At 46.6% G+C, this 72,089-nt stretch overlaps 1 protein-coding gene across 1 annotated transcript; it reads right to left on the reverse strand.

The window, feature by feature from the left end:
- Positions 1–8,968: 8,968 nt before the first annotated feature.
- Positions 8,969–56,448, reverse strand: LOC121447359 (zinc finger protein 768-like). The gene is made up of 3 exons (XM_041650545.1): positions 56,318–56,448; positions 42,995–43,123; positions 8,969–9,932 (listed from the first exon to the last, which is right to left on the reverse strand). Exons 1-3 carry the CDS (start codon positions 56,446–56,448, stop codon positions 8,969–8,971), a joined length of 1,224 nt encoding a protein of 407 aa, XP_041506479.1.
- Between the last annotated feature and the right edge of the window lie 15,641 nt (positions 56,449–72,089).

Raw genomic sequence — 72,089 nt, forward strand, 5'->3', positions numbered from 1 at the left:
TAAAGGTATCACCAGTGAAATCTGTCACCAAGAATTGGTAATCAACCACCTCACAGGGGCCTCTTGATGCTCTTAGAGTTTAAGACAGCCACAAGGGAACACAGAGGACATGGAAAGGCACCCCTGGGCATCCTTGTCCTGAGACCTAACTCTGAAGTCTTCCTCAGATGAGAATGTGACATTAGAAAGGACCCTAAACCATTATCTGTTCTCTGTGGAGGATGGGTGCACAGAAGGTCTCATCATAGAGACATCAGTAAGTGGCCATGTTAGGCGACCTTGCCTTCAGAATTGTCAGTGCAAAAGAAAGAAATTCGTGTGAGGTCTGGAGCTACAAGAAGAAAGAAGTCAGAGACACTAAGCAAAACTGCTCTAGGAAATGACTGTCTCACAGAGGTGGCTTGGAACTTCCTGGTCTGTGGAGTTTCTGGGAGGCAGTTACCTCAGAGACTCCAATGGGGTTCTAACCTCTATGTTGAGTTTACTGTGTAAGCCAAGTGAAACTGATTCAAACCCTGACTAATACTTAGCCTGACTTGAAGCCAGAGAGAACAGATTAACACCACTGCATTTAATATTTGGGGTATAAATGGTACTATTTGATGGTTTAGGAGTGCCTACCTTTAGCCATGGCAGGTTGGTTTGGGTTGTTTTATAGAGATCCACTTCAGTACATGGTTCACCAAGCTGGCGGACCTCAAACTCACCACCCTTCTGTGCTGAGTGATAGGCCAAGTGTGCCACGGAGCTTGGCTGTCTCTGGGTTTTGAAGTCAGCAATGTGTCCTTGTTGGTGCTGACGCATGAAGCCATCACTGCTAAGAGGCCTCTGGTACTTGAGCTCTCTCCACTACGGGCGTGCTTGGCTTTGGAGATGCCTGTGTTTTACTCTGTGTTCTTATCATGTGCAGGGTTGTAGGCAATGATCCCTGAACCCCCACACAGGAGTGAGGCTCTGGCTGCTAAGAGCCAGACATCCTGCAGGCTGGCTCTTCCCTACGGACTGGCCCTATTCCAGGAGGAGGGAACTGGGCTGTCTCCGTGCAGGGACTTCAGAAAACCACAGAATGCTTCTGGCTCAGCCTCCCCACATAGTTCTGTTGCTGTCTTGTCTCCCAAAGATGAAACACATTCCTCTGTTCTGAGTTCTATAGACCCCACTTTTTCTTCCTCACTCTGGTTATGAGCCTTGAACTCCTCCTGCCCACAGCATCAGCCCCCGTCTCTTCGGCATCTAAGGGGCATCTTCTTTGATTCTTTTGAGTCACGGGGTGAAAGAAGCCAAAGCTCAGACCTAGGCCTAGCTAACAAAGTTCTTCTAGGTTTGAGTCGCAAAAAGCCTGGGCTTAACGATCAAGAAGAGCTGTTTTCAGATCCCTTGTTCCTGGATACAGTTCTTGCTTCCAACGAGAAAGAAGCCTTCAAGCTCAACCTGAGGAATGTGTGTGCACTCACATGTATGCAGATGTGTGCATGGATATTTCTTCTAAATAAGCCCCCAGAGCAAAAGTCTACCTGTGCAGATGTACCCTCCTATGATCACCAAGTGAGCCTGTCTCTCTGATGGATGCCTACCCCCACCTCTTCAGTGATCAGATTGACACTTGAAGTCAAGGGGTAACTAGGTGAAATATATTTTTTTAATTTGGTAGAGTCAAGGACCTCTGAGATGCCCCTGCAATTCGACGGGCCAAAATGTTCCTCATTCTAGACAAGAAGTGGGGAGAGAAAAATGAGAGCTCGGGCATGGGTGGCCTGGTAGCATCTTCGTGGCCATGAGGACCAGAGTTATTGAATATATAGCTCAGGCCTCCAGGGCTTTCTAGTCCTAACAATCCTCTCATTTCCCTCATTGAGACTTACATTCACACACACACACACACACACACACACACACACACACACACAGAAATACACACATTCAGAGATATGCACAATGCATTCTCTCCCTCCCCCTTTCTTTCTGCACACACACACACACACACACACACACACACACACAGAGAGAGAGAGAGAGAGAGAGAGAGAGAGAGAGATACTCCCATACATTCAGTTACATCTCCTGTTTCCCAACTGTCCTGACCCGCAGCCTCTACGGGACCTTTCCCCGACCTCTTAGAGTCTGCATGTGTCCTACTCAGAGCCAAGTTTTTAACTCCACAAAGTTTGGCTTCACTGAGGGTTTCTTTGAAGAATAAATTCTTCTGTGTTTAAATAGAACTTTATTTCCAGAAAGCAGGACTGAAGTTCAAATACTTCAGGCTAGAGCTGCGCCCCGAGGACAGCAGTCCAAGGAAGCAAGAGGATGAGCAGCAAAACGTAGACTTTGGAATTGGTCAGCAGCAAGAAAGGGGGCTGGGGACAGCTCCAGAGAGATCAGGAAAACTCACCTCTGAGGAGGAAAGATCCTAAAGCCTTCCCCTGAGGTCTGGAGAACAACCTCCAACCTAGGACCTGCTTCCTCAGGACTGAGTCTGTGGCACGTCCCACGTCACATCAGCCTTTGACTGAGTCAGCCAGGAGAGACCCTCTCTCTTTCCCTCACCTGCCTGCCTATCTGGTGAGTTTATTCAGGGACTGAAGCCGGTTTGGTTTGTGAAACAGGCACATCACAGCTTCTAAGCAGCTTGGTGGTAAAAGGGAAGTCCTCTGGCTTGGCTAGCGATCAGAGAAAGCTACAGAGAATCAGCAGGGACACCCTGGGGCTGACCCCACACGTCTTCTCGCAGCTGTAGGCCCCGGCTAAAGTGTGGTGGGAAGGGATGGAGGCCCTGCAGAAGGCAGCTGCCTGACGACAGTGAACAGGAGACTCTGAGATCACCTGCCTCGACCTACTTCCTAACCTACTCCTGGCCTCTGGGAGGGGCTCTTTGCCGTGTCCCACTCCTACACAATGACTTCCACTCAAAGCTAAGGACTAGATTCAGCGTTAATCTTCAGCTGACTCAGAGAAAAATCTATGTGGACACTTTTAGAATAACTCAATAGTTTTGCAGATAAATCAAACAACCTGAGACCCTTTTCCATTTCCCAAAACTTGAGTTCCCGAGGGTATGAGACATGCAACCTAGCTTTTTTTTTTTTTTTTAAATCTATCTCTTCTTCTTCCATTAACACAGAACTTTGGGCAGCCCCTGAGATAAGGAGTAATTAATCTCTTTTCAATAGCTAATAGGAGTTCTCAGAAGCAGCTCTGGCCAGAGAATCTATGTCGATGCTGCTTGTGGGGTCTAGGGCAAGGTCTGCGGCTCCCAGGGCTTTAGTTTCTTTCTGATTTTACAGTTGGCCAACTGCTTCCCTACTGTGCTTCCTGGGATGAGCTGTATGGAAGAATGTACAGATAAGGCCCACAGGGCAGGGAACCCTGACTGCTCTTCGGGCTGATGAGAGAGGGGGAGTTGATTGGGGGAGGGGGAGAATTGGAGGCGGTGGCGGGGAGGAGACAGAAATCTTTAATAAATAAAAATAAATAAATAAATAAATAAAAATAAAAATATTACCAGGGAGGGAGGAGAGGAGGGAGGAAGGCAGGGAGAGAGGGAAGGGAGGAGGAGATGTAGGGAGAGAGGAAGGGAGAGAAACCCTTGTCCTTGGCTTCTAGAATAAATCAGCTGAACAGGAGGAAGAGGATCATTTGCAAATGGGAGCACAGACATCCTAGGCGCCCTCAAATCCTGACCACCCATTCTGCAGTCAGATCATCCAGTCCTCAACAGTCCTTAAAGCAAGGCCAATTTGGGGGATGGGGTCACTCATATTTGACTTCCTTCTGCAGTCGGGTGTTCCACTGTTGATCTCATCTGACCTTTCCATCTCAATCCTTTCCCTTCTCTGCGCTTCTCTATGTCCAAATTTCTGGTGACTACACCTTAGCTGTCTCTCAGGGACTAAGTCATAAATTCCTTGACGTTAAAGCTCATGTCTAACTATCATTACACTCCAGTGTCCTCAGAACGACAAGCAATGCTGCCGGCTGCTGCCCCAAGATGTACTTTGATAGCTGCCTGCAAGTAAAGCTTTGCCTCAGTTTTCATTCTATTGTATCCCTTAGTTAATCAGTTGAGAGTCTCTTAGGTAATTCTTCAACCAAATATTTATTGAGCACCTCATTGGTCCCCAGTGAAGGTTACAAAATGGTGTCAAACAGTCCGTGTAGATAGAGAGTACTGAAGATTTTTGCTTATTTTGAGGAACAACGTTTCATACACCTGAGTCAAAAAAAAGGATGCGATCAAAACAGAGTACAATATCAACTAGTAGAGACCATATTCAAGAGCTCTTTTTGAAACCTGTACCATAAAGGCAGAGCAACTGGAGTAGATTTCCTATTCATGCCAGGTCTGAGCAGTCGGTGATAGCTGCGTAAGAATCCCGGGAAGTCTATTCCTAATCTGAACTGAGCCAGTGTCCAGACAGATTAGCAATGTCTTCCAGGGCAAGGAATGATGGCTGCCCATTCAGGAGATGACATACTCATTGCAGCCAAGAATAGCCCAGTTTTTGCAATCCAACTAGCAATGGCAAATAGAATGCAATTATTATTAATAATGATGAGGTTTTTCCAGAAATAAATTAGCTCTTCCTATATGACCAGAGAAGCTTGAAAATAGACTGCCAACTTGTTAAGGGCCAAGCAAAGTGTCCCCTGGCAATTTTGTCAAATCCGAGCTCATGCTGGAGGGGCTAATGTACCAAAGTCCACCATGGCTAGAGAACACGCAAGGGAAACTGGGAAAGGGAGGGGAACTGATCTGAACCAATGCCAGTGGAGAAATCTACGTAAAGGAGTTCTATCCTCACCAGTGACTCACCAAGCTACTTGGGCATCGTGGGTGAAGAATGTGGTGCACTGACCTTGTTGTCCTCAGGCTTGGCTGACTCCAGGTTAGCGAGGCCCCAGGTCAAGTAAAAATACCCATGCAAAAAGAAAACACAGCAGATTTGATGCACAGAAGCGGCAAGGTCCCCTTATCCGATCTTCTTCAGCGCAACTCCTGAGCAGAAGTTAGGTCTCAGCTTTGTGGTGGAGGGACAGAGTCACTGTTTGTGGCTTCCAAACATCTATGCTCACACAAATTCCACCACCACTACCTTTTCGAGACAGGGTCTCTCTATGTAGCTGTGTAGTAATTTTTGTTGAGCAAATCAGCTTAAAGGGAGAAAGTAGATCTTGGCTCAGCTTCAAGGTTTCAGTCCATGGTGGGCCGGCTCCAGATTGCAATGGGCCTGCAGTCGGGCAGAGAGTCATTGCAGCTGGAGCATGTGACAAAGAAGGCTGCTTGCTTTCTAGAGACTAGGAAGCAGAGAGCCAGGGAAGACAGTAGTAGGTATGAAGACATACCCTTCAAAGCCACCTGCTCAGTGACTTATTTCCCCCAATCAGGCTCCACTTTCCACAGCACCAACACCCAATGGTCCATTCAATTATGGATCTATCAGTAGATCAATCCACGGGCTAGGTAAGAGCCCTCACGTACCAGCTGCTTCCCCAAATCCCTATCTTTGTCCATTGCACTGGGGACCAGGCCATCAATATATGAGCCTTCTAGGGGAACACTTCACATCCAACCTGTAACAGTAGTCCAGGTCTGTTTTGAGCTTGAGCTTGTGTTGCCCGGGCTGCCATGGTGACCTTGAACACACAGTCCTCCCACCTCAGCCTCCCAAATTACAATTGTCCTCCCTGATATTTAGGCCCGAAATTTGAGTGAAACTGATACCCGCAGCTGTGTCTGCCCCATCCCGTACCCAAGCCACTCATTAAAGACCAAAACAATGCCTGATAATTTCCTTAAAAAACAGTCCAAACCAGTGTCTTGGTAAATAATTAGCAATGGGCTCAGGGAGCAAGAAAAGCACTCACCAGTTCCTGTGACCCAAACTGCCCTACCATGTTGGTTTTGTATATCTGGCATGATATCCTTAAACTTGCCAGTGGGAGGGTGTTCACTGGCCTGTGCACAGACAACCCTGCAAACACTGACACCTCAACCGAGCACCAGAATTAAACTCTGCATACCAAAGCACACCTCTAGACAGATGTCCCTGCCTCCTTAAGGCCAACAAACACAGCTCCCTACCAGCGAAGAGTCATTCAGCGCAAATGTTTGGCTAAAACCAGAGTTCCACGCAGGGCCGATTGGTATTGCCTTCCAAAGGATTCCATGAAGCTGATGATGTTGACAGTGAAGGCCTCCTGGGAGTGCACACCAGCCCTCAACAAGAGATTTCAGAGCTTGCCTGACTGATAATAAAGAACAGAAACTCAGGTATCTGTCAAGGCTTCTGATCCACAGATTAATAGTAAAGAACAAAGAGAAGCCTTTGCAGAGAGAGGCGATGCTCTCAAACATGTCTCACTCTAAAGGCAACTGTTTTTAAAGATTCACTTATTTTTGGTTTATGTGTGTGAGTGTTTCCTGCATATACTTTTGTGCATTGCATGCATGTCTTGTGCCTATAGAGGCCAGAAAAGGGTGTAGGAGCTCTTGGAACTGGAATCGCACATCGTCGTGAGATGCCATGTGGGTGCTGGGAACTGAAACCAGGTCCTCTGCAAGAGCAGCCAGAGCTCTTAATCTCTGAGCCATCTCTCCAGGACCCAGAAGTAACTTTCAAAGCAAAATAAATGTATATACACACACACACCCCACATCATTAGATAACAGATGGGACGGCACCTACACACCAGCTTGTCAACTGTCCTAGCCACAGATGTTGAAGCCTTGGGAGTGAGACACATGTGCCAGCAGTAGAAGAAGGCTTTAGCGTATGGGTTTCCAGATCCTGTTTCTCCACAACCAAAGAGATTTTCCATTAGTTTGAAAGTTGTATTCATTGCTATATTGAACATTCAAACCAGTAGAACCTTTGGGATTTAACAGTAGGCCTATATTCAGCAGCCCAGCCTGTGGGGCTTCCACGTGGCTTATCTCACCTGGGTCGTATGTCTGGTGCTCAGGCCTTCTAGGAAGATCTCAGCTGAGATGAATGGAGGAACTCCGTCTACTTCAGGTATCCATCCACAGCCAGCAGGCTAGCCTGCGCAAGATCGTAAGGCAGCAGGAGACGGAACGAAGTCACAGGTCGAGCTGGCCAAGTGCCATTCAAGCCTGTTTGCGCATCACACCCCATTAGCCAAGGCGAGCTGCTTGCAGATCCCTGATTCAGAGTGTGACAGAGTTGCACGGTGAACGGTGGGAATGGGGAGCTTGTCGCTTAATGCAATCAATCTGGCAGGAAGCTTGTAACACCTTCTAATTAATAAGGCGGGGAAGGGGCCAGGAGGAACCGCCATGTGACCCACCAGCACTCCTCCCGAAGGCTTTCTTCAAGCCTTGAACGCCAATAGGATGAGAGGGAGGGGTTACATTATGTTTTTCAAGTGAGCTAACTGAACGGCCCCCATTTTCCCAAGGCTGTCCTGCTCTATTCAGAATAAAGATGTGGGCAATAGGCCATGCTTGGATGCCTCAGACCATCTGCCAACAAAAACAGGAAAAAAAATTAATTATGAATGGTGTCTTCCCATGCTGATCATTTATTGTAAAGGATTTCTCCAGCTTGTTTATAATAGCTGTTGCCTAAGGGTGCATGCTGTATAAATTGTCTGATTACAGGATACAGAGCGCTTCTTAATAGGCCTCATCTGATCAGGAGAAGGGAAAGAAATTAAAGAGGCCATTTCCCTTTAGGTATGCAAATACTTTCCAGAACAAAGGACAAAGATAGGATAGGCCCTGATGAAACCCACCCTCTTTTCTTTCGACCTTGAATGATGTGGCAGACGAGGAGCAAGCTTCATTGCAGGCGTCAGCTGAGATGTGATCGGCCCAGTAATTGACACGGTCTTCATGCCAGAAATGCATGTTACACGTGGGTCTACAAGAGCCCCTGGGCGGCCCCGCCACAAATAGTGTGGGGCCTTCCGCTACCTCAGTCGCTTCTGACTTTGCTATAATTTTACCCTGGCTCAGGGAGTTAATCCATCTCTGAATCCAGAGGTCGTCTGCCAGCTTCTGGCAGGGAGGGCTATAGGAAGGCAGAATGAGTGTGTGAGAGAAAGAGAATCACGGGGATGCAGCAGGAGACGGAGCTTCCTTCTCTCTTCCCAGGCACACGATCATCTCTGTACACACAGATCTCATGAACATGCATAGCTGTGTACACACTGGTGTCCGTGCAATCGCTTGCACTCCCAAGATTCCCCCACCCCCTCTTGAGCATGTTCACTGGTGACTTTAAGGGTCTATTCCACCTAACACAGCTGACTTTCTATGCTGTGGCTTCTATGTCTGTGGATTCAAAAGAATTACAAGTTGTCTAGAGTTGATTGAGAGTACACAGGGTGGGGGTGTAAAGGCGTAGCTCACTAGTAAAGTGGTATAGTATGGGCAAATGAAGAAAAACAAGTAGATGGGAGAATTGGGTACCTGTCGACGTGGCTATCCATGGGGCTCCTAGAACTGTTCCACAGTCTATAAGCATGAGCTAGTCAGCTTTCCATCACTGTCACAAAAGACCTAAGTGAATCAACATTTAAAAGAAAGAAAGATTTCTTCTGGCCTACAGCGCCAAAGTCTCAGTCCCTGGCCACATGGCTTCACTGTCTCTGGGCCATGGTAAGAAAGAACATGAGGGAGGGAACACACGATGGAGCAGAACGGCCTATCTCACAGTAGCCAGAAAGCAGTAGAGAAGCATCTCCCCCAAATCTCTTAAAGTATAACTCTACCTCTGGAACACTGTATCTATGCGCTCTGAGCCCTCATGGTCCCCCTATTCCAAAATGCCCCACCTATGAGTACTCCAGCAACACAGGAAACTGGGGTAGGGGGCATTGAAGAGTATAACCAGCCTGGAGAAACAGTTATGACTTCGCTTCTTCAAGGTGTAAAGAGTTCATAGTCTTTATTCATAATTAGCTATGGAAATTGAGATACAGAAGACAGGGGTAGTATGGTAATTCTTCAGTCAAGGCTCCACAGTGAGGGCTCCGCAGTGAGATCTCCGCAGTGAGGACTCCGCAGTGAGAACTCTGCAGTGAGGGCTCTGCAGTGAGATCTCTGCAGTGAGATCTCCGCAGTGAGGACTCCGCAGTGAGGGCTCTGCAGTGAGATCTCCGCAGTGAGATCTCTGCAGTGAGGACTCCGCAGTGAGATCTCCGCAGTGAGATCTCTGCAGTGAGGACTCCGCAGTGAGGGCTCCACAGTGAGGGCTCCGCAGTGAGGGCTCCACAGTGAGGGCTCCGCAGTGAGGGCTCCGCAGTGAGGGCTCCGCAGTGAGGGCTCCGCAGTGAGGGCTCCGCAGTGAGGGCTCCGCAGTGAGGGCTCCACAGTGAGGGCTCCGCAGTGAGGGCTCCGCAGTGAGGGCTCCACAGTGAGAACTCCGCAGTGAGGGCTCCGCAGTGAGGGCTCTGCAGTGAGGGCTCCGCAGTGAGATCTCTGCAGTGAGAACTCTGCAGTGAGGGCTCTGCAGTGAGAACTCTGCAGTGAGGGCTCTGCAGTGAGGGCTCCACAGTGAGGGATCTGCAGTGAGGGCTCCGCAGTGAGAACTCTGCAGTGAGGGCTCCGCAGTGAGATCTCTGCAGTGAGAACTCCACAGTGAGGGCTCCGCAGTGAGATCTCTGCAGTGAGAACTCTGCAGTGAGGGCTCTGCAGTGAGAACTCTGCAGTGAGGGCTCCACAGTGAGGGATCTGCAGTGAGGGCTCCGCAGTGAGAACTCTGCAGTGAGGGATCTGCAGTGAGGGCTCCGCAGTGAGAACTCTGCAGTGAGAACTCTGCAGTGAGGGCTCTGCAGTGAGAACTCTGCAGTGAGGGCTCCACAGTGAGGGATCTGCAGTGAGGGCTCCGCAGTGAGAACTCTGCAGTGAGGGATCTGCAGTGAGGGCTCCGCAGTGAGAACTCTGCAGTGAGAACTCTGCAGTGAGGGCTCTGCAGTGAGGGCACCAATAAGAAGTTACTAATAGAAGAAGGAAGACCTAGTTTGTTTAGATTTTGTTTGTTATTGTTGTTTACTTTGTTTTATTTGAGACAGAGTCTCCCACTGTAGCCTTGTCTGGCCTGGAACTCACTATGCAGCCTATGTCTGCCTGGAATTTGGGGAAATCCACTTACTTCAGCCTTATGGGTACAGGAAGAGCAAACTCTCAGCAGTTGCCTGGGTGGGCCCTACCTGCTCTAGAGTTTAGTAATCTCACATGCATCCTGTCGAGTCTTCTTCAGAGCTAACTCATTTTCACTTGCTACATATGAATTACCCAACCCAGCCCTACATACTACATACCAAATGACTTAAACAGCAGTCATGCGGGAATCAGAAATCTGGGTAGGATTCAGCTGGGTCCCCTGCCTAGGGAACTCTCGGAAAGCTGTAATCAGAGTTGACTGAGGTTCCAGCCTCATCTGCAGGCTCGATGGGGGAAAGATAGGCTTCCAAACTTGCTCCGTGGTTGTTGGCAAGACTCAGGTCTTTATAAAGTGTGACAGATAACCACTCTCAATTCCTTCCTTGCCAAGCGATCTTCCCTCCTCAGAGTAGCCACACAAAAAGAACTGGAGAGAAGCCAGCAAGAAACAGTCAGAACCTGGCATGATCTAGTCTCTAAAACGGTATCAACCACACTGGCTGTGTTCTGTTGATCGACATCAGGTCACCGCTCTGCCCCCATTCAAAGGACAGAAGTCACACGAGGACACGTACCCCAGGGGCAGGGGTCACTGGGAGTCATGCTAGATATCATTTACATGATCCTTTCTCATCGTTTACTGTTTTAAAAAGTCTCAACACCACTCAGAGGACTGATCCCCCAAAGCTGGCTCATGCTGTTGGCCTTGGCAGTTCTGGATCCCTCTTTATACTCTATAAATGATTGATTTGCTCTTCACTTGAATATCAATTCAAATGTCACCTGCTTAAAATGGGCGTCTTTCAACCACTGTCTAGAAAGCAGTCATTTTCAGTCATTAACTTTATATCTCTCTTGATTTGTTTTTCAGGGGACATTGTGAAAAGGCTTAACTACTTACTTACTTGTTTACCATCAGGCAATGGAGAGGCCTGACCTGCATCTTATGCCTGGAACAGGGCTCACAGCAGATTCATTACAAATGTTTGGTAAATCAGGAATAATTTAATGAATCCTTTATAATATGACCCTAGGTCCAGTGTTTGTATATACAGGGTCTCAATCCCAATGCCTCAGTTTCCCAATATAGAAAAGAAGAGCACATGCTCTCCAGACTTCCTTTCACAAAGGAGAAGTTAGGGGTATCTGAAAAATATGTTAACTTTAGTGGATAAACACAACATCTATTTTTTTTAATGTGTGGTTACTAGGACCAAAAGTTCTCTTGTTAATTCAATCTAATTGCTGCAGAGCTTTAAGGAAACCAGACACAGTGGGAGCTTCCAACTAAAGTCCCAGGAGCTGGGATGTGGACGCAGTAGGATTGTGAGCTCTATGCCAAGCAGCCAAGTGTAATAACTGTCAAAAAAAAAAAAAAAAAGACAAAAAGGAGGGGGGAAACCGGGAGATAACTTGATGACAGAATTCAGAATCACTTTGGAATGGAACAAAAACCTCAGTTCTGGTGCTGATTTCACCAGGGACCATGAGGTCTTAAGCTAAAGCAAAAGTTAGAGAACAGATGGACCAATGGTGCTAGCTACATTTTACAAAGAAAAGTCAAACCGCTGCATCTCTGTAAGAATGTTTTTTGGCGCAACTTCTAAATCTCCAAGGAAAGAAAACCTAAGGGGTATTTTTGGATGCAACCTAACAGAATTCCCTCCACACACTGTGGTCCACGGAATGTGGGAGTCCATGAGTGCTCAGGCAACTGAAGGAGGGTAATTCCCATGTCTGCAAGGCGGTTCATTGGTTTGACTTTAAAACATAGATCCTCCGTGGATGAATGCCTGGAGGCATGGACAATAATCAAGTACTATATAGTATTGATCGAAGATCCTAGGGATTTTCCATGCAACTGTTTATTGAGACACTTTCCACTGCATGGAGATGGATATAATAAACCATTAGCAAAAAGCTCAGCTACTGCATCAAGAGAGTAAGTGTAGTAATATGCGGCGGGCTGGGTCCCGCCACCCGGCTAGATTTACACCCGAAATAATTACACGGAAACTGTATTCTTTTAAACACTGCCTGGCCCATTAGTTCCAGCCCTTATTGGCTAGCTCTTACATATTGAGCTAACCCATTTCTAATAATCTGTGTAGCCCATGAGGTGGCTTACCAGGAAAGATCTTAACCTGCATCTATCTGGAGTGGGAGAATCATGGCGACTCCTCCACTCAGCTTCTTTCTCCCAGCATTCTGTTCTGTTTACTCCACCCACCTATGTTCTAACCAATAAAATGGGCCAAGGCAGTTTCTTTATTTTTTAACCAATTACCGTCCTCCATCAAGTAAGAACTCCAACCCTGTCTCAGTGTGTTCAGATACTCAGGGCTGCAGAGCCCCCATCCTCAGACGGCTCCAAGTCACCACGTTTGCTAGACTATCACTTAGAGAGTGGTTCACTGGAAAAGTGATTTTCAGAGGCTATGTCTAGAAACTTCTAAAACTGATAGATGGGCACAACAGGGAAAGAGTCGAGGAAGTGCCAGGGGCCACACTCTTGCCATCTGTGACTTCATTTGACCCACAGAGAGGAAGGGGGCTAACAAAACCATTATTTTATCATCACAAGGTAGATGATCTCAGAAAACTCACACTGGACATGGAAGTCAAGGATTTGGGTTACTGGGCACAAATTTACACATTAATTAATCAATCAATTATTTCAGTACTGGGGATAGAATTTTGAACCTTATATGTGTTTGATAAATGTTCCACCACCAAGCTATACCTCCAGCCTCTTTCCTGTTTTGTGAGACGGGCTCTCACTAAGTTGCCCACGCTGCCTTGAGTTCATTTTGTCGTCCAGGCTAGCCTTGACCTGCCTTAGCCTCTGAATAGCTGGGTTGACAGGCATAGCCCAGGCTCTCTTGGGCCCTGGCTTTTACACTGGAAATACCAGCTAACCTTTCCCTGGGCAAAGCTGTGTGTGGTCTAACTCAGGTCTCTCACCAGAGTACCAGGACGCAGGCACGATTTTTGTTTTCTTCGTTTCATAGAACTAGGAGTTCAGAGAGGTTAACTACCTTGCCCAAAGTCACACAGCTAAAATTTTAACCTCATCATGATCCCAAGGCATCTCATTGAGAAGAAAAGGGATCCTTGGATCATGTTTGCTGTCATTTCCAGGCTTCTACGAATTACTAAGTGCCCAGTCAAACCACACACTTCTGTGGGTGGTTCTTTTTTTTCATCACCAGTACTCCACACACAATACATTTAGACGAGTATTGGCAACATGTATGGATAGCATATAGTCACTCTTGAGGGAAAAATACGTGACTACGGGGAAAAAAAATGAGAATTAAAAACACTGAATTTGCCCTGAGATTATTTCAACAGTGAATCATGTTTGTATTCCCAAAGTAGAAACACTTCAAATGTCTATCTCCTGGTAACCAGATAAATAAAATGGAATCTATCCACAAAATATGATAATATTTGGCAATAAAAAGAAATCAAAACATGCTAGAGACGACAATTGGATGAACTTTGAAAACAGTATGCTTAGCAGACACACGCAGACGCCAAGCAAAGGCCACATGCAGCCTTGCTCACTTATATGACCCACCCAGACCTATCTACAGAGCCACAAACATTAGCAGTGACTGGGGATGGCATTCAGGGAAGGTTTGGGACAACAGACAGAGGGACTAGGGAACTTTCCAATGGGACAGAAATGTTTTAAAACTGACTTAGGTTGGGTGGTGGTGGTGCACGCCTTTAATACCAGCACTCATGAGGCAGAAGCAGGTGGATCTCTATGAATTCAAGGCCAGCCTGGTCTACAGATTGAGTTCTAGGGCAGGCTCCAAAGCTATGAGAAACCCTGTTTCAAAAAACCAAAGCCAAACAAACAAACAAAAAAACTGACTTAGGTAATAGTTTTTCTAACTATCATTGAGCCCAAAGTCATGACCTGTTCCCTTTAAGTAAGTAATTTCTTTGTATATGAATATAATATCAATAAAGCTATTAATCACAGCTCTACTGGATGGCATGGTGACCATCGTTAATGATAGTGGAGCATATTCTTGAAAAGTACCAGGAGATCAAACTTCGTTCTCATGACAGAAGTAGCGAGTGTATGAAGTTATGAAGCCTGCAGGCATGATGCGGGCCAGTGGGGTTTGGCCACTTCACCACACATGTGCGTTTCAGAAGGACATGGAGTACGTGACAGATACAATTGCTACCTTTCATTTACAAAGAGAAAGCATGAAGAACTAAAGCTAAAGGGAGCAACAATCAAGAGTCCCAAGTAGCTCAGACGGTTAGGAAAGCAAGGAGGGGTGCAGAGAGAATGTGTGCCATGAGTCTTTTAACTTCAACATTAAAACAAACCACACACTTCCATTTTGCTCTTGTTAGAAGGTAACTCCAACATTTCTTTCCTCCATTTTGTCATTTGAAAGTTAATAATCTTTAAAAACACACACACACACACACACACACACACACACACACACACACACATATATATATATATATATATATATATATATATATATATATATGTTATATTCAGCCTCATTGACCTGGAACTCCCTAAGTAGACTAGGCTGGCCTCAAACTCACAGAAATCTGTCTGCCTCTGCCTCCCTAGCACTGAGATTAAAGTCATGCCTGGTTTTTTTGCTGCTTTAAAAGCTGAATGAAGCCAGGCAGTGGTGGCGCATGCTTTTAATCCCAGTACTCAGGAGGCAGAGGCAGGAGGATCTCTGTGAGTTCAGCCTGGTCTACAGAATGAGTTCCAGGACAGGCTCCATAGAAACCTTGTCTCAGAAAACAAAAGCAAACAAACAAAAAGCCAAATGAAAGACTTGCCCGCCCTGGAACAGGATCTTCTTGCAGGCTGGGGCTAAACAACGGGTGATGCTTGCTAATGCTCAGAACATGGGTGAGTGTCAAATGAGCTCCCAGCCATCCCCACTTAGACCAGGCATCTGGGACCCAGAGCTGCCCACTTCTCTCTCTGCACAGACCCAGAGACTCCTATAGATACATTTTGATTTTCTTGTGGCTAAAATTGAGCATGTTTTGTATCCGACTTTGAAGTTCTGGAATGTGCAAGCATGGGACACGGTGGGGCCAGGCTGCATCACTCAGGGCATGAGAGAGAGAGGAATCTTGCTGCTGATGCTGGCAACATCCCACCTGGACTTCTTTCTGACTCCAGCTTTTAGCCATTGGCATTTGGCTTGCTGGGTCCAATGGCTAGAGCTGCTGTGGGCTTTGTGTAGCGTGATGTGGGGATGGCCCTCTGCCAGTGCCTCCCTAGGGACACTGGGGTGTGGCCATCATCACCCCCCTCCCCACAGCTTTCCAGTGCATAGGACTCCAGGTGCCCAGAGTGACAGACTGTCCCCTCCTGCCGCTTTGCTGATTCTCGAACTTTTCCTGCCCAAAGTGCTCAGAGATTAGGTCTACCACTACGAATGTTCCCCAGTTAGAGATAGGAAATGCATCTAGCAGCCATTAAGATTAAAAACCCATAGGCTACAGGTAAAGTGAATGGCCCTCCATACTGACAGTAGGCCTCATCCAGTAAACCAAGGCCTGAACAGTATGCAAGAGTAACCTCCTCCTAGCAAGCAGGAATTCACCTTAGGCTGCCCTTGAGCTTCAAATGAAACATTGGCTCTTGCTGCTTTTCCCTTTGGCTTGGGCTGCAACTCTTCCCTAAGTTCAGATTTTGGACTGAGCAGAGCTCCACAACCTTGCAAATCAATTCTTTAACACACACACACACACACACACACACACACACACACTCACATGGACACACACACATCCATACATATGCACATATATGTACAAGTGTATATATGCATGCAGACACATCTATCCACAGACACACACACACCCACTGGTTCTAGTTTCCTCTAGTGGACTCTGGCTAATTCACTCTTACTCTTTGACTCGAAGTTCTTAGGAAAGCCTGTCAAATGAAGTTCTCTCATGTGAACCTTGGCCTTGGTATCTATTTTCTGGAGTAGCTAGAATACAATCCCGAGTTTCTCTCAAAGAAAGAACTTGAGACGGGTTGGGGTGAGCCTTGTGTGCCTATCTAAATGGAGTCAAGAGCACACAAGCTCCCGCGTTATGTCCTTGTGGGTCACGTATTCATCTCTCAGCTGATCTTCGTTGTCTGGGTATCTCTACGGCATGGGCCCCAGGGCTCCCCTCCACACGTGAGAAAGTGAACCCTAAGGGGCTGACTCAGAGCTGCTCCTTAAGTCATCCCTCAGGAGTGCTCAGGGCATCTTCATCTCATGCAAGGCTGGCCATCTCTGCTGTGTCAGGAAGGAAGGGAAGATATGACTGGGGTCTCCGACTAGAATCCACACCTGCCAGCCTTTCCCACAATATGCAGTATTTCTGCTGCTAGGGGCAAAATTCCTGATTAAAAAAAAAAAGTGTACGAGAGAGAGAGAGAGAGAGAGAGAGAGAGAGAAGGGGGACAAGAAGAGCTTCAGGAGCCCTTGGAAAGCAAACAACTTTTGTAAAGCAACATTTTGATGAGTTAAGTGCAAATGAATCAGGGATAATGAGAAACACGTGGGCTAAATTTCCCCTAAAATATACGAGTTTAAAAATTAAGAGGAAAAGTGCTTGGGGAAAATGTGTTTTAAGTTTTACCCCCAACTGAAAGCTTCCACAAAGCAGAGCGAGATATGTGCTGAGCCCACAAAATGACCAGGCTGTCCACTGTGGGCAGACAGAATGATAAAGAGACATCCCTGAGGGGGGTGGCCTGGCCTGAAGCAGGGCTTCACCACAGAGCTGCTCCAGGCTTCCAGGCTTCCAGGCTGTAAATGGGGGATTTAGAGCCATATTGCTTTTCTTTCATTAATTCTCCATGCAACAGGAATCACTGCACTCTGGGCATAACAGTAATGAATAAATAATATGGTCGTTTGAGAGCATGAATTATATCCAGTGATTTTATTAAAGGTCTCTGAGGTCTATATTAATAAGAGGCCCGAGAAGCATAGACAAAACACCCATGGAGAAGGACTTAACTGGTCAGCTTGGAGTGGCAATGAGGACAGATGCCAACAAGCATAGGGCTTGCTGCCAGCTGGAGCAGCCCATTCTGTTCTGTAATGACCTTCTGGAAACACCAATTCTCTTTCCCAGCTCTGAGATGATAGCAGAATTTTATCCCTTCCGTGGGAAGCAAAGGAGGACCCATAGGCTCCTTTCACATGCTCAGAAACTGGGACAAAGTTCCAGTTTTCCTTTGAGCAAACGTAATTTTTAGGTGAGAGAAAACATAGTGTTTTGGAGGAAGATTGATTTGATTCTGAAGAAGCAACACAAAGGTCAGCATCCGCTTGGAGACATTATGAATTCTAGAAGCATCTCTGGTAACACCAGACCTAGACATACAGACAAATGTGATGGCCAGAAGTTTTGACACCTGGGCATGAAATTGGGCCTGGGGTCATGATTGCTCTTCCTCCCACCCCACCCAAGAAGAGTAGAAAAGAGAGACAGAGGAGGAGAAACATGAGGAGGAGGAAGAAGAGCAGGAGGAAGAAAAAGAAGAAAAGAGGAGGAAGAGAAAGAGGAGAATGAAGAGGGAAAGGAGGAGGATAATGAGGAAGAAGATGAAATGGAAAAGGAGGGGGAAGAGGAGATAGAGGAAGACAAAATAGAGGAAAAAGAGAAGGAAGAATATTAGAAAGAAAAGATAAAGAAGAGGAGGAAGAGGAACAGGAAGAGTAAAAGAGAAAGAAGAAGAGAAAGGAAAAAGAAAAAAGAGGACGAGGAAGGTGAAGAAGAGGATGAGGAAGAGGAAGGGGAGAATGAAGAGAAAAAGGATGAAGAAGAGGATAGGGAGTGGCAGAACGCAGAGAAGAGAAGAAAAAATTCAGGCTTGGTGTGCACCTCCACAGTTCAAGGCTCAAGGCTAGCCAAACCCATATAATAAGACCTATGCAATAAATCAATAAATCTATGACTACTACCTGGATACTAGTCCTTCATCTGCTCTTCCTTCAGTACCTGCAGGGAGGTCAAACTCCTTCAAGGCCCTGTGCTGACTCCAGCCTGAACCCAAAGCCAAGGGGGAATCCCAAAACATAGAACATGCTACAAGAATATCTAAAACCCTGGGCTTTCAGTTGTGATCATCCAGGACTGAACCAGAGTCCAGACAGAAGAAAAACATGTTTCTCAAAACATGCCCTTTCTTTCCTGAGCTGTACAACTGCAAGCTGGACCAGCTGACATCACTGCCATGAGTGTGGGGTCTCGAAGAGTTCAAGGGCCGGTTAGCCCAGGTTGTCTCAGTCTGAATAGACTGAGAAGCAAGTGAAAGGCCTGACTGAACTGAAATAAGCCAAGAAGAAAGCTCAATGTGATAATCACACCTATGAGTCCAGCACCCAGAAGCTGAGGCAGGAGAATTGTGAGTCCAATCCAACATGGGCGACAAAGTGAGATCCTGTCTTAGAACCAAAACACAAAAACAAAAAAAAACCCACAAAATAAACAAATAAACAAACACCAAAGAGAACAAAAACCCAAAGAAGCAAGAATGACTTGAGCCTCACTTTCTTGGACTCTAAGGACATCCAAAGAAAGTAAATGCAAACCTAAGGATGTGGGCAGAGAACACTCTAGTGTAGAAAGGAGAAGTTTTAGAAGCAAACACTTCATTCTGCCACTTAGCTGGTGAGCAAGGCAAGTGAGGCTCCTCCTGACACAGTCTGGTTCCTCACTGCAGTATCAGGGCTCAGAAGTGACATCCATGGGAGGTCCACACAGTTACTGAAGGCCATTGGCTGTCACTCTTGGCAGCTGCTGAGGAGAAAGTGCCCTCTCCAAGTACATGGAAGCAGACATGCGGTTCCCCCGAGGAGAGCAGATTGGGTAGGAGAGCTGCACATTCTCAGGACAGCAAGCGTCTCCCTCCCAGGGAACTGGGGGCATCTGTGAAACGCCTGAACAGACATCTCCAGCCATGAAATTAAAGGAAAACACAGGCAGTTTTCTCTCATTAACCAATACAGAGAACCTTCCCCTAGAGATTTTCTCCCACTCCAATTACGGAAAGGGATGGCCTCTGTGGTAATGAAAGTTTTTCTCATGATGTATTTTGGGAACCATTCAAGAGAGCATCAGAATCCTTTGCTTGTGGGCAATGCATTCCTGAGGACTTGAAGGGTCTTAGTACTAAATCAACAAGACTTGGGGAATAGTGTTCATCAGAAGAACGCTTGGTTAAAACATCGCTAACTAAGCTTCTTTAGTAGTCTTAAGTCTTTAAAGAACCTGGGAACATCAATGACAGGGTGCCGCATGGAGGTTCCTCCATGGGTGGGGTGAGGGTGTCAAGTGTGAGAACCCATGGATGTGGATTCATTCCACTTTGACCAAAGGTCAGAGAAGCCAGGCCTATTCTTGCTCCTTCAAGGTTATAACTGGAGGTCTGACCCAGGGTGTGGCTACCTACAGGATGTTTTGACCTAGGGTACAGTTACTTGATGCTTTGGGTATAGAAACAGTAATTACTTTGTTCCTTGCATCTTGGTAAAGATGTCTTGTTGTGAGGAGCAGTGGGCTGCATTCCCACCTGGCTCCCACACGGCTAGCTTTATACCCAAAATAATAACACACAAACTGTATTCTTTTAAACACTGCTTGGCCCATTAGCTCTAGCCTCTTACTGGCTAATTCTCACATCTTGATTAACCCATCTCTAATAATCTGTGTAGCACCATGAGGTGGTGGCTTACCGGGAAGGATCTTAACCTGTGTCCTTCTTGGAGAGGAGAGCTATGATGTCTGCTTCACTTCCTTTCTTCCCTGCATTCTGTTCTGTCTACTCCACCCACCTATGTTCTGACCTATCAGGCCAAGCAGTTTCTTTATGAATCTACTACAATGAAAGTAACACATAGACAAATGACCCTCCTCCATCAATGTCTTTTGCCTTCTCCCTCTTCTTTGGATTGGGGTATATATAGCCTATAAGAAATAAACACCAGGCAAATTTCAGTACTACTGGATGCTCTCCTGACTCTAGCCTGTGTCTCTTTTTCCTTTTTTGTATCTTTCTCTTTTCTACCTGCCATTTCTTAATCCTCACACTTGAGGATGAATAAGCTGGGTGGGACCTGCTGATGTTGCCACCCAGACTCAGATACGGCAGCCAAGCATCTTCTGGTCCAAAGAATCCATCTTGGAATCAGAGCTCTCATCAGCATATTCTTTCTCACCCCCAGGTCTTAAAAGGAAATGGTCAATTTAATTACCTTTTGTGATTGCTGTTTTCTGCTTGTACACCTCTAATTCCCAAACTGAGTGCACACTTTAATGACCCAGGCATCTTTTTAGCAACAACAATGATAGTAATCATTTTAAACTCTGGATTCCATGATGCGTCTATACCTTCAAAGTCCTCTGCCTGAGAGTGTGGGACAGACAGACTATTGGAGCTGCTTCCCAAGGGTCAACACCCAGAAACCCTTCCTCTGCCTTGTGCCAATAGAACTATCTGTAATAAACCCTTGCCATCACAACTTCATAGCCTGGGACATTAAAAGTGACCTTTGATGGCTCCATCCCAAAGGGAATTTTGAAACCTAAAGAAAAGTCAGTCTTTTCTTTCCATTCCCCAGACCCACATAAGAGGAATCATTGACTTTCCCTATAACCCATTAATTCTATATTTAGGAAACGCAGAGGAAGAAAAGAAGAAGAAAGAAAGAAAACACACCACCACAACCTCACACACAACTGAAAAGATGGTCGATTCCCCCGTGGCTATGCTGGCCAGGAGCAGAGCAGTGGCCTTCTGTGAAGCATTACCCCACTCAGCTTGGATTTTGCTTTGGGAGAGTAGGCGAGTTCATTTTTCTTGGATGGAGACTCTGCAGACAGGCTAGAGATCTGGTATCTTCATCACCTCTGGAGGTGGCGCAGCCTGGACATGCCAAGTCCCACGGATGCCTGCGAGCGGTTTTAAGAGGTTTTGCTTAGCTCCACTTTTATTAGAATGAAAGCTTTGCACAAGCGAGGGGTTTTATAGGAGTTATTTTTAAAGTAATGTGTTTTTATTGGTTTCTGGTAAGATCAGTGAAATCACATGGCATTTTTTTAAAGAATTTTAAACCGAAAAAATATGTTAAAAAAAAAAAAACTTGTCTGAAACACAAGAGCGAGGAAAGTCAAAATAAGGTGCTTGAACACAAGCAGATTAAGGCTGAGATCAAAACAGTTCTGGGGCAGCAGAAGAAAGGACTGGAGGATTTTGTCCAGGCTAGGACAAAGGCCAGCTCATTCATCATTGAAGCTGTCACTTGATTGTGGAGGCAAGGGCACTGGTCTCTATGACTCAGTTGCCCCCTCCCCACAGACCCAGGATTTGCTGTGTGTGAAAAGGCAGCTCATTAGGAGAGAGAGCATAGTGTTGGTGCTGATGCAGGAGGACCTTAAATCAGAAGACACATGGAGACCCCAAGCAGTAGATACCGCATGTGCATCCTCCCAATACTCCACCTCTCTTCAGCCTTCACTATAATCCTGCCTGTCTTTTTTTCTGATTCCTAAAGTAAAACATGTTCACTGTGAAAAAACAATCCAGGCACGTCTAGCTCAGCCTATAAAAGGTAAGGCCATCCTTCAGGTGAGAAAACAACTCTAAAGAGAAGGAGGGTCTGCCCAAGGTCCCCAGGGAGTTACTTGGCCTTCTAGGCCAGATACCTTTGTCTCAAGAACGCTCCGCCTGTTCATATAATGACAATGTGCCGAGCATGTATTTACTAAATGTATGTGTGTACATGTTGGCTGTTGGTCTGTTTCTGTTGTGGTCTGAGCACGGGTCTCCCTTCTAAATTCTCCTCCTCCTCCTCCTCCTCTTCTTCTTCTTCTTCTTCTTCTTCTTCTTCTTCTTCTTCTTCCTGTTCTTATTCTTATGCTTCTTCTTTCTCCTCCTCTTCCTTCTTCTTCTTAAGACAGGGTTTCTCTGTGTAATCCTGGCTGTCCTAGAACTCTCTCTGCAGACCAGGCTGACCTCAAACCTAGAACTCAGAGATCTACATGCCTCTGCCTCCTGAGTGCCGAAATTAAAGGTGTGTACCACCAACCACCTGGTTCCTTCTAAATTCTTATGCTGCAGCCTGACGCTCAATATAATAGAAATGGGTGATGAAGTTCCAGGAGCTCTGACCTCATGAGACACAGTGTCAGGGTGTCATCTGAGGAGCAGAACGCCAGCCCTTATCAGAAATAAAACCTGTCAGCACCTTGATTCTCAATTTCTCACCTCTGCAACTGTGAGCAATGAAGTTTCTGTTCTTCATAATTCGTCCATACTAGGGCATTTTGTCACAGTAGCCTAAATGAATTAAGATATCCATAGAATGCAAAGCCGTGCATAGAGCAGCCAGTACAGTATGGTTATAAGTTCCATGCAGGAAAGGCAACGCCTCTGTATTTCTAACACAGCACTAACATGTTCCTACTAGCAAGTGCTTGGTGCTAGAATAGTAGACACATGGATGACTTCATGAATGGATTTCTCTCCAGTGTTCTCTTTGTCAAGCAGTTCCCAAGAAGTTACTCTCTGACCTCTTCACATAGACAGTGTGGCATGTATTACCCACCCCATAAAAATAAGTAGAACAAAATAAGTCATCTATAAGGCATACGACAAGGCTGCCCATGTCTGTGCTACGATGATAATATAGACTGCTAGACACAAGCAGACAGACTTCAAAATCATACCATTTTGCAGTAATATTAGTGGCGGGGCTGCACCCCCAGCACCCCGGCCGCCTGGCTAGCTTATACCCCGAAATAATTACACGGACACTGTATTCTTTTAAACACTGCTTGGCCCATTATATCTAGCCTCTTCTCGGCTAACTCTTGCACCTGGACTAGCCCATTTCCAATCATGTGTGTAGCACCCCAAGGTGCGCTTACCAGGAAGATTCTAGCCTACGTCCATCCTGGGTCGGAGCTTCATCGCGTGTGCCTCAGAGAGCAGAGCTATCGCGTCTGTCCAGGAGAGGGGAGCATGGCATCTCTGAGCTCACTTCCTCTTCCTCCCAGCATTCTGTTCTGTTTACTCCTCCCACCTATGTTTTAACCTATCAGGGCCAAGCAGTTTCTTTATTGCTTAACCAATGAAATCAACAGATTGATATATGACACTCCCACATCACCATTTAGAATTTTAAACTCAGCTAAACTGTAGCATCTGTTAAATGTGGGGGCAGGGATATTTTTCAAACATGAATGACTCAAAAGGTTTTGTTTTAAAAATCCGTGTACATATCCAAAATTTCACTTGGCAATACATGCTAGCAGAGAGAGAGAGAGAGAGAGAGAGAGAGAGAGAGAGAGAGAGAGAGAAATGAAGAGATGTCAGCGACAGTATTGTCAGCAGCGCCTCGTGCGATAGGTTCTACATGGCTCTAACAGGTCCCAGGGTCTCTCAGAACACTAAACTGAAGCCAGCTCTTCACCAGATGCCACCAGGCCCTTGGAGACACCCCTTCCACTACTTTTCCACTCCCCTCCAACGTCTCTCACCCTGTTCTCTTTTCCAGAGACACAACACCACCGTGGGAAATTATGATGCTGACTCCCACCACGGGATCAGTTTTCGAGTTCCCTTTGTCTTTCAGCCTGGAAACAATCTCCCAGGTGTGGTTTGTCTGGCTCTATCTTGTCATTCATGTCTCAGGTCAATGGTGACCTTGGCAGATATTTTCCCCAGCCAGCCAACAAGAAGCAATGCTTCCCTCTTAGTCAGAGAACTCAAATCCGTTCTCAGTAGCACTCTTTCACTTACTGGAGTCAGTTTCTGAGTATGTGTGTTTGTCCTGCTCATACTGCTTCCTTGTAGGGAACAATCTAGAACAAGAATATGCTCCATCTTTGTGGCATGGGTAGCAGCGCTTGGCGCCTGCAGGTGCTCAATAAGAATGACCTGGATGAGCAAACGCTGCAATACCGTCTGCATTTGCAGTGCCTAGGAAGTGCCCTGGATTAAGAGGGAAACACTTTTTTTTTTCTTCAAAGAAAGAAGAAGACAGTGTCTCAATTTTGAAATAAGTCTAAGTGTCAACAACTTAGTGACACTCAGTTCATATTGAGACACAGAATAGTCTTTTAAAAAAAGGCTGATGGAAACCGTGGGTCTTCTCCCCAGGCAGTGGGGGAAAGGGGTAGGATTGTCCCATGGAAACTAAAAAAGACAGTCTTGATGTCTCCTCTTAGGTATGGAATCTAGATTGTGTGTGTGTGTGTGTGTGTGTGTGTGTGTGTGTACTGCTTGGGAAGAGGCAGGGGATCAGTCAATTGGTGGTGCTGCAGGAATGAATATGAGCAAGGCACATATAGTCAAGTGCGAAACTGTCGGTGAGACCACTGTTCTGTATGGTGCCCACTAATACATGTATGCACGTGTACACAAAAGGGTGATCCATGTGTGTTCTTTGCACCCACACAGATCCTTCCCCGAGGCTGACACCTCCTTTGCTGGCCAGGTACGACTATCGGGATACCGTACAAGCTCAAAGCAGAGTGTTGGTGGAATGGCTACTGATTATTTTCTCCCCCTGAAGACCCATGCTATTTAAGCAGATCTGGCTAAGTGAGGATCAGGGACGGTGGGATGGACACACAGAGGGTCTAAAGAATCACTCACTCCCCGGCTAGACAACCTCACCAGGCTCTGATTTAATCAGCTCTCTCCTAGCCTTAGTGAGCCTCTCCTCAGAGATGAGCCCACTGAAAAGGATTTATCTTTAAACACATCTGTCCATTGCACCTGACAATCAGTTGTGAGTTAGCCCAAAATGCCAGGTTTAAATAAGGTAGATCCTAAGTCTCAGAAGGCAGGCCTAGATCTTTACACTAAGATCTCTCTCTCTCTCTCTCTCTGTCTCTCTCTCTCTCCCTCCCTCCCTCCCTCTCTCTTCCTCCCTCCCTCCTTCCCTCCCTCCCTCTTTCTCTCTCTGTGTATACATTAATATATACTCATAATATGGCATATATATTTTTTAATTTAGCCGCAATCCTAAGAGAAACTCCCATGGATTACTCGATGCCTTGTTTATTGTTTGCCTCTTTCCCTGAGGACGCAGTTTCCTTGGTCCATCATTTACCAAGACCCCCTAAGCCTGACTGAATAGTGAAGGACCAACTCTGAACAGCTAAGTGAGTGCTAACCCCAAGTCTAAACCTTGGAGGTTCTGAAGACATGGGAGAGCGTCCTTGTTTAAAGTAAACAAATAGAGAGCAGAGGCAGACCAGACATAGAGAACTGTATCCGTTCATTTCCAACTGTGATGAATGACCAGAGGCAAAGCCCAGCAAAGCTGGTTAATAAACTTGAAAGCGACTTGAGACTGAAGGGTGCTATACCAGGTGAGCTGTGCGGATGCCTTCCCGGAGACAATGGTGTTTAAGCAGCAACAGGAGGATGCACCCTTAGTAAGATTCTAAGAGCTCCAGATGGAGGAATGGTGAGTGCAGAGACCCTGAGGTGAGAGCTTAGCACAGTGAGGGAACAGAAGGAAGGACATTGTGCCTACAGCAAATGGGGTCCAGTATGAGTTCAGATGAGAAGCTGGGGACACTGGCAGACGACATGTCCTATAGCATAAGACCCTGCGTATTGGGGCCACACTGTGCCTTCAAGCAGGACACTGGTCCCGTGTGAAGCTCAACTAGGCTTCTGGTAGGACAGTAGACTGCAGAGACCTGGAAAACACAGGCCAAGAATCAAGGACTGCTGGGAAGTACCTAGCCTCAGATCTGTCCTGCTCATTATAGGTTGGGCTAGTTTGTTGTTGTTGTTGTTTTTTTTTTTTTTATTCAGGCCTCCATTTTCTCATTATTTAAGAAAATGAGAAGATTTGGGGTTGCTTAGTATATTTTTATTTACAGTTGACATATAGTATTTCTTTGTATTTGTGGGACATAGTGAGACATTTTACCATGTGTATCCAGTGTGAGAGGACCAGATTATGGCCATTGTACAGCCATCAGCAGGGCTTCTCATCAGCTCTTTGTGTTAGGAACAATTCTGAAATATTCAGTTTCTATCAGTTATGGCCATCCTCCAGCCCAGCTCCACCTACGAGAGCCATCTTTGAGGACACTTGAATCATAACATTCGGTGAACTTCTGACCCTCACTCCTGCCCTTGCCACTTAGCCTCAAAGACAAATCTTGACCTCTCAAATAACAGGGAGACAAAAGGGTTTAAGCCAGCTTGTGACTTATGTGACTTACGGCTAGAAAGCAGTGGAACCTGTCACCTGGACCTATTCCCAGATGAGATGCCACCACGTCTGGCCTTCTTTAATGCCCGCAAGACAGAGACCCACAACTTGTCAAACAGCAGCTCCTGGGGAGCCTGGTGGACTTTAACATCTTACTTGGTCCTTTGTTCCCCTGAGAGTGTAAGTTACCCCTGGCATCCGGGGTGCCCTATGCCATGAGGATGTGCTTCCTTCAGGCCAGCTCTCCTAATGTTAATCTAGTGATCTGACCAAGAAGGGCCAGGCTGGACCTGGCTTGAATTGAAGCTGGCTCTTTCCCTGCCTGCCCCCTGCTTTCTCCTTCCCTTTCATCTCCCGAAGAGGTCCTGTGATGAGTGTCTCTCACTGGCTGGGTCAGGTCCCTTACCCTCCGGACTTCCCAGCTCCCTTCTTGTTCGGACCCTTGCTTATGCAGCTGCTCCATGAAATGACTCGCAGAAGTCTCCGGCCAGCCCGTTTATTTTTATAAACAATAAATAGGACGACATTCCATGGTGTCCCACTCCGTTAGGCCTTGTTTACAGAGCCGCGGAGACAGTGACGGAAGATTGCTGGGGTTTGTACAGATGGCGGCCCACATGTCGTAAATTGTGAGCCGGGAGAGAGGGTTTTGTTTCTTTCCTAAGAAATACAAACAACAACAATTTGCTCCCCTCACACCCGTCTTCCTTCCCTCCCCACGGTCACATGGCATTACTGAGGCCTACAAATCATGGCGGGATGATATTAAGCTGCCTCAATAATGCTCGGGATCCCTTCCGGTGTGTGATTCTTCTTCATTAGAAACGATAGCCCACGTGCCCCAAATCCTCTTTCCCTCACCTCAAAATTTATAGATCACAGTCTCTAAACTAATTGTTAGTTGCACACTAGGCTGCAAGCTGTTCATCCGCAGAGCAATTACCTCAGAGACCTTGAATAAAGGCGGGGATGCAGAACGGTAGAGCGGGCAGGGTCTCCTGGTACCCACTAACAGGAATGAGGCATGCCCTATCCATCACTAACTATTGTTCAAAGGCCAAGAAGTGACAGGCGGCAGAAACAGGCCGCTGACTTCCTTTATGACACTGTGGGCCAAAGTAGCTTCCAGCTAACACTCTACCAGAAGAGGAGCCGTGGCTCAGATCCTCTGCCTTCTTCTCAGGCAGGAAGACTTCCCACAGCTTGTCTGTTCATTTAACTTCTATGAGCCCTCACTCATAGAAAGTGGCCCTTTGCAACAAGCTGGACTCTGGGCTTCCTCCAATTCCAGAAGGTTCCCAAGGTCTGGCACCATCCTAGCTAGTGCACAGTTTTTTTTTTCTCCTAGACAAGGCAAAATCCAAAACTCACACCCAGAATCCCAAACATTTTCTGATGGATGCTTGGTGAGGTAAAGAAACTGAGGCTCAGGAATAGCTAGAGATTCACCTGACTTTGTGCAGCCAGCTAGTGCCAGAGTGAGATCTGTTGACATCACCCTCCTGTGTGTTACAGCTGAGAAACAGAAATGCCTTGGAGCCTGCTGTGTGGAGGCTAAATTTCCTGACAAAATGTCACGGGAGAAATAAGCTTGTTTGTCTGACCTTCAACTATAAGGCACACTGGGACTCCCTAGATATGTGTTGTGCTGTGGATAGTTCTAGTCTGAAGGGCTTCTCCAAGCGCCTAAGCAGTATAAATGCATTATACCAGTATTCCTTGTGGGGTTGGTTAGTTTCTTGTCATCTTGGAAAGGGCCAGAGTCATCTGGGACGAGAGAACTTCAGTTGAGAGTTGCCCTACAGACAAGCCTATGACATGTTGTCTTGATTGACGGCTAATGTGGAAAGACCCAGCCTACTGTGAACAGTGCACCCTAGGGCAGGTGGTCCTGGGTAGGTGGTCCTGGGTTGTATAAGAAAGCAGGTTGTAAGCAGTGTTCCTCCAGGGCTTCTGCTTCAGTTCCTGCCTCCAGGTTCCTGCCTTGAGTTCTTCTTGCCCTGACTGCCCTCAGTGGTGAGCAGAGATCAGGACACGTAAGACAAATAAACCCCTTCTTTCCAAGGTGAATTTGGTCATGGTCATCTCTCTCGCAGCAATAGAAAGCCAAGCTAAGAAGTTGATCTATCATCTATCTGGCTTCTGGGATCAGCTCATGACATTGAGCTTCAGTCCAGAACATTGTTAGTGGCCTAACCAAACCCACTACTACAGTTTCTTGCCAGCACCTAAGACTGCCTGTTCTGACAGGTAGCTCTTGCCAGTGCCCGAGACTGCCTGTTCTGACAGGTGGCAGATGCTCCACTCTTGTGGAGCTGAGGAGAAGTGCAGAGGAGCCCTGGAGGAGGAGTTCTCAGTTGGTGAACTTCCTCCCTGCCCCAGTGAACACCTCTGAGCCCATGGGTCTCCTAGAGTATCCTGTGGCATTCACAGACAAACCCTACTCCTTTGCATACAAGTTAGCAGCCACTTTCCCTTTCCTGCTTCAACTCCTGTTATGGTCAGTCTTGTCAACTTGCTTGAACTGGGAGGTGCAGAAGAAGTTAGCAATGCATACCTCTGTGTCTGCAAAGGTGGTTCAGAGATGATCGCCTCACTATCTCTCTCTCTCTCTACCTCTCTCTCTCTCCTTTTCTCTCCTATCATGATGTAAGCTGTTCTCTATCCCACAATCCCTCTCTCTACCTTAATAAAATACAGCTTCTGAAACCACTAACCAAATAGATCTTCCCCTAAGGCAGCAATTCTCAACCTGTGGGTCTCAACCCCTTTGGGGTGTCCTAGATCAAACATCTTACATATCCGATATTTATATTATGCTTCATAACAGTAACAAAGTTGCAGCAATGAAATAATTTTATGGTTGGGGTTGCCACAACGTGAGGAACTGTATTAAAGGGTCACAACATTAGAAAGGCTGAGAACCAATGGCCTAAGGTATTTTGATAAGATATTTTGTCCCAGCCCTCTCACTTCTCTGCCAGCCATTTCTGAGATGCTCAGGGATGCTGTGTGCACAGGGATGCTGTGTGCTCAGGGATGCTGTGTGCACAGGGATGCTGTGTGCACAGGGATGCTGTGTACTCAGGGATGCTGTGTGCACAGGGATGCTCTGTGCACAAGGATGCTGTGTGCTCAGGGATGCTGTGTGCTCAGGGATGCTGTGTGCACAAACCAGAGCTCCTGATTATTTTCACTGCCCCAAATTCTAAATTCTAAATAAATCCTCATCTCAGGCTCTGCTTCTTGTAGTCTCCCATCAATATCAAATCAAGATGCTCCATAACCATTTCATTTCTGGGAAATGACACGAATGTCAGCTTAGCCTTCCTCCGCATCTAGAATTTAGAATCTGGGGCAGTGAAAATAATCAGGAGCTCTGGTATGTGTGCACAGCATCCCTGTGCACACAGCATCCCTGAGCACACAGTATCCCTGAGCACACAGCATCCCTGAGCATGATCTAAGGACAACTGACTTCAGTGAGCCTGTTGTCTCAGTTTCTGACAGCCTCACTGGGCCCAGCTTCTTTCTTTCCTGTCAGCACCCTAGTCCCCACGGGCAGTTGAGTTTTTGAACTCTAGATTTTTATACAGTCCTGGAATTTTTCTAGTCAACTGCAAACAAATCAAGTGTTTCCTTGTGATATGCTAACTTTCTCCTCCAATATAGTGAGGGACTCGCAGATATTTGGGGAAACCCACCTATTTTTAAAACTCTTTTTGATTTCAGGCTTTTGCAATAATTATTCTAATTTTTTGAAGCAAAGATGATGCCTTTTGAGTGTTGGCCAGGCTTCTCGGCACACTTTATTCAGATTAAAGAAGAAACAAACTGAACACCTTCTCTTTTCAATTCACAGTGGGCTCTCATGTGCACCTTGCCCTCTAGAAGGTAAACTTTCAGAACTCGTGTTCTCTTCCCCCACGTCACATTCCACAGCTTCGTGTATCCATGGCCATTTCCCAAGCTGAAATCCACTCACTCATATTTGGTTTCTAGCCATAAATAAAGGACATTGAGCATATAATTCATGTTCCTAGAGAAGCTAAATAAGAAGGTGAATCCAAAGACAAACACATAGGCATCCTCATGAATATTAACCTTCATCAGGCGATGAAAGGAGACAGAGACAGAGACCCACATGGGAGCACCGGACAGAAATCTCAAGGTCCAAATCAGGAGCAGAAGGAGACAGAGCACGAGCAAGGAACTCAGGACCACGAGGGGTGCACCCACATACTAAGACAATGGGGATGTTCTATTGGGATCTCACCAAGGCCAGCTGGCCTAGGTCTGAAAAAGCATGGGATAAATCCGGACTAGCTGAACATAGCGGACAATGAGGAATACTGAGAATTCAAGAACAATTGCAGTGGGTTTTTGATCCTACTGCACGTACTGGCTTTGTGGGAGCCTAGGCAGTTTGGATGCTCACCTTACGAGACCTGGATAGAGGTGGGCAGTCCTTGGGCTTCCCACAGGTCAGGGAACCCTGATTGCTCTTCCAGCAGATGAGGGAGGGGGACTTGATCGGGGGGAGGGGGAGGGAAATAGGAAGCGGTTGTGGGGACGAGGCAGAAATCCTTAATAAATAAATAAATTTAAATAAAAAAAAGAAGAAATCCACTCTTTCTTTTGTATCAAAGTATTGCGTGGCACCACCTAGTAACACAACCAAGCAGGTTTTTCAAATCTAAATATGCATTTTAAAACCCACGTCTGGGGGCTAGAGGAATGGCTCAGCACTTAAAAGCACTTGCTATACCTTCAGAGGACCCAGGTTCAGTTCTCAGTACCTACTTGGCCTGTAGCTCAAGTCCCAGGGGATCCAAGGCCCTCTTCTGGCCTCTGCAGGCACCAGGCATGAAATAGTACATATACACACACAGACATAGAGACAAAGTACCCATATCATACACATAAAATAACATAGTAACAACTGCACATGCGACCTGATGTTACACTGTAATGATATAACAATACAAAACGGGGTGTTTACCTGAATAGGGCTGTGACTTCTGGACCAAGGACTTGGATCTTCATCAGTCTCCTTTTGCTACAGCTGTAGGTCAGTCACAGAGTAAGAGGGGGCGGGGCATTCTACATCTCTCCAGAGATCCAGACGTTAGAAAATCGTGCCTCTGGTGATTGCTCACCTGCTGGAGCACAGCAAACGCTGGCGGTATTCTGGGGAGTGCCTGCTCTTGGAGCACCCAGTCACAGGGTCACAGGACCTCCTTATTCATCCTTCGGTGTGGTCTCATGAGGGACATCCCTTTGCTCTACATCCACTCCCTCTCTCTGAATAAACAGGAATACCCAGAGTTGGAGATACAGCTTCCTCACTTCTGGCCAGCTCCAGCCAATGAGAGAAAGCCTCAAGCAAAGCACGGGGTTAAGGGCTAAAGCAGACAGTGGAAACTTTCCAAGCAGAAATTATAATGGGAACATCAAAGAGCCACCACAGGGTCCCAGCATGGGGTAGAAAGCCTTGGGGACACAGAGACCTCCTGCAGGCTTTACAGTGGGAGCCTGAATTTCAAAAGGCCCACACTTAGCAGCCCTGCCAGAGAGGAGAGGGGAAAGTTGGGCATAGAAAAAAAAAAGTGAGAATAGAGCTCAGCTGTGGAGCCTTCCCCCTGGGGAGAGTAGGGAGACTCACCAAGGAGTGTTACCTCAGGCTAGGTCTTGCCTGTCCCTTCATAACCACTTCAAAGGCTCCCATTGTTCCTAGAAGAAAGTCTCAACTCTTAAATTGGGCCTTATGGGCCTCTCCTTATCCCTCACTGTGCATCCAAATGTCTGACTGGAGGGCTGGGCCTCCTGCCTTGGTAAGATGATGGTCCCCACCTTCCAGGAGCTCACGTGAGTGACAATGAGGTTAAAGAGAAGGCTTGGTGAGGTCTGTGAGAGCTCAGAGGAGAGAAGAAAGGAGGGGCCAGACCATTGCCATGGGGAAGGGATGGCGTCAAAGGACTACCACAACCTCCAAGAGAGAGGAACAACTCTTTAGGGCTGGGGAGACTCTGGGTCTGGCCTGCGGAAGAGCTTGACCCTTTTAATAGAGACCCCGGAGTTGCCTGATATACAAGGGATTCATTACAACATGTGACTACGAGGAGGGACATCCAGGGAACTAAGTCCATGATAATTAGACCACATTAGTCTTTCTTCCCCAGGAAAGAGAGGTCTGTTTATGTCCCTGGAATATCCAGAGGGTAGCAAAGTCTCAGTTGGGTCTTCCCACTATCTCTTGAGCCGTCTATCCTCCTTAGTGCTGTTATTCAGCCAATGTGTCCCCACAGGGTGACAAAGGTGGCCACCCAAACCTTCAGAGATCCAAGTATGAAGTTAACTGTCTGGACAGTCAGTGACCTTTCCCCCATTAGTTTCCATGACAATTCCAAGAGAAAGAATCTTTCTGGTCCCTAGTCTGCAGGGCACCTTCTTTTCCACTGACTTCCAGGCAGGAAAACACAATCTTTTCAGTGGCCAGACCTGAGTCCAAGGTTGTCTTCTATAATCAGAGGTTGGGTCACTCACTATCTGGTAAAGGCTTTGAGCAGTAAGGACTGGCACCCCAGGAAAATTTAGGTCTTTACAGCTACAAAGACAGAATATGTATTTCAGTGCTCTCTCCTACCCAGGCGAAGCCAGGCCTCCCTGCCAGATGTGTAGCTCCTGCAGGGGACAGCATGCCTCCAGCCACAGGGATGGCTGCCTTAACTTTGATGTTCCTCAGTTTCCACACTTTCCTTGTCGCTCCAGCCAAAGCTGCGTGCTTGTCTGTTTTGTCTGGACAAAGTTCTGTGGTGTGTCTGCTGCAGGGAACAGTTCCATCAATAAGGCCCGCTGTTTTGTTAGTTTTACCAAGTAGCAGAAGGAAGGTCTGTGTTGCTTAAGGAAGCTGTCTTTTTTCCCCTTTTTCTTTTCTTTTCTTTCTTCCTTCCTATCGTTCTTTTCCACTCTCCAACAGTCTCAAAGGAACTGTTTTCCAGCATGTCTTCCCCGTGTGTGCTGTCAGCATCATCCAAAGCCCCCTTCAACCCCATGCTGGCTGGGGTCTTTTGTGGCAACACTCATGTTCCCCTGTGAATCTGCTTTTGCCTGGTTGAGGGCTTATGACTTCTACTTCTTGAAAAAGCGAGACTTTTTATTAAAGAAACAAGTGTGCTGAGCAGCGATGTCACTGGCATTGGTAAAAACAGATGCTCAAAGCTCCTGACACACCCTGTGCTGTGCTCTTCCCAACAGCTACTATGTCTGTGCCGTGTCACACCAAGTCCTGAATGGCAGAGACACCTGTTTGCTGCCTCCCTTGCTCCTTTCTTCATTTCTTTATCACAGTCATATTCAGCACTCTCTTGGTTTGACTATGAAAGGTGGCCCCATAGACTCACACATTATGTGTTTCGTTCCTAATTGGTGGCACTATTTGGAGAAGATCGAGAAAAGTTAGAAGTTTTGTCAGAGGGATGGAGAAGTCAAAGGCGCTTGGCTGCTTTTCCCATTGCCATGACACAAGCAAGTTAAGGAGAGGAGGGTTTCTTTCAGCTCACAGTTCACCGATGACACCGTCTATAAGAAGGTAGGGGAGACCTAGTGTCAGGAACCCAAGGCAGCTGGTCACATTGTATCCACAGACAAGAAACAACACATGAAAGGGAAATGTTCCTTCTAAGCTTTCTGTCTTGAATGCACAGGAATGGCGCCACCCATCTTGAGGGTGGTGCCACCTCGATTAACTTAACCAAGATAATGATCCATAAAAGATGTCACCAAGAGCTTCAGATTCTACCAAGGTGACAATCAGCGCTAACCACTCCTTGTCAACTCCATACCCAAAAGGACTACTCCTAAGCTATGACCTTCTCACTTGTTCTCATAATCTCATGCCCTTATAAAGGCATAAGTCACAAACAATCCCACACCAGTTTGGAAATATGATTAATAGAATGGTTATTTATTTAAGGGGGAAAAACTTACAGATCACCGTCTCAGACAACAGCCCGCTGCACAATCAGGAAGGGAGCCTAGTAGCTGGAAGCAGAGGAGCGGAGGGCAGTTGCTGCTTTTTTAAAGAGAGAGAGACCACGCCCCAATGGGCTGGTATCTATGCAGCTATTGGCTGAAGGAGCGGAAGGCGGTCCCGCAACACCCTTATAATCTTATAACACAAAAACACAATCCATCCAGTTTTAAAAGTCCCTATGGACTTTTGAAATTCCAGCGCCATTTTCGAGTTCAAGTCTTATCTGAGACTCAAAGCCATCTGTGAACCTCGAACTCCTTTGAAATAAAAGCAAACTGCAAGCTTCCAATATACAATGGCACAGAAGGGAAAAAGGGGCACAGCAATGAGTAATCAGGACAAACCAAGACGAAACCTAATAGCACAATGACCAAATCCTGCAATTCCATGTCCAGAATCTGGGCCTCCTGATGGGGTCACCTGGGTTCCAAAGGGATCAGATAGCAGAGCCCCCCCCCCCCCCCGCCCCACTTTCTGCTGACTGACACACACATACATAGTCATTCTCTTAGGCTGGTGCTATTCTGCGCCTACAGCTTTCCTCAGTGGACTGTCCATGGCTGTGGCGTCTCCAAGAGCCTGGGATATCCATTGCAACTTAGGCTTTACCTTCACAGCCTCAGTAGTGGACTCTTAGAGCCTCATATGCAGAGACTCCCGGCCTGCAGTGTGGCCTCAGCTGCTCTCTGATGCACACAAAACTCACTATTGTGTAGATTGTGCTAATTGGAACAAGCCTGGTAGGTTTTCCTGGAAGATGTCACCAGGTAATTCCAGATCCCATGAAGCTGACGAACAGCACTAACCATAACACAGACTAAAGCTGGACTAGGGTTTCTTTTTCCTTTGAGATAAGATCTGAAATGACGTTCATATCACACACATCATTATTCTTATGTGTGAATAAGGCATTTCCAGAAAATATTAGCATTTTGAGCCGAGAAGATTCCATCCAACTTCATCCAATGTCTGGAGGCCCCAGATGGAACTAAAAGGTAAAATTGGGGTGAAATTTCTCTTGTCCAAACTCGGACAACCAGCTTCTCCCGCTCTGCATTGTCTATGCTTCCAGATCGTGGACTTTCTGACTCAGGGACTTCGAACATCAGCCCCTCCCGCACACCTGCTACCTCTTTTCCTCAGGCTGTAGGACAAAGACTGGTCTAACCTCAACCACTCTTCTGGGCACTACTTGAGAAAAGCAGACTATGGGACTTCTTAATACCTGTGAGGTAATTGCTATAATAAATCTCCTCAAATAGATGGACCAGTGGGTGGGTAGGTGATAGATATAAGTTAGATAGATAGATAGATAGATAGATAGATAGATAGATAGATAGATAGAGATTGATAAATAGATAGATAGAGATAGATAGATAGATAGATAGATAGATAGATAGATAGATAGATAGATATAGATGATAGATAGATAGATAGATAGATAGATAGATAGATAGATAGATAGATAATAGAATGATAGATAGATGATAGATATAAGATAGATAGATAGATGATAGATAGATAGATAGATAGATAGATAGATAGATAGATAGATAGATAATAGATTGATAGATAGATGATAGATATTAGATAGATAGATAGATAATAGAATGATAGATAGATGATAGATATAAGATAGATAGATAGATGATAGATAGATAGAGAGATAGATAGATAGATAGATAGATAATAGATTGATAGATAGATGATAGATATTAGATAGATAGATAGATAGATAGATAGATAGATAGATAGACAGATGACAGATAGATATTAGATAGATAGATAGATAGATAGATAGATAGATAGATAGATGACAGATAGATAGATAGATGACAGATAGATATTAGATAGATAGATAGATAATAGATAGATAGATAGATAGATAGATAGATAGATAGATAGATAGATAGATAGATGACAGATAGATACGATAAGATAAGATGAGAAAAGATAAGATAAGACAAGATAAGGTAAGGTAAGATAAGATATCTGTATTATTTTCTTTTCTCATTGCTTCAACAAAATACCTGACAAGAAGCAACTTAAGGGAGGAAGGACTTATTCAAGTCCATGGTTCAGGGCAGTAGGTATGGGCACAACCCATCATAGCAAGGCCTGACAGCAGGAAGGGGAGACAAGTCTCCTCCCATCTGCAGTCAGGAAGCAGAGAGATGAAGGGCAGTGGCCAGCTTCCTTTGTCCTTTTGTTCCGTCCTGGAGCCCAGCCTGTGGAACGTCCCTGGCCACATTCAGTGTTGGCCTTCCCTCTTCAGGAAACTCTCACACACAGACCCCGAATCTAACTCTGGGCAAGGTGGCAGTGAAGATTAACCACCACAGTGCCCTGTGGGGAACCTCAGTAGAAGAGTCAAACATCAGCCACATTCTACTGGGCAGTTAAATGTCCAGTCAGGGCTGCAGTAGGCAGTTGCTACAGTAATATAATAAGCATGTGATAAAGGCTCGGTCCCCAGGGTACTCTTATAGGGACATAATGGCACCTTTAAGAGATGGGATCCAGAGGGAAGTCTTTCTCTTACCAGAGGTGTGCCCTTGAAGAAGTCTCAGAACACTGGCCTCTGTTTCTTTCTCTTCCTTTTTCCCTTGCTCCCTAGCCATGAGCTGAGCCATTTGGCTCCATCACGACTTCTTGCCATGATGCCCTGCCTTGCATAAGCCCCAAAGCACAGACCCTGTGATTGCAGACTGGGAACTCCAAAACCATGAGGCAAAGATACTGCTTCTCTCTATTTGTCTATTACCTCAAACATTTCATTATAGTAACAAAAACTTCATCGTTTGCATGCTGGTATCTATTTCTTTCACAAGGCATTTGCAGCCAACTTTCCTATTTTCTGCCCCTGGCACGACGTACTATTACAACAGAAGATTCCAGGGGCCTTGTCACTATGTTCACATCCTGCTTGGATATAGATAGCTAGACAGGTCATGTACTCTCTCTGCACCTGTTTCTAGGCTATAGGAAGGAGTTCCTCCCAACGCCTACCCCTCTGAGTCACGTGATCATCTAAAGAGAACCATCCACAGACTGGATGCCAAGGAAGCTGCTGCTCCAGCTCCTTCCTTGTAACAGGACACAGTCACGGCAGGAAGTCGCTTTAGATAGGCAAGCAACAGGCCAGAGGGGGTTAACAATGCAATAGTCCTGCTGGCCAGAGAGCTCTCTCCACAGGAACACCGTCCTGCAGTCTCCCTAAAGCATTTTGTTTGGTGTTTGGAGGCCACTGCCATCCTGGCTACTAGAGAGAGCTCTAGGGAGCCACTACTGTTGACACTGTTGACACTGAGGAAGAATGCAACTGTTGACGAGACAGCTCTGAGCATGGAAGGTAGTGGTTCTGTCCAGTTGGAAAGAGGCCACAGACTGGTCATGGAGGAAAGTACGATTAGCAATTATCACACACACACATGCACACACACACACACACACAGAGAGTTTAATTAAAGCAGGAACTAATTTTTAAGTAACTACCTGTGATGATCAGTTTTGATCGTCAACTTGACTGGACTGAGAAACGCGAGGGACTTACAAAGCTGCCCCTGCGTGTGTCTGTAGTGATGCTTCCAAAGGCCACTGGACTCCCAGGATGGTGTTTGAGGTGACTGGAGGAAGCAGGACCTGGGAGGATGCCCCCTTCCTGTATCATTCCTATCCACCAGGATAGGTGACACACTTTGCTCTTGCTGCCACCACCATGGTGTTCTGCTCAGGCGCAGGTGGTCGAATAACCACAGACCGAGCTCTGTGAAACCCCAAGCTAAAGAAAATCCCTCTTTGACATGTTTCTGTCACATCAATGGAAAAGCACTTGGTAAGTACCCCGAATCCCAAATCTACACCACGATCCCTCAACACACTTTTCATCGCCTCAGCGACAGGCCATGGGGGACACCAGTCATCAGCCTAGACAGCCGGCTCAAGAATGTGTCGGAGACGTTGTCAACTTCCTGCTGTACCAGACTGCTCTTCTAGCTAGTTTGCCCTGCTTTCAGCCCAAGGAAAGACAATCCCTTTTTCCTACATGACGTCGTGGCCCTCGATTGCAGCCACTTACGTCAGGGTATTTGTTTGACCCTGAAGGAGCCAAGCTATTGGTGGTCAATACACACTCACATGTTTTACTGCCTGACAACTTTGAAAAGCTGAGGGAATTTTGAACGGAGCCAAGAAAACATAGAACCCTGGAAAACGGTTCCAAGTTTTCAGCAATGAAGCCCCTCACCGCCCTATGTCCCCTCCTTCTCAAGTCCCACTTATTTAAGTCTGTTGATTTAAACCAGAAGGCGATGCCAGGCTTTCCCTCACCCAGCCAGGTGCAGCTTGTTAGGGATGCAGGTCCACGGTGAGGGTTGGGTGAGCTACAGTGCTGACGTCAAAACCAGAAGGTAGAAGATCATAAGCAACACAGCCAGGTCTGGCTACAGAGACCATGAAACCTAGAATCACGGAGTCCACCACCTGTGGACAGGACCTGGAAGAGAAAAATCCACAGGAGAAGGCTCTGCCTCTGACCCTGGCTCAGTTTTAAACGTATGTGTATATAACTCTCTCTATAAAATCCATATGTGTGTATATCATGTATATATCATCCATACATATAATATCCATATACATGCTTACATACATATACAAATACACTATCCAGCGCCTACATATATATTTTCACGAGTTAAAAGTTGTCTATCGTCACACAAACCAGGTCTTTATTACTGTTTTGTTTGTATATTATCCCTATATGGTTTCATATAATATTATGAGCTTTCTTTTAAAACCTGGTCAAGATCTGTTGAATGACCCTCACCACCCACTTTCTTGCTACAACAGGGGAGACCTCCCTGTTTGACAGCACTGACTGAGCCAACAAGTGAAGCATTAAAAAACCAAAGCAGGCGCTCTGGATGGAAATGGTGAAGCCTATGCACACCCACCCACGGCATCTCTGGTAGGCTACAGAGAACATGGGAGGGCAGTGGCTTTTCTCTGGGAACAGTACAACTGGGAGGCAATGCCCAGTGTATGCATGCACATCAATGCATCTGCTCTCTGTGAGACCCCCATGAAGCCAGTACCCAAGAAGAACCTATGCCCTGTATCTAGCCACTGCTTCCACACCCTCACAAGGCCAAACTTAATACCAGACCTTAGCTATTCCTGTATTTGAATGCTGTGTGCAGCAGAGTCTATAGGATAAACTTTGAGTCTGACCGCTGCTTGGTCAATGCAGCAGGTCTGAGGCTCTACCTCAGCTTTGATAAAACCTTGATTCATCTTCCTTGCTGTATTGTAGTCCACTGTGTAGCTTAACCCAATTAAACTCTCGGCCCTTAGGTGATGGCTCTGGCTTGGGGGTGTAAACACTGCTCTAAACGGGTGTTCATTTCTACTCAGTGTCCACTCAGAAGGAGTTAGATGGGGTATGGCGTATGCGGACACTCAGCATTGGGGAGCATTAAACCAGGCAGTTTGCAGGCCAGTTTGGAAAAAAATAAACATAGCAATAGATTCTCTTTCCTATATTCAGCATGAACATAGCTTGTGGGGAGTCCTCTGGGCATTAACAATAAACAATCTAACAGCCGTGTTATTCTATCCAAGGGAAGAGTTGTGAGAAAAGGGGACCTCTTTCTAGACACTAACTAGGGAAGCTCGGAGAAAGCAATACTCCTACTTTGTCACTCTAAAATGTAAACATGACATCTGGGGACACCCCGGAGGCTGCAAGTATCTCGGGTCTCTGATTCCAGCCTGACTCCAGCTTGTCTTTCTGTTTTCAGACTGCGCATGTGAGGTTTTTTTTTTTCCAGTCAATGCCTGTAGGCATCAGAGTTGAGGTACTGTCTGGAGATGGCAGGTAAGCATCGCGTCTTAACTCGGACCCACCAGGCTTTGAAGCTGTGTCCTAAGGCAGACATTCTGGGCAGGACTTTACTTCTTCATCCAGGGATCTTCATCTGAGAAGTGGGTACAAGAATGGCCCCTCATCCCTCGCTCCTTGCTCCTCATATCACCCCTTATCACCTACTGTAGGCAGGAAAGTTGATCCCAGAGTTCCAAGAGTGGGAGAGAGCTGCCCTTGTCCTGATCAGCTGAGGCACTCAGGAGAGTGGGTCCTGCCCTTCACCTGGGAAGCATAATAGACTTGACTCTGTTGATGGGGGCACAGGTAATCTGGTCCCACCCCTCATCTGCCCCTCCTCCATCCTTTGCTGCCTATGGCAGATGGGAGAGCTGTCCCAGAGATCACGAAAGTGGGATCAGCTGACCCTGGTCCTCACCGGCTACAGCACTCGGAAAAACAGGCCCTGCACCTCTCCCAGACAGTAGAACTGACCCTGCTGGCAGGGATGCAGGTAAGCCACACTGAGAGCTGGAGAGAAGAACTGACCCTGCCTCTCTCTCATATGCCATGTGGCATGGGTGAGGGAGAGATACCCTCCTCCCTGCACCCCTTGCTACCTGTATCAGGCAAGGGAGCTGGCCACAGGGGCATGAGAAAGAAGAATTGATCCTATCCCTCATCAACTGTAGCACTCAAGAGAATGGGTCCTGTACCTCGCTTGGGCAAAACTGTAGAGCTGACCCTGGTGGTGTGGGTAAGGCAGACCCTAGGGCATGAGAGCAAGGGATCTGGCCCCACTCCTTGCTGTCTGTTGCATTGGGCCAGCTGGCTGAAGCAGCGCTGGAGAGCTTACCCAGGAGGTGGTGATGAGAGAAATTTGGTGGGCCGACCAGCCCAGCTGCCATCCAGGCTCAGAACCGAAGCTCTGAGATAGCTCATCTCTGCATCTACCTCATCTATAAACTGCTGGAGCTTGTGAAGGGGCCAGACCTGTAGATCCAAAGCTGCAGAATCTCCATGACACAGGATAACAATGACTGTATAGCCAAGAGGAACCGACTCAGGGCCCAGCATCGATTGTATAGCAGAAATCTGAGGCCTCAAACCAGAACAAGGACTCATTGCAATGAGCACTTACAAGTAAGGGTGTACGGACTAAAGGGTGTACTGTGTGACTCACTGGGCTACACAACAGCTTCCATGCCTAGGTTTTGTTTGTGCTTTTTAAGTTTTTGTTTGTTTGTTTTTCTTTGGAATATTACACTATTTTGGGGGAGTTGATACAAAGGATAGAGGGTGGATACAAAGGATAGGGAGATGAATGGGATCAGGATGCATGATACGAAATCCACCAAGAATCAATTAAAAAAAGAAAAAAAAACCGTTATCATATCCTGAGAAACCCTCAAAAGGTAGGCTGAGATGCCAGAATGAGTGTTAGCTACATCCATTCCAATCAACAACATCCACACAATTAGTGATTATTCCCATTTGTTTGCTGTCAGCTGAGGGGTGACCCCAGCTGGGTGGCCTTCTTTTTCCTCTCTAGCAGGCGTAAGCTGTCGTTTCCCCACCCCCAGCTCTTAGCGGCAGCAGCAGCAGCATCCTGACTGCCAGCTCTGGAGCCACCCTGCACTGAGGCTGCTAATCCTCCCCCTCAGATGTGGTTAGCTAGGGATGGGGACGACAAGAAGGGGGATGGCCTAGTTGGAACACAGGGAAGCCAAGCTGAGCTCCCTGAAGCTGGCAGCCAGAAGCAAACAGGAAACAAATTAGTTTAATCTGGGAATGTAAACCAGCTTGGGCAGGCAGGCATGGAAGAGCCACGCGAAGAGAGCTTGTCGACACTTCTCACTCAGTAAATGCAGGGATCAGTGTCATAGGCAAGCGCCACAGAGGAGACACTGCACAGCTTGTCAGGCCCCCAGAATGTCAGGCTCTGTCCATCCTCTCTGGGGCAAGGAAACGTGTGTGCAGACGTGCCTCGGTAGCTGGGATGCTTGGGAGTCCAGCAGTGAGGCTCAGGGTAGGGACAGCGCGTGTTAGAGGTGCAGGTTTGTAGCTCGCAGGTCTGCCGTGGGAAGGGCAACCGTGGTTAGGTAGGCAGCCATCTTCAATCAGAGCTCGCACCCGTGTCGGCCATTTGACATGACCATGTAGTGCAATTTCGTTTGCCTGAGGGGGATCGTGGACAAGATTTGTTCAAGTGACCAGCTACAAAAAAAAGAGTGGGTCCTTTGTTTTTCGTATGTTTTTCCTTCAGTCTGCTTTTCCCTTCTTCTCATACTTTAAACTCATGCATCAGGTGAATGGAGCAGGCCAATTCCTTTGTGGATTTTTCTTATTCATTCATCCATCAGCAAACACTGGTTGATGTGGGTGTGGTGTGTGCTGTATACAGCAGTTAGGCAGAACCTGATTTCAATTCCCCTAAAGAGCTTTGATAGAAGATAAGTGTAGACCATTCACAAGGCTGCTTTTAGTCCAGTGGGTGAAATGGGCATCAGATGGACTGAGTGTTCTTTACAGCTAAGATCAACAGCAGGCAAGGAAGAGTGGGAGCCATCCCTGAGGACTCAGGGGCTCTCCCCTGAGGTGCTAAGCAGAGGCGCTACAACACGAGGTTCCCGTGCCTGAGCTGGCTACACCCAGATCTGCAGAGCAGATCCGGGCGCTCGCAACTTGAACAGATCAAATCCCACCTTCCCTTAAGGAATCCATCTTCAGTGTCCACCTCAGGAGGGCCAGTGGCTCCGAGGCCTTCCAGGTCTTTCCTCATGTCACAGGCTGGCCCCACCACGCTGGGTATGGCAGCCGTCATCTGGGTGAAGCTGAATAGGGGAACAGAGAGGATAGGGAGCAGAAGGGTACAGGTCACAGCCTTGTCTGGGGTTTTATAGGAAGAAGCAGGGGCACGCAAACTGCTGGCAGACTCCAGACTCATGGACCAGATCGGCGGAGCAAAGACAGAAGATAACAAATAAAAACAGTGTTGGGGGACAGCTGCAGGTCAACCATATCACCAGGTGCCTGCCCCGGGAATTTGCTCTCTAACCTGGCCTCAGGACAAAGTCAAATTGTTCCTAGTTGCGAGTTATCTGCTGGTACCTGTAATCCAGGAAGCCTCTGGGATGCCCAGTCAGCAGATGCTCAGACATTTGGGTTTATTCCAGCTCAGCTTCATGCTGTATGACTCTTCCTGAATCCTCATACTCTAGACAGCTTCTAACATTATATGCGGCACAAATGCTGCGTCAGTCATTCTCATCCAATATTGTTCAGGGAAAATAAAGCCCTCACGTGCTCGGCACAGATGCGGAACCCAAGTGCCCAGAGAGCCAACTGTGCCATAGACCGAGTGACTGAAAAGACAGAGCTCTAGGGCTCTAGGGCTGGACGTTCTTGAGGGGTATAAGACAGCAGGAGCCTTTCAGGACTAGGACAAGGTGGGTTGGCCTTTTGTTGGCTTCTGGTGCTCTCTGAGTTGGCCAATTTTCGTGTTCCTTGGCATGGGGAAGCTCCACCTTGGCCTCTGCCTTCATCTTCACCAAGATTCTTATGTGGAAGTGAGACAGAGCCCCTGTTCTGTGAGGATGCAGTCAGACATATTTCCTACCCTACCCTGATGACTTCATTTTAACCTTGTCACCCCTGTAAGGACATTCACTCCTAATGAGGTAACCTTAGGAAAGTTTCACACAGTGAAGGTGAAGAAGACGCAGTTCAGCACACAAACCCCTGAAATCTGAGCTATAAAAGGATCAGGAGTCATTCCCCAGCAGGTAGGATGGTGCCCAACCCCAAGGGCTGGCAACTGGGAGGCTGAAGCAGGAGGATCTCAAGTTCAAGACTAGCTCTGACTACATAGTAAAACCCTGTCTCAAAAACCCATGGGTAGAGATGTAGTTCCAGGCTAGAGTATTTGCCCAACATGCACAAGCCTCTGGGTTCCACCCCCAGCACCAAAAAGAAAATAGAAAAGGAAAAAAGTAAGAAAATCTACTGTAGAACCCTAAGGCTGTGAGCCCCAGCATGCTGCAGTTTGGAGTTTGGTCCTTAGCGTGACGGTGTTGATTTGGTAGACTGTCAGGGGATGAGGCATAAAAGAAAGTGATGGGTTCGTATTGCCTCTTGGAGTGGGCTGGGTCTCACAGGACCGGCCAGCTCCCATGGCCCTGCCACAGGACTTGGAACCTGCCCTTCCCTGCTCTTCCTGTTCACACTTAGGTTTTTTATGTAAGAAACTGATTTCCTATGGCCAAGGCCATGCTGAGGAAGTTCCATCCACCAGAATTATGAGCCAAACAAGTGTCCCTATAAATTATTGAGACACAGGCATTTTGTTACTGCATTGTGAAGTCAACTAAGATATAAGGACGTTCACATCAGGAAATACTTCCTGGCTGGCCCAGAACAGCGATTCAATAACACAGGTACCACAGGTGGTGATTCCAGGCACCACATGCCCATGGCAGAAGCCTGGGTCCATCCAAAAAAGGAAGAAGAGCACCAGCCAGAGTGACCCCTGGGTATATGGTCCTCATGCCTGCCAGTGTCTCTGAGGTAATGGTTTCAGAATCCATCATGAGTTCACAGGATGAATGCAAGCCCAAGATCCACTGGGGTTCCTCATGTTCCAAAGCCCCTGACTCTCAACTACAGTTCAGGGTGTCTGCACATCTGTGGTAACCACAGAAGCAAGGAAAAATGGGAGGGTCCTCCACCCTAGCTCAGCAGTCCCTTCCCTTCTGGGCTGCAGGGATCAATGGTGGTCACCTACCCACCTGAGGTCACTTGTTCCCACCCTGACTTCTCAGTGGCTGTTTGGTCTCCCGGCTGGGGAGTTTGCAGTTAATTACCAAGCTCTTGGTGGCGGAGGTGGGGGGTGGGGGCTCATTGTTCTCCCAGGACATCTCCCTTTGTCAAAAAACAAAAACTTGTTGTAAGTGGCACTCTTGTAGGTTTACTGCGCAGACAGACTAATTGTATCTTTTAATCTGGGTCAGACTGCTCTTGCTTATTACAAATTGGCTCTGACTCCCACAGAGAAGGGAATGCGAGGCTCAGCTGTAGCCAAGAAAGCAGAGGCAGCTTTACCTGCAGACCTGCTGGGGGTTGTGCTCCTCGGGGATGCTCCAGTTGGTGCTCCAGGATGCAGGGCAAAATCAGCTGTGGATTCCAGCTGCCTTAAGCCAGCAAGCCTCCCTTCTGCAGCTGGATGCGGGCCAGAGAAGGTGATGAGCTAACACTCCCCCAACCCCATCCCAGGGCCTGTTTGTTAATACTGGGCTGCCTTACTTACTAGGGATCTTGGGATTTTGGCTGCTGGTTTTGTCTTGGATTGGGTGAAACCTAAATGAAATCTGAAATGTGCTTAGGACATAGACCAGAGAGATGCTATCAGCCACTATCCCTCCCAGAACGATGACCACCATGACAACACACCTGAGGGTGTGGGTAGGGACTGAGAGCTCTGGTCCTTCATCTTTCTTCCGGTTCAGTTCTCAACCGACAAAGTCATTCAGCATCCAGGACCCTCCCTTGTTGGCACCAAAAAGCTGAAGCACATTGGCCCATGACCTGACTTTATTCCCCTACCCAGAGGTGACCCTCTTTTAAGAGTGTATAGAGCCTTTAGAAGGTGGAGCATGGCTGGCAGAAGGGCGCACCTAGAAGTGGGCCAGCTCTTGGTGCCTGGTACACTGTTGACTGTCTGCCATGATGTGAACAGAGGAGCTCCCATGCGCATGCCTGCTGTGTGATGCTCTGCCCAGGCACATTGGGCCAAGGGAGCACAGCTGAGCCCTCTGAAACCACAGGCTAAAGTAAACCTTTCTTCCCTTACGTATTTCTGTCACTATGATGCTAAAGTAATCAACACACAGACTGAGCCTGGAGCCACTAAGACAGTGGGTGGGAAAAGACACGTGATCATGCTCTAGAGGATGCACCAGGCGTCAACCTGAACTGGACTTGACACCATGGGTGCTCTGGAAGCAGTGCTGAAGAGATGAAGCAGTTGTCTGGGTTATGACATGAAGGATATGGATATAAACAAACACAAATCTAAAATCATGAATGGGAAAACTAGGATGGTGGCTACAGCTGGGGAAGGGGGAGACGGGGGCTAGACGAAAGATCTTGTAATTCTGTCTTTTCTCTCCCCACCCCCTTCCTCACACCCTCAAAGGCAAGAGTTCTACCACTAAGCTATATCTCCTCTGTTTTAAGAGAGAGTCCCATAAACAGGCCAGGCTAGTCTCAGACCCTTAAGCCTTCTGCTCTGCCTCCCCAGTGCAGTGATTACAGACAGACATGTGCCTCGTGCCCAATCTGTCATCTAGCCTAAACTAAATACTGCATGTTCTAATATTTATGCAAATACTTTCTATGTTTTTTTTTTCAAATGCTGGACATATTCCAATACTACCATTTTAGAGGCAGCAGGAGGATATATCTCCTATAGGAATTGTCCCTGGGTGTAGCAGGGTGACTGACTACATGGGGGCCTAGGAAAGGGTCTAATCTCCTGCCACTTGGTGAGAAAGGCTGCGGTTGGTCCCTCCAGTCACCAGTCACAGGCAGCAATGTTTGAGAGCAGCTGGCGGCTACCTCCCAGGGTCCCACCCATGGGGTACGGCAAGACAGAGAGAGCTCCTTGGGAAGTCGGGCTTCCTCTGGGTGAAGGATGGGATCGTTCCATCTCTGTCAGCTACTCGGAGAAGGAAGTGCTGTAGAGAGACAGATTAGATCATCTATTATCAAGACGGCAAAGATAGACTGAGGAGCTACCTGCAGTTTGCCAATTATCAGAGTCCTAAGGAAGGCTGCCTGCCTTCCTCCTCCCCGTCCTCCGAGCTCAGCCTCTCCAGAGAGCACAAATCAAGAGCTAATCCCTCAGAAGGGGCCTGATGAGGAGGCATGGTTGCTACAGGCAGTGACAGACATTGTCCAAGATGGGTGAATTGTCCTCTGCTCAGGCCAGAGAGGGAAGAACAGGACAGATGCATTCCGTGGTTACTGTCATCGCCCTACCAAATGCTTGCCTTCGGCTGGCAACCTGCTAAGAGTTCTTTCTGCTTCCTTCCTCTGGCTTCTGGCAGCATCTTTACAAGATAAGGAAACCGGACAGTGGTGGTGCACACCTTTAGTCTCAGCACTGGGGAGGTAGAGGCAGGTAGATCTCTGTGAGTTCGAGGCCAGCCTGGTCTACAGAGTGAGTTCCAGGACAGCCAAGACTGTTACACAGAGAAACCCTGTCTTGGCATGGGGGGAAGAAAGGAAAGGAAAGGAAAGGAAAGGAAAGGAAAGGAAAGGAAAGGAAAGAAAAGGGAGGGGAGGGGAGGGAAGGGAAGGGAAGGGAAGGGAAGGGAAGGGAAGGGAAGGGAAGGGAAGGGAAAGGAAAGGAAAGGAAAGGAAAGGAAAGGAAAGGAAAGGAAAGGAAAGGAAACTGAGGCAGACAAATCATCACCCAGATTCCCAGAGTGGCCTCCCCAAATGTGCCGTCTCGACCACGCCATTTACCTGTTGATGAGGCTTCATCAGACATCAGCTTTGCAGATGGAGAGAGGGGGCATGGTTCACTACTTCCACAAGCTCTGGAGGGCCCTGCCCTGGGAGGCAAATGGTACCCAGCAGAGCTGTCTCTGAGTGTGGAGGCCCAAGGACCTTGTCTTCAGGCACATCTCTAGAACAGATTCTGGAGTTTCTATCCAACATCGCTCAGAACTCTGGGCTCTCATGACTGTGGATCTTTGTGAAGAGACATGTGAGCTCCCAAGGCCTGCAGTTTCTGAGATTCCTGATCCGGAGACGACCCTGCTGCTGCCCAATGGAAATGAGTAACCGAGAATGATCAACCACCCCACACCAGCTGCACTGGGGCCCTGAAACCACCATCTTCCAAATGCCTCACTTTACCACCTCATCTGGGCATCTTTTCTTCTTTTAATTCTTAAAATTATTTTTATCTAGAGTGCCAGGGGCACATGTGTGGAGACCAGAGCACACTGGTTCTTTTTCTCCACCATGTAGGTCCTGATGACTTAAGTCATCAGACTTGGCTACAAGCGCCCTAAAGCTGCTTATAGATTTGGCACACAAAGTCTTGGGCTGTATGAGGTTCTTTCTGGCGGGAACTGGAGGAGTTTTGGAAAGGAGAGGAATAGAGAAACATTCAAGGGATGCCCCACCCCCTGTTTCACCCACATCATTCACCACAGCTGGGAATATGGCAGCAGTCTGGTCCTCACTTTCTGGACTCTAGATCCTGGTTTATCCCCCAGGGAGAGGACTTTTGTTGGGAAAGCCAGGAACGTATTTGAGATAGATGCCAGGTGGTCACCTCCAGCCAACATAGCCTCTCAACATGGATGGTGTAGTGTTAGCAGGCAGCGTGAGGAACCATTTGCTTAACAAAAAAAAAAAAAAGGAACCATTATTTTTTTTAAAGTATTTGCAAAGTCCAAGGAGAAGGACCTGCATATATTACCAGCAACTTTCCTACTTCGTTCAGCAGTTTATAGCCATAAAACAAGGGGGTTGCACTGTGTCTAGAAGGCAGTTTTGATGGTGATGTCCTGCCTAGTTCCACTCCAGTGTTTGTGTAATGAAAAGCAATTGCAGAGGTAGGTCCATGCACCCTTAGCCAAAAGCTACCATGGTTCTAACAATCACGTCCCCAGCCCAGCTCCTCAGCGCCTTGCATTCCATAGGGTCTAATTTCTGACGTCTAGGCCATAACCTAACCAACACCTGACCCAAAGTGGGTGTTAGACATCAGTTTGTGGGCTGCATGACGGACCCCTGTTACGGAGAAGCAGAAACAGCAGGCACGCAGCCCGCATGTTCAGATTTAACCTCAACAACCCAGACACTGAATCTCGAATCAACACCCACCACTTGCTCCTTAGAGGTTTCCTATCAGGAGGGGGCCAGCAACACACCTGTTGATACCTGGACAGGAGAAACAGAATGACTCAAGGGAGGACTGGCCTTGGGAATCAGCTCTGGACACATTCCCCTGAAGGATTCTACTGTTAGAGAAAGAGCGACTCGGAACAGAGGAGGCCAGAGGGAGCTTGGGATCCTTTCAGGTGCCAATCTGCCTTAATGTTCCACCCCTAGACTACTTCCCTTCTCTCAGTATTTTCTTAGCACGATTCTCTCCCTCCACCGAGCCCAGATGGGTCCTTCTCCCTACAGCCAGGAACCCCTTGCCACAGGGGTATGTGCAAAACATTGGCCCAATGTGGATCAAGTCAGCCTGGCTTCTGTGAACTGGCTGCTTTCCTGTAGTGCTACGGAAATGAGTGGACAAACACCAGCCAGATCAGTGTCGTGCATTCAGGAGTCTCACTGGGCTGGCTTTCCCTTCTCCGTCAAGCTGGATGTGGGATAGATGGTCATGAACTCTGTGCTCCCATGCTCTTAAGAAAATGGAGCTGAAAACACTTAACCTTGACTCAAAACCAGAAGCAATAGAGGGGGCTGGGGTAGAACACTAAAAGGGGACAGGAGGACTTTGTTGGGCCATGGCAAAGAGCAGTTCTCCATAGAGAAGCCACCTACAGGCTCAGGCTGAACCCACTGAGTCACTGTCTGAGCTCTGCCCGGTGGAGATGTTCCCTACTGAGGTCTTGTTCCCCAAAGGCCAATCACTGACCTAAGCAGCCAAACTCTCAAGGAGATGAGGTTCCTCTTACCCCATCAAGGGAAGCAGGGCACAGGGTCTTGGGCTGCCCTGGGAGAAGGCAAATCCTAGCACTCTGCCAGCCGCTAGCTCTGCTGGGCAGTTTGTATTAGCACCCTGGCCATCCTCTTAACTGCTGGGCTGTGAGCCTGAGCCGGGTGTTTGTAGGGGCCAGAAAAGCAGAAGCGACAAAGACGACATGGCTCTTAGTCTGTAGAGCTCCTCAGCATAGCAGGGAAGTGCATGTTGAAATATAGCGGATGAGGTAGCCTGACGGGTAAATCTAAATTGGACAATTTGATTAGATTTAGAAATGCCTGGATTAGTACACACCTGGGTGGATAAGTAACTTGTGGGCCAAAGATAATTAGATCATGTGGACCCTCATCTAAGAAATGGATGCATCGATGGATAGATTAACTATGATGAAAAATAGCAGGTAGGGCCTCTTTAGAGGAAGCAGGTTAGTGGGGATAGGTCTTGGCAGCAGCCGTATGTCCCTTAGTCCCTTCCTGTATCCACTCTCCTCTGCTTCCTACCTGCCATGAAGTGAGCGGCCTCAGCAACAGGTTCCTGCTGCCACTACTGTCTGCTTCCCCAAGGGCCCAGAAACAACAACTGAAACTGTGAGCCTCAAGTCAACCTCCCCTTCCTCAAGGGGCTTCTGTCGGGTATTTTGTCAAATCAACAAGCAAGGTGGCGAATTTATTGCCTTCTAGCCGAGCTCCAAGCTCCGTTCCTTCATGGAAACACTTGGGGGGGGGGGGGGGTGTTGAGTCAGGGAGGCCTGTGGGAAACAGTGCTCTAAGGTTTGTTTTTAAAGAAAGTGTGCATGGGATGGATGGGAGCAGAGAGTTTCACAAACTCAGCCAAGGAGTCTATCATGACTGCCGTGCTCTGGTTTATTTTCCCAGACGGGGATCCTGGGTTGACACAGTCTGCGGCCGGCTCTGCTGGTCACGCACACGGAAGGGAGTTCTGCTTCTTCAGACTAGTTTTAACTATGGAAATTTTTCAGATATAATCAGAAGTGTGGAGGACAGTCCGGGGAGCCCCCGTACCCCTTCCTTGGCTTCGGCAGTGATTAGCTAGGGGCCATTTTCTTTTCATCTCTAGCCCCACCCATTCCACTCTACCCCAGATGACTTTGAAGAGAACCCAGACCTCATATATCTTTAAGATGCTCAGATTGCAGGGCCTTCCAAGAGCTGGAGAGCCCGTTCTCTTAGGGAAGAAAGGCCTCCCGTCTGTTATTACCATGCGTTGTTCAGCAAAGGGGAAACTGGCGCATCCTCCTCCACAGGCGTGGCCTGCTCTCCTTGCTCCACCTAGGCTTTGCTTTTTCTTAGGAAGGAAGGTCCACTCTGCTGAATCCTCTTTGGAGATGCTCGGCTGGGATGGTCGAGATGCTACCTGCTAGGACATCGCTACCACTCCTTCCACCATCTCCCGGCTCACCTGTCTATCTGCAGCCTTGGTTCCGGATGCGCTCTCCATATCTCCTCCGACCTGATCTCACATGTCCCTTTCCCGGCATCCCAAGACACACAGAAGGTTCAAGGGGTTCCTGCTAAACTCCCATTGCATAATCCTACCAGAACCTTCTCTGTCCTGGGCGCTGCACTATGATCCAAGCTGTTCCGGATGCACAAACTAGAAGAGGCATTTGGCTGCTAACATAAACACGGGCTGACCTTGTTCTTCCCAACAGTTCCTTATCTCCATCCTAGCAATACTCCTTGGATAAGTAATAAACGCCAAAGAAAGTTCCCAAGAAAAAAAACCTAACAAAAATTATTATTATTACTTAAAGAGTCAGAAAAAAATGATAGCAAGGCTCTTCCATGGTTTGAACAGCATCTTTAGCAGCTGCGGGGTATATTAAAGCCAGGGACAGGGGGAGGGAAGGGAGGGTGTATTTCAAAGCTGCCTGCTGCAGGAACCAAACGTGAAGGGGGGTGTTGTGTGGAATATGCCAAGTGTTTGAAGTGGACAAGATTTGTAGCATGTTGCCTTGATGCCTGTACATACTTAATAACAGATGTTTGGTCTCTCTAGACAGATAATTGTCCTGCTGTAAGGTTGACTTGACCTGCCTGAGCGTCCAGCTTCGGAGCGCCACGGCAATAACAAACGATCCGCGCGCCTCTTTTTTTCGCCGGGAGAATGCTCAGCCACGCTTCCTTTTAAGCACATAATTACTGGGCCCCGACCGAAGCCCATACATCGCCCTCTCCTAATAGCCGCGCAAGCCATTCGGCCAGAATTTATGAGGACAGGGTTCAAAGTTTTAATAATATTTGGATAATATCATTGCCCACACGTCGGTGGGGCTGTGATGGATAGAAGGAAAGAGGGCTTATTTCGATTCCATGCATGACAGTGCGCCCGTTAACGACTGGGTACCCGGCGTGGCCTTTATGGAAACTGCCATGAGGCCATCAGCTCATGAATTATAGATCCGGGTATGTGGGATTATAAACAGCGGTGGGGATCACATAGGGACGCTACTCATGAGGCACCGTCCTGTTAGTGCCTCTTCCTTATGCAGATAAATGAATTGCAGGGCAGACCAAAACGGCGTGAATAAACCCTTAGTGGATAACATATTAGCACATCAACATAAAAACCCCGTGCTGGGGCCTGCTTGGAGATATTTATGTTTATACTCTCTGCTCAAGTGGCTTCCTGATTTTTGGCTTCTTACCACTCACCTCATAATTCCCACATCCTAACGGCACCTCTGGGCACATTTCTCGGATGCTCTGCGGAGCCTGTTGATTTTTGTACACAGTTTGCACAGAGACATTCCTTTTGGGAAGGCAGATGGGTAAAAGCTGCTCGTCAAGTTTCAGGCAGACGTAAGATTACTTTGGGGAAATCACGCCGCATACTCGGGACACAGGCTTGGTTCTGGCCAGTGCCAGGAGTGTCGGCATCTGTATCTCCAGGAGCAGAAGGAAGAGGCAAGTGGCGAGCCAAAAAGAATGGTGGAGATGGTCAGGTTCCGCTCACACACTTAGGAGAGCAGGTGGCAAAAGCCAAGTTCAAACAGGGAAGGGGCTCCCCCATGATTATAAGACTTTGTTGCCAAGCCAAGATTCCCAGCTCTTGAGAGCTGTCCCTGGCCGCCTTATCTGGCCTGAATTTTTCTCTCCCCAAAATGTAAACACCCAAACAGCTCCAAATGATAGTGTTAAGACTCCAACAACACTTGCCAACTTCCTCCTGTTAATATAGACTTGACTCACCCTGAACTTTGACAAGGCTCGCGTGCCATAAGCCATCCTTAAACTTCCACATTCGATATCCATTTAATCTGAAGGATTTATATGGAAAGAACAGCAATTATAGCTGCACCTCAGAATAACTAGGAGACGCGGGTTTAAATCTCTTTAAGTAGCTCGCTGGAGTTGCTAAATAGCTCCCCATACTCAAGTTCTAATTCTGAGCCATCATTGACTTGGGCCTTGGTGTAGAGACAGGAATGGCTTGGGGTATGTCTCACTCATGGTGGAGGGTTTCTGTGTTTCGAGGTTCTGTGCACAAGCACCATGTTTTCACACGTCCAGGAGAGTTGGTGGAAGCAGAAACCAGCAGCATTTATCCGGCCTCCACATGCAAAAATAATGACTTTGGGGAAATCACAATATTAGGAAGTTTAGCTCATGCATATAACGTTACATGGTCACACAAAAATCTCAGTTTGAAAAGTGAAGTTTTCTGTCCATGGTGGTAATTGCATTCATAATTGTGGGAGACTAAGACAGGCAAATGCCACAAGTTGCTACATAGTGAGTGTCAGACCAGCCTGGTCCACAGAGTGAGATTCTGTCTTGAAACATCACCATCACAATCATCAACAGCAGCAGCAGCAGCAACAATTCAACCCCAGATTGATTCATATGTGGCTGTCATTAGGAGCCAGGGCCTTTGGGAAGTGATGAAGGTTAGATGAGCCTGTGAGATGGCTTCTGGGATGGCAAGAGTAGTTTTCTAAGAAGTGCCAGCTGTGTCCCCCGAGTGATGCTGCCATGCACTGACACAAAGCAATGCCCTCGCCAGATGCCAAGCAGACATCAGTGCCCTCCCTGCCTTTGGGCTTACCAGTCCATAGAACCGTGAGCCAAAGAAACTTCTGCTTTTTCATAAATTGCTTAGTCTCTGAAATTGTACAGTAGAAACAACAAAACAAAACCGAGACTAAAACGATAACCTAACAGAGTGGCTACTGCGTTATGTCCACTCTACAGACAGAGAAATCAAACACAGAGAGGGCGCATATCTTACCTGTGGTCATGGAGCAGGGAGGTCAGGAATTACTGATGATCCCAGAACAGCCCAGCCTTTGTTTCCTTGTTGTAAATGCCTTGGCATATACATCAGAGATTGAAGTCCCTAACGTGGTACAATGGCTGATATACTTCCTTCCAGAGAGCAGGCTGTGCTGGTGACCAAGGGGACAGCAGGCATGATCAGAAATAAAACAGAAAGGGGTCCAGGACCTCTGACGATCACACGTTACTGAAGACCACTCATGCAATCCTCACCCACCTACCCCCCCCATTACCCAAGGGAAGTGAGAAATTAGGAAAAGACAGCACTTCACACAGGGCAGTGGGGTCTGTAGGAGGTCCCTGACCTCTCCATTTGCCTCACCTCAAGGCCTGGGAGGAGAAACAGATCCGAGACCCAGAATTAGTTGCCATGAACCATCTTAAGGCTGCTGGCATCCAGGGCTGTGGCTGCCTGTGTGCAGAGCCATGGATTCAAGTGGGGAAACTGAGGTCTGGAGAGGGAATTGCCTTTCCCAAAGACACACAGAAAACCAAGAACAGATGCAGTACAGCAATCCAGTGACCTCTCTCTGATCCATCATCGGCTTGGGCCTTGGTGTAGAGACAGGAATGGCTTGGGTATGTCTCACTCATTGTCCAGATCCCTGGCACTCAACAAGCACTGGGCACCCAGCCCCTTGCACTTTGTAGAAGCCAGGGACAAACAGCAATGAAGGTACAGTCCTTGCCATCATGGAGTGTTAATATGGTCATGGAGACAGGGGCTCACAAATGTCGACAGTACAAGTCGATCACTTACACTGGAATCAAGATTAAAGATCACTGGATTGTTTTGAGACTCCCAGGGAGTGGATTTCCAACTAACTCCACACCTTTCTACTTCTGGAACCCCAAAGGCCGGGAAGACATCCTGTAGCAGAGGAAGTTTCTATGAAGCCTCTCAGGCAAGTCCGTGGTACTCTAAGATGTAGCGTTCTACAGTTTCTTCTTGGGGATGTTGAATCCGGGGCCCCTGAATTGCATCTGCTTTTTATTTATTTTTTATTGTTTCAACTCTAAGGACTGGTGGAGACAGCAAGGGAAGGGTGTGGGGTGATACTAATTCCTTTTCTCATTGCAGGATCGAGATACTCGACAAGAGACAACATGGGGGAAGAAGAGGTCATTTCGACTTATAATTTGAGGGGGATGCACTGCACCGTGTTGAGAAAATAATCTGGGGCCTCCTACAGCAATTACCAATTAAGAAAATGCATCACAATCTTGGGTCATGTGACCCAAGCCTGGTCCATTAGTTTAAGCCTAAGTCAAAACAATTGACCGAGATAAGATGTGACTCTTTATCTACCTGACTCAAGTCACTTGCTTATCTCCGTCAATTGTTTTGGACTTAGGCTCAAACTAATGGGCCAGGCTGGGTTACATGATCACCAGATTGAAAGAGAGTAGGGTGAATGGTGACCCCACTGGAATGCTAGGCAATAGAAGCAAAAAAGAGTGAAGGTCCCAGTCTGCCCTACCCATGCTTGGCTCTATGATCAGAAAGTTAGACATCATTTTAACCCAGAAAGGAGGCATCAGGAATTTCCTCATCACCAGCTGGGATGAGACTCATCCCCTCTTTGGCATGGTTGATAAGCACTAAAGGGACTTGGGGTATGAATGGAGAGAGAGAGAGAGAGAGAGAGAGAGAGAGAGAGAGAGAGAATGCCTTTGCCACAGTCCCTGCTCATGAATCTAGGTTCTCCATAATGAGAGCATGGTATGTTCTATCACTCAGTGAGAGAATCCTTGCCTTCAAGGGGCTCACAGTTCAGTGAGTGCACAGATCCCCTGAAAAACCTCTTGAAGGTTGATACAAAGCTTACCTGAAATTGCACAAGAAGGGGCCATCACTATAGTTTTAGGTGATGGACTAGACATGGTAGAGACTATAGTTTTAGGTGCTGAAATGGACATGTGGAGGGAGTCATGATGGTATTGGAGGTGATGGTGATGATAGTGTTGAGCTTTTGATGCTGGCCGTGAGGATAGACTTGCAGGTGGTGGTAGCAAAGGTGGTGACGCTGGTGTAAGAGTTGGTAGTCATGGTGCCGATGATGTAAGAAGTAATAGTAGCGGTAATCGTGGTATAGGAGTTGATGTTGGTGGTGGCGATAGTGTTCATCTTCTGATGATGGCAATGGTGGTAGCCTTGGAGACGATGGCAGTCGAGGTGATGGTGGTGTAGAAGGTGGTGGTGAAGATAATGAGAGAGTTGAACTTCTGATGATGGCAGTGAGGATAGAGCTGGAGGTGATGATAGTGGAGGTGACTGTGTAGATGGTAATGTTGATGTGATGGTGGGTAAGGGGGATGGTGGGGTGGTGTGTAAGGGGGATGGTGGGGTGGTGTGTAAGGGGGATGGTGGGGTGGTGGGTAAGGGGGATGGTGGGGTGGTGGGTAAGGGGGATGGTGGGGTGGTGGGTAAGGGGGATGGTGGGGTGGTGTGTAAGGGGGATGGTGGGGTGGTGGGTAAGGGGGATCGTGGGGTGGTGGGTAAGGGGGATGGTGGGGTGGTGGGTAAGGGAGATGGTGGGGTGGTGGGTAAGAAGGATGGTGGGGTGGTGGGCAAGGGAGATGGTAGCTGACGAACAGCTTTTACAGAAAAGGTTTTCAACTTGGACATTCTACTTGATGGGAGGAGAACATTCAGAGTAGACAGGGCACAGGATTTGAGCAGGGTCAATTACTACTTACAACAACTGGCGAAAGTCGGTATACTGTCGAGTGCAACTCATATTAGCTGATGCTCATACCTGCACAGTTTGAGCATGAGCAGAAAGGCCTCAAGCATAGCCAGATCCCCGAGCTCAGGCAACTCATGGGAATACCCATTCTGCTTTCTTCATCCGGGCATTCCTTTTAGACATGCTCTCCCCACTGGAGAGCAAAGAATGTCTTTAGCAATGGCTGTGGCTGTTTTTGTCTACTTGACAGATATCTAGGTATAACCTGACAAGAGGGAATCTCAGCTGGGGAGTTGCCAGCATCAACTGGTGTGATGGCATGTCTGCGTAGGCATTTCTTTGGTTTCTGATTCACATGGGAGGGCCTAGCCCACTGTGGGCAGTGTCTTTCCTAGACTGGTGTGCCTAGAGAAGACAGGAAAGGGAGCTAATCAAGCCAAGGGAAGAAAGCCGGGAAGCAGCGCTTCTCTGAGGTCTCTGCTTCAGCTCCTGCCTCCAGGTTTCTGCCCTGAGGTCCTGCCCTGGATTCCCTCAGTGATGGATGGTGACCTAGGAGTTGTAAGATGAAATAGGAAATAAACATCCCACATCCTCAGTCAAATTGAGGTTGGTCAGTGTTTTAGCACAGCAATAGAGAAGCAAGCCAGGGCAGGGACTTCTGGTGTATTTGGTCTGTATGCCTGGGTATTCTGAAGAAAGGTGAGACCTGTTGACCACACATGATCTCTAGACTAAAAGAGAGTAGGGTGAAGGGTGACCCCACTGGAATGGGGGGAATGGAAGCAAACGAGGGTGATTCCTAAGGGAATTTTGTAATGTGTTCCCATAAACCATGGGGAAGTGGGGGGGGGGGGGGAGAGAAGCAATCACATCTTTAGTAACATGATCTCTCCATATGGGTACGGGGTGAGACCGAATGTCTCAGCTGCCTGTCGGTGGTCGGTTACCAGTCATTTCATCTTTTCTTCGTATAGCTGCATGGCTGTAGAGCAGAACCAGCAGCCATCCCGATTTGAATCCTACTTCTGCTTCCAAGCAGTAAAACCCACTAGCTCTCGGTGGTAAGGCGGGTAGCTATAAACCAGACCTCACGCCTCCCTGACATCCACTGGGTGCCACAGAACATCCAATGTTACTGTAGCTGCTTGTGCTGGCTAGTTTTATGGGAAGAGGGAACTTCATGAGAAAATGTCTCCACCAGATTGACCTTCTTGGAAGCCCCAGTTCTGATGATGTCGCTTACTTACCTATGTTGTGCCAAATATATCAGAAACCAGACAACAGCCACTTACTGAACTGATCGTGTTTTATATGCAGATAGAACATCTCTAATCAGAACAGAATCTAAAACTCCCGACCTCCTTTTTGAGATCGATATGACGTCCGAAGTGGAGAATTCCACACCTGACCTCATGGGTCTGTCATGGTCACTGTAAGACATTGCACGGAATTATTGACAGGCTGTGTAAGGTATGTTTGACACAGAAATTCGGTGTTCAGACTTGGGTGTGGCCTCCCAGTTATCTTACGAAGTATATACAAATATTCCCAACCCACAATTGTCCTTAATCCAAAGCACTTCCAATGGAAGCCTTTCAGATAAGAGGTCCTTCTGCATCTCCTCTGTTTAAGGTTAGAATGAAACAGTCTGGGAGGGTGGATCTCGATGTTGGAGTGCATCAGGTGCCTAGGTGCTGTGGACCCTGTTTATCCAGGGACCTCACAGTTCCACACTGCCTTTCCCAAACCCTCTTCCTCCAGTCTGGCACTCCCTCAGGTGCAGGGCCAAACTTGGGGTGGAGGGGTGGAGGGGGGGGCAGGACCTCGTGCCTGTGGTGGGCAGCTTTGGGGAGGACCCTACTAGATGGGGGCGTGTCCTGGGGTGGGAGCTCCTGTTTGGCCAACAAACAGAAGGGGCTAAATCCCCAAGCTGAATTCAGGGCAGGGCCGCCTGTGAAAACAGGCTTTGTCTCGGGTGGATTAAGACTGAGCTGGGACTGGGCTCCCCCCCCCTCCTTTTTTTTAAGTGCTGAGAAAAGCCATTAAGGGATTAACACCCCGATTTATGAAAATGGAGGATGATAAAGGAACAATGGGGGTGACAGCATTGTGTAAACGACATTGATTCATTTCAGAGACAGGGCTGTTAACTGGGAGAAATGGAGAAATAAATGGAACAATGAGGAGATGCTTTTACCAGCTTGTCATTAATTAGCCTGGAGTACAATTGTTTTATTGTCCTTTTTGAAAAATACAAAATTGGTAGGAAAATACAGGCACTGAGTAGATCGATGGCTGGGTGTCTCGGCTGACATCTGCTCCCCTCTCCTGAAGCTTTGCCTCCCGGAAGTGGCTTTCGGAGGGCAGAAAAGGCACTTTCTGCTAGCACAAGGGTCTGTGGAGATTGGGGGTCAAATACCACCCTCATGAGGACATCCCGGATCTTCTTAGTAGCCGAGGGGAGGGCAGCCTCTAAGTCAGAGACCAAAACCCCTTCTCCCTCAAGAGGGTCTGGAGGGAAGGAACCAGGTGCTAGAAGGCAGAGGGACACAGAGTCTGGAGAAAGGGAGGAAGGCTTCAGGGCGGGCGAAATGTCCACCACCTGATGGATGGCTTGGCTCACACAGATCTCCGGATCCGGGTAAGGGCTCTCCTCTCCCGGCCAGTTATCTCCAGCCAGGCGCTATGGCCTGCCACTGCGGCCCACCTGGGATGAAGATAATAATAAGATAATAAGAGCATTTCCTACGCAGCCAGCTGCAGACTAGATGGAATGTCCAACCCCAGTGGCTTCCTGAATGGGTGTGTGGCTAGCCGTGTTTGGGGGAAGGATTCATTTTCTACCCCGATTGAAACAGGACATGTGGGCCAAGGGCAGTTCCTGTTAGCATGAGGCCAAGGTGTGACATAGGCTGACAGCCCTGGAGACTAACAGGGCAGCTCTCAGCATTGCCATGAGAGTCCCTGATAGGTAAGACACAACACAGGCCCTCCAGCTTGTCCTGGCCCAGTGGGCACGCAGGTGCTCTGTGGAGAAGGGAGCCAGGCTACCCGAACGGTAGTTCTGTCAAGAGCTACTTGTAACTCAGGGCACCAGGTCTGGATGACTGGCACGACCTCCTCACCAGTCAGACAAGAGTTAGCCCACTGCACCGCACTGAAGTCTAGTGATCCCCGAAAGGGTTAATATCACTTATGAAGAAACAGAGCTCAGAGAACCAGTTTGCGCCACAAGGAAACTGTAAACAGCTTTTCCCATTGTTCTTGCCCGCTCTGACTACTGGCCATTGTTTGGCCTTTAATCTGGAAACACTACAGATATAAACATAGCTATCTTTACAGCATTGTAGCCTTCCAGTTCAAGATCGAACAAGGCATCGCGATGTCTCCAAACTTTCACATTGTTATAAAGACGTCTTTATCCAGGAAGACTCTATACATACAGCTTGCCTATAGCCGCTGAGCAATCACAGACTTTAGTGCGTTCATGCCACACACTCGGCCTCTCCTATGTGCCAGGCACTGTTCTGGAGCAGAGCACACAGCAATAATGAACAAAATGTGAGCTCCGCCCCATCCCCAGCCCTGAGGAATTCATATCGCCTGGTGAAAAAAAACAACAACAACAAACCAGGTAGTCAGAAATGGTCACCACAGATACTGAAACAATCTGAAGCAGGGAGTGGAGACAGCGGGTGGCTGGGGGGGAGGGGGATTTTAGGAACAGGGCTGGGGACAGTTGAGAAAGGACATGAGCTGACTGCCAGGGTGGGTCCAGGAGGAGGGTAAGGCATGGCTGAGGTCTTGAGGTGGACATAGAGTGGGAGCCACCGATGGCAAAGTGGGGCCCAGAGCTCTGAGTCTGTAATGGCTGTAGTTTATCCTCTGGGAAACAAGAGGAAAGGCTTGGGGAAGAGAAGCGCTGGTCTCTCTCCCATGGGAAAAGTGAGTACCGATTGCCCTGTAGGCAGAGCAGAGATGGCTGCAGGCTGGGAAGCTTTGGCAAGAAGGGGGCAGAGGCTGAATGTGACCTGTGAGCGCTATACAATACTAAACAACATACCAAACAGGCGTTAATATGAATAATGAATAATCAGAAATGAAAATAAATTCCCTCATTTGAAACTTGTGTATTGATCTCGACTATGATTTTGCTTGTCATGGTTTCAGGTAGTCCTGTCACCTATAACCTAAAGGAGTATGTGGAACATTCCAGACACAAGTAATTTATGTGTTTGAAAGAAATTTTATCACAGCATTTTTTTATGACTGTTCTTTTTTATTTTTAATTGTTTTTACATTTGTGCATGCGCCCACGCACGTGCACGCCACGGCTCCTCTGTAGAGGTCCAGTCTCGCTTTCTACCACATGGATTCCGGGATTGAACTCAAATGCCAGGCACCGCAGCAAATGGCTTTATCAAATCATCTTACCTGGCCTGTTCTACGTTCCTATGGAGATTATCATTGCTAACACTGTAGTAGGCATGAATTATATATTAACTTCATTGCAGATATAAGTCAGAAAAACACGCAGGGTCTCTCACTCTGCGATTTCAGGAACACCCTGGATAAGGGGACTGCTCTACTGTGAAACACTGTGAGCCGGAGTCACCGTGAGCTGTCCCTGCCTTGCTTAGGAGGGAAGCCCACAGGGCTACTCATCTCTGTCCTTCCTTCCAGACTGCCAGGGAACTCAAGGGCAAATTTAACGTTAAAGCAACATCATCTCTCTTCTCATTCCCTTTGCTTCCTATCCTTGTCAAATGTCCAATTAGAGACCATGTTATTTTTTACAATAAACAACATAATTATGTTCATTGAAGGAGAAATTCTAACAAAACCAAAGTGGAAGAGAATAGATTCTCGGATCACATTCTTTTGTGGTCACGTGTTACAGGTCGAGACGCCAAGTGATCTGGAGCCAGCTTGCCGGATGCTCTCACTCTCCAGAAAGGGATCACTTGGAATTCGTGCAAACCCTTTAGATCAGGGAGGGACACTATTTACTGGTGTGCCCATTCTGATCAGTTGGAATTAGCCACCAAAGCCACCTGCATTCTAAATACAGTCACCCTTCAGTATCCCTGGGGGTTATTGGTTTCCATACCTCAGTATACTGAACTCCCCAGACTCCCAGGCTTTACCTGTAAAATAACAGTATTTGCCCATAGCCTCGGCACATCTTCCTGGGTGGCTCGGAGCACCCAACGTGACAACTCCTCTGTAAATAATTCCTCTCCAGGTTAAGAAAGAGCAACGAGAAAAGTGTGCACACGTCCACTGTGCTTCTCCAGATATTTTTAATCTACGATTGGTTGAATCTGATGCCAGAGCCACAGTTACAAGGTAAATTCAGCACTCATATAAGCATTCAGATAGTGTCCTCTGTAGCCTCATTTCTAGGGCTCAACTGTCTGACTCTGTTTCCTCCAGTTACTCTGGGTTGGCAATAAGAGTATCCAGTTTCTAGAACTTCTGGGACAATTAAATAAGTGGGTGTGTGCTGGCTACTCCTATGTCAGCTTGACACAAGCTAGAGTCCTTTGAGAGGAGAGAACATCCGTTAAAAATTGCCGGCACCAGATTGGCCTATTGCAAGCCTGTGAAGTACTTTCTTGATTGACAACTGATGTTGCAGGGCCCAGCTCACTATGGGCAGTGCCACCCTTGTGTAGGAGGGCCTGGGATGTATAACAAAGCAGGCTGAGCAAGCCATGGGGAGTACGCCCTTAAGTAGCGTTCCTCCATGACTTCTGCGTTGGTTCCTGCCTTCAGGTTTCTGCCCTGCTCTAGTTCCTACCCTAGTTGCCCTCAGTGACGGTCTGTTACCTTGAAGTGTGAGATAAAATAACCCTTTCTCCTCAAGTTGCCTGTGGTCATAGTGTTTTATCACAGCAATGGAAACTTCACCTAAAACAGGGGATGTATGCTAGAATCCAGGTCCCAGCACCTAAGAGTTGTGGGACTCTCAGCTTTTATAAGGGTTATTTTATTGTTTTATTTTGATTTCATTTTTTGAGACAAGGTCTGCTATAAAGCCCAGGCTGACCTCAAACTTCCATGCTACCTGCCTCAGGGCTCCCTGTGTCTCCACAATGCCTCCACAGTCAAGATTTTTAAATAGATGTTCTGTGGGCTATCCAGCTTGTAAACTTCTTTCTTATTTCAAAACTGCCAATAACGAGTCTTTTCCTGACCCACCAACCCGCTCCCAAATAATGACAAGCAGAACTCTTATTAACTATGAAAGCAAACCCACACCTTAGTTAGGCTTGTTCCTAACTAGTTCTTATAATTTAAATTAACCCATTTATATTCTCTACATGCTATCACGTGGCATTACCTCTCTTCCATCTTGCACCTCCTGTTTCCTCTCTATATCTCCTCGCATCTCCTGAGTACTTAGATTCCTTCTCCCCTTCCTCTTTCCCCAGAAATCCTAAACCATGCCTCCTGCCTAGCTATTGGCCATTCAGCTTTTTATTACAACAATCACAGCAATACAACTTCACAAGTGTACAAATATCACACAACATTCTCCCCTTCTGTCTAAATAAAAAGAAAAGGTTTTAACTCTTACATAGTAAAACTATATACAATAAGAATAATTATCAGGTAAGAATTGCATTCACAATGTCTAGTCCATTAATATTGGCAAATTCAAAGAAAATACTACATTATTTATCCTATCTTGGTGAGTCCAAAGTTTTGTACCTGATTTACTTTCTATCAAAACTAAGGAAAGCTGTAATTCTAACTATCTAATCTTCAACTCAATCAGAGATCCAAGAAAGATATAATAACACCTTATTAAACAGGAAATGCAGAACAAGCAACTGCCTAAAATAATAAATGACAGACATCTGGCTGCCTGGACAGTCACCCAAGGTTCCTCTGCAATGATGAGGTATTCATCTTTGACCAATAGGCCTAGAATATCTGACAGACTTTTCTATGAAGCAGTATTTTTTCGTTGTTGTTATTGTTGTTTTGGTTTTGGAGACAGGGTTTCTCTGTGTAAAAGCCCTAGCTGGGACCAACTCTGTAGACCAGGCTGGCCTTGAACTCACAGAGATCTGCCTGCCTCTGCCTCCTGAGTACTGGGATTAAAACTGTGTGCCACCACCATCCAGCAATTAATTTTGAAGGATTGTCCTACCTTATTTTGGCAAAGTCCAATAGTAACCTACTTTTGTGCCCTGCTTGTCCAGTTTGAAAAGCATACGGTCAGCAGTCAAGGCAAGGGCAGTTTCTTGTCTAGTGGCTAACTTTACCACAATGAAAACAAACTTCATATGGAGGTTCTCCCATGCTCATCATCTTCTCTATAGTAGTTATGCTGCCAAGAGCAGACATGTCTCCTTGTCATGAAAAATCTTATGTTATTCAACCATATTAAATGCCATATTCTATAAATCTCTAAAGTGTTTGAAAACCATCTATCTATCTATCAATCTATCTATTTATCTAAAATATATCTCTATTTGACCTTGGAAATAAACCTAACATGACTATAAATTTGATTGTTGTAGATGATTAACTATTAACCTGTATTTCTTTATTATCCCCAATAGTTTTCAAGGACTAAAACTTTATATTTTTAAATGAATGGCATAGGCACTATACCTTAAATAGGAATAGAAATATATACAAAGTATAACAAAAATAACCCTAAATTTCTACTAGTATACAAAAATTCATACTAAGGTAAAATACTTGAGACTAGTGGTTGTCCAAAAGTAGACTTAACAATCTACCCTTTTATCCCATCGTTTCTATGCTATATCCCCCTTTTTTTTCCTTTCAGCAGGAGATCCTTGAATCTAATCTTTGTTCAGCTTTTTTTCCTGACCGTGATCAACAGCAACTTATAACTAACCCCCTTCAACAATGACAAACATCCATAACCCACCAAATGACCAAAAACTACCTACCCTACCTCTTGAGAATGTGGGCATCATGTTCTCTAAACTGTGTCCTGTTGTCTGGGGAATGACAACGGCATCTTTACATGACCCTGAGAAAATTGGGATAATGATCAAGGCCTGGGAGAGCCAGTTGTATTATTTTTTGTTTAGTCTCTGTGTGATGGGAAAGTGCAGGGTTTCTCTGAAGTCTTTGCTTGAGAGTCTGTAAAGCTACACCATCTCAGCTAGCAGGTTTGAAGTTTCTCTGGGTGCAGAATTTTGAGAAAACTACAACAGAGGCATTCTAAGAGACTGGATCACCTGGGCTACTTGTCTTCATTTGTCTGGTCTTTTTTTGTGAAAACAGATAAATTTTTAAAGATAGCATATATATCTGCATTAACATAGTATGGAATGTGTAGTGTGCACAAGTCAGCTAAAGATGATTTTCTGTTTTATATTTGAGCCAGTAAAAGGCATCTGTCAACTTTATGAGTTTGTTTGGACTGTATAACCAAATTGTAATATAAATCTCTATCCATGCCATATGAAAGGAGAGTATATAATAAAAATCATGAGGACTCTATAGTCAACAAGATTCACCATGTCTCATCTTGTCTCAGAGCTAGTCCCATTGTAGAGAGATCAGTATATATACCACCTTTCCTGTAGTCTTTCTTGGTTTCTTTTTTATATCTGTAGCCAAGATTTTCAGGAGGTCTCCCCCAATCAAATATGATTTTCATTAAGTTTTAAGAGAATCATAATGTTTTGTTTCTTGTGTAATCAAAAGTATAACCTCTTCCCTATGCAACACATTTCCCAACTTCCATTCTGAAGCCAAGATACCTCTCAAGCATACAGACTGGTTTACTTCAGCCATCCCTTTCATAATCCAATGTCTCCCAACAGCTGTCATTTGCTCATCAGCATTCAAAAAGTTAAAGTCAACAAAATGCCATACAGGATCCAGATGCCCTGTGTATTTCCCATCTTTAAGTGGCTTTTTTTCTTTTATATTATTTTGCTCTCTTTTAAAAGACTTTATTATTTTTAAACTATTTTTATGACTGTCTATACCAATATTTACTGTACCTGTTTAAAGGTTTTTCTCTATCTGGATGCTGTGCTATATGATTGCAGCCTTCTCTGGCCATATGAGCCAAGCCTTAAACCCACCCAAAGGTTTCAGGTAGCATCTGGGAGCTGGGTCTTTGTATGCTGTGGCCTACCTGAGACTGTGGGACTAGGAAGCCATATCTGGCTCTGTGTTTGTGTATTTGGAACATTTTTAAAAGTTTTCTCAGATCCTGTGTGAAAATACGTGTGCCACTTGGATGTAATGAGTCTTTTTCTGCCCCTCCATTCGGGTCCCAAATAATGACATGAAGATTTCTTTTGAATTGTGAAAGCTTTGTGCATAGCTTAGGCTTATTCTTAATCAGCTCTTATAACTTATATTAATCAATTTATATTAATCTACATTCTGTTGACGGAGGTTGTTCATTTGTTCCTGGTCACCCAGACCTGAAATAATCACACAGAAACTATATTATTTATAATACTATTTGGTTAATAGGTTAAGCATATTGCTAGCTAACTCTTATATCTTAAATTAACTAATTTCTATTAATCTGTGTATTGCCATATGGTTGTGGCTACTGATAAGGTTCCATCCATTTGGTGTCTATCTCCTGTGTCTGTCTCCTGTGGCAGCTCCATGGCTTGCTTCTCCTTGATTCTGTCTATTGTCTCCCCTCTATCTGCTTGGAATTCCCACCTTGCCCTATTCTTCTAAGCCACTGGCCAAAACAGCATAATTCATTAACCAATAAAAGCAACACATAGACAGAAGGACCTCCCACACCAGCATTCTATTATTTAACATTGCCTCTCTTCCGTCTTGTACCTTCTGTTTCCTCTCTGTGTCTCCTGGCATTTCCTGCATACCTGCCACCTTCTGAACCTTAGAAAAGGCATGTTCTACCTCCTTTACTAAAAGATAAAAATAACTGTGAGTCTCAGTAAATGAGACCTCAAGTGCTGTACTTCGGTTTAAACAGTTAGAGTCTTTGGGGAGGAGCTAGTGCAAGAAAGAGTCTTCTCTGAATTTCTCTTATCAACCTAAAAACAATGGGCATGATGTGCATGCCACCTGCCTTCAGATCTTCTTTCTGACAGGTCCTTACTCAAGGAAGAATAAACTTCCCACACAGTGAAAGAGATTAAAAATCAGATGATAAACCTAGTACCTACTGTGTGTTCTCTTGGCCTCTTTTCTCTCCTACTAGTTATTTATTCTCTAAAATGACCCACAGCCCTCTGCTTTCCCCCATGATGACATTTAACCCTCAACTATCTGGTTGTTCTCCAAGCCTCCTATTCCGCATGACTCCATGAATGTGCTCAGTAATACATTTGAATGCCTTTTCTCCTGTTAGACACTCTACTGTCCATTTATTGCACCAGAGTTAAATACTGAATCTCAAAAGAAACTTTCCAACTTCCTTGTAGCAAATTGCCCCCTCCCAGGATCCCTTGCAGCTAAACAGATGCATGTGACCTCTGGTTCACTAGTCAGAAGTATCTAGGCCAAGGTGTTTTGTTATTGTTTTCTGGATCCTCAAGATATAGAAAGAATGGGACTGGGAAATACTGGGGGCCATGGTGGCAGTGTATAGGATGGAATACAGGCAGCAGGATCACCCCAGTAAGACAGCTGTACATCTTGGCTATAGGAATGGTCTCCCTTATCAGATCTTCTTGTGAGATCTTCTTCCAAGGTATCCCTTGAACCTGCGGTCCCCCAAGTGGAGCTTCTCAGCTTTCCCTGTGCTGTGGAGCCTCTCATAATCTTGAACTAATTCCTCTTCTGCTTGTGTCAGCCAATCTGTTTCTTGTGGTTCCTTACAGGTAGCAAGTCTTGCAGATACAGTATTGCAGGGCAGAAGACCTGCTCAGAGTTCGGCAAGGATTTGAGTTTCAACACTCTGAGATTATGGACTCCATGAGGAAGTCTTTCGCCACAACCAGACACACATGGGCACTGGGACTCTGCAATGGGCATGGAGAAGAAGGGCCCTAGACCAAGACAACATGGATTAGACACAGCCTATGTTGCCACAAAAGCCCTGATAAACCAGCTTTGCTAACTAACCATCATCTCACCAAGGGGCTGCCCGGGTCCTTGGGAAAGAATGAGAGGCAAGACGAGATGTGTGAGAACAAGGAGAAACAAGAAAATTCCTACAGTAACACATTCTCTTCATTCTGCTCCAACCCTGTCGTGGGTGGAAGTATAGAAGGATGTGGCAAAACCAGCCTGGCCTTGCCTGGGAAAAGCCACCAGAGGGACAGAAGGCCAGAGCCAAACTTCCCAGATGTCACTGGTAAGTAACAATCAAGAAGCAGGAATCTCTGATTCTAAAAGCCCTTCTGCAGCATCAGAGGCCCCTATGAACTCAGACAGGGGACGCAGGCAAGGGCACTCACTGGTCAAGCCGCCCTCGAGGTTTGCAAAGCTTGCAGAGAAATGGCCTGGGAAAGAGGTCAAGCCTTGGTGGACATAAGAATCACAGTCGTTGTCAAAGGCAGGGCCTGGGAAATACTGTAGACTCTGATTTGCTTCTAGCAAATTCCCAGGTGAAGCTCATGCTGAGAATCATGGTCCAAAGAAACCATCCAGCTTCTCTGTCTGTCAGATGAGGGGATGGGCCCTGTTCCCTAAGGGGAGCATCTGGACCGTTGCATTCTTGGATGAGAAAGTGCTGTGCACTGATCCTGGCCAGGGAAAAAGGAGTCCTTCACAGTCATGCTATCTTTAGCTTCCCACTGTTGGGTTCACAATGGCTAAATAGCACAACCAACGTGTCTCTCCAGTCCCTGCGATGTACTCAGTACTGCTAAGAACACGGGAGAACTTTCCACCCTTCACTGGCCTCACGCCAGCACCTACCCCGTTTACTTTCCATTTCCACACAAGGCAACCCCTTAGCTGTGCAGCCTAGCTGTACCAAGCAACTGGGCTCCATCCCCTAAAGGGACCACTCAGTGGCCACTGAGAGTGGGCATATTCCAGGGCCCAAGCTTCTCCCAATATGCCCCAGGACTCTTCTTCTCAGGACCTCCCTGCCACCCTCCCGGGGTGGACTGAGAGTCAGCTGTATCCTTGGTGACCCTGGCATTCTGGCCATAGTTGCTAAATCAAAGGCTGACCTTTGACCTGAACTGGTCCAGTTAGCATCTCCTCCTGGGAGACAGTGACTGAGTCACGTGTGTAGACCCTTGAAGATCACTGAGGAGAGTGGAAGAGGGCAAAGAACCCACACATATACACAAGCAGCAGGCACAAAGACCAGAACGTTCTAGAATCTTGCTGGGGCTCACTGCCATGGTTAACTTAAGTATAGGATAAAATTCAAAGACAGCAAAGTAGTGAGCTCCAGAAAACTCCAAGAAGCAGAAATCGGAAGGGAAACTTGGTTGAAACTATAAGTCACGGTGGGAGCATGTTGGTCACTTTTTAGCCCTCCTGAAGTAAATGTATGTGTGTGTTTATCATCTATAAAGAATTTAAAATTTAAAACAAATAAAGTGGCATGTAATATATTATATATAAAATTTAAAGTTAAAAACAAAAATAATACTCTTATATAAAAATACCAATAAAAATAATAATACTTTCATATAAAAATAAAGTTAAAAACAAAAGGCTCTTGACAAGAGGAAAGTACAATCTCACTCATTCCAGATGCTGGAGAGAGACTCACAGGAATATAGTCAAGATTCTGGTCTACACACACACACACCACATGCAGAAATGCAGTTACTGGGACACTGTTGTATTGCTCTTTGCTCCCATGTTGAAATACACTATCCCGCAAGGAAGTTCCTTAAGACAAAAAGCAAACAACTTAAAATCAGGAAGTCCCTGAAACTGACCAGACTCACTAGGCTTCTCCCTCCCTACAGGGAGACAACACAGACTACTGAGAGTCACTCTCACACAAGATGGGCTACAAAGAAGACTCGTAGACAAGGTCAGCTGCCTGGCAGAAGGAGAGGGAGCTGAACTGCCTAGAAGGGATTCAGACCCTAGACACTGGGAAAAGACACTCTTCAACCTGTTGAGCTCCCTGCACACTGTGTGGTGTGTTCCAGGTTTCCAGCTTTTGTGAGCTGTCACCAAAGTTGGGGTGGACTTTGATGATACAGCTGCCTTTGAGTCATTTCTGCTCCTGTAAGCAACCCCACCCATGTTCCTGTAAGAAATCCCAGTAAACTCATTGGTTCACCAAGTTGGACTTTAGTGGCTTCCTTACTTGGTCTCTTGAGGACTCCCAATCTGGGGTGGGTAGACGTGTGTTTCATCTCTTCAGGAAATGCCAGTCACAGAAAGACCAATGTCAGACTGTAAACAAACCTAAGCAACTGACACTAAGTATAATTGTGAGAATAAAAAGAAAAAATTAATAACACAAATCAGTCTGTTCATTAACACTTTAGTGAAGTCTGCAGCATGACTCAGAGTGAAAGAATCCTGGGTAATGCTTCAAGACTGCTCTGTTCACTAAATTCCTCACTTCATGTCACAGTCATACAGATACTTATAGGGGGAGAACCTCCAAATTCTAACTCAATGAAACACCATTTCAGAGCCACCATAAATGATTAAAATGCAAATGATGCTGTCCAACAAGAGTGGAATTGGGAAGAAAATGGCAGAGAAAACTTCCCTGTGCCCTTTGCTGAATCACCAACAGACACAATGGCAGGAGGAACACTTCTAGGAAGAATATAGACAGCAAGAACCTAGTGGCAAAAGCCACCTGAAAGAGGCAGTCACATCCTAAAATGATGGTTTAGAAGTACCTCCTCCATCTATTTCTCCTCTGGGTTTCTGAAACAGAAACAGAAATATACAATTCCAATGGAAACATACGCCTAGAACTCAGCAGGCTGAGGTAGGGCGATCTTGAATATGAAGCCTGCGTGCTATACATAGCAAGACCCTACCAAAAATGAAGATGAAAAGGAGGAAGAGAAAAAGGAGAGAAGGAAGGGGAGGAAGAGAAAGAAGAAGGAGGGGGAAGAAGGAGAAGGAGAAAAATTAAAGATAAAAAATCCTGAATCCACATCTTAATATGAGTGTGCTTACAATCAATTTTAAAATTCTTATAAGAAAATATTGTGTGGTATGTGTTACATTACCAAGATCTTGAACTTGATAGGGACACATGAGTTCAGGCCTTATAACTTAAATGTTTCCTATCTGATTGGCTATCTGATTATTACTTTGGCCACCTTCTTGCCCAACATTCACTTTTTCCTTTCTTCTCCTGTATACATATCACTCTGAGATGCTTAGTATTTAATCACACCGACTGGCCAGGATGCTATGGTCACCACTCTGTCCATCAGGGTGAGTGTGCTTTAGAGTTTTATAACTGCACCAATCCTATGATCTGCAAACTACATTTATGGCCGGACAACCTAGTTCATCCTCCAAGGATCTGAGACCTATAAAACAAAAACCTATCAACCAATTTCAAACGCATTCTCATTTACTGGTGGGCACTGATTTGTCTGATGCAAATGGGGGAACAGTTCAAATAAACAAATGCTTAGTGATGCCCAATGAAGTGTAAACAAGATCGAGATAAATGAGTGGGCACGTGGGCTTCCTGCTCTGCCTGCACTTCCTTATTAGTTTCATCTTCAAGGATACCTTCAGTGCCTCCCTTTGGATAGGATTCATCAGTCCATTGCCTCACCGTGCTGGCTGTTTCTAGAAAATTGATGCTAGAATTAATTCTAGAAACATGTTAAAGCGTGTTCGTGACTCTCAGGAAATCCTCTTTCTTGTTCATGGCTGATCATTCCATTGCGTCATAATTATCATACAGCTATAGCGTAAATACACGGTTATTTCCATCCCTCAGTCCAGATGGTCGGTTACACGATAATTACAGTATGTTTGTACTTACTGGGTTTAATTACCAGATAATCAGGAAGAACATGCAAATTGCTAGGTTGTTGTAACACAGTACATTGAACCAAGTAAAACCTGTGTATTGCATAAGCAAACAAGCTCTTACCGGGGACTGTGCCACTAACCTGTGACAACAAGAATGCTTGAGGTTGCTTCCAGTGCACGGTGTGAGCCAGCA

The sequence above is a fragment of the Microtus oregoni genome, unplaced genomic scaffold (genome assembly GCF_018167655.1).
Source record: "Microtus oregoni isolate MIOR12 unplaced genomic scaffold, Mior012 000004F_ref0000308, whole genome shotgun sequence".
Lineage (NCBI taxonomy): Eukaryota > Metazoa > Chordata > Mammalia > Rodentia > Cricetidae > Microtus > Microtus oregoni.

Excerpts from the sequence above, each read along its gene's own strand:
- LOC121447359 (XM_041650545.1), bottom strand. The coding sequence starts at position 56,448 with ATGAACACTATCGCCACCACCAACATCAACTCCTATACCACGATTACC. Across the intron at positions 43,124-56,317 it reads TTTGCTACCACCACCTGCAA|CTTCACCCAGATGACGGCTG; the intron begins GTCTATCCTCAC and ends TCCCCTATTCAG. Across the intron at positions 9,933-42,994 it reads GATGGATTCCTTAAGGGAAG|AGCCCTCACTGCAGAGTTCT; the intron begins GTGGGATTTGAT and ends CCCTCACTGCAG.